Genomic DNA, 72,089 nt, shown 5'->3' with positions numbered 1-72,089 from the left:
AAAAAGTAAATAAATCAGTAGCAAGTAAAGAATTTCTGAGAAAGAAGAATATGTTAACATCGAATATAAATTTAAATGTTAGCAAACTTTCTCTGAAGGTATTTTCATTGAGATGTGGATGATAGGCAGTTCAGACGCGAAGTAGTACAGGCTCTTTTAATATGGTGCTGCGCAAGAATGCTAAGGATTAGATGGGGTCCGCAGCTCGTGGTCGTGCGGTAGCGTTCACGCTTCCCGCGCCCGGGTTCCCGGGTTCGATTCCCGGCGGGTTCAGGGATTTTCTGTGCCTCGTGATGACTGGGTGTTGTGTGATGTCCTTAGGTTAGTTAGGTTTAAGTAGTCCTAAGTTCTAGGGGACTGATGACCATAGATGTTAAGTCCCATAGCGCTCAGAGCCATTTGAACCATTTGATTGGATGGGGAGGTCGAGTAACTAATCGAATTGCGGAAAAAGTAAATGTATGGAACAACTTGAGTAAAAGATGGGATCGACTGCTAGGACACAGCCTGTAGAGGGAGACCAAGGCCTGAATACATTAAACAGATTCAAATTGATGTAGATTGCAGTAGTTATTCCGAGCTGAAGAGATTTGCACAGGGTAGATTAGGGGTAGACTAGCGTGTAGAGCTACATCAAGCCAGTCTTTGGACTGAAAAATACAATAACGTCACGGAAAACTAAATCTAGATGGCCGAACGGGGTGGCACATGTAGGATCTTCTGTAGTACGCCTCATCATACTGTTGCAGGCAGAGGGAGGGATATTAGTAGGTGAAAGTGCTGAAAGAGTGAGTGTGGGTTCTGTTTATGAGAAAAACTTTAAAACTAAGGGAGAAGACTAAAAGAACAACGAGCTTTCTGCAGTGCTTCGAGTATCATTCTTCTAATGTAAAGAATGCTTGAAATGAAACTTCCTGGCAGATTAAAACTGTGTGCCCGACCGAGACTCGAACTCGGGTCCTTTGCCCTTCGCGGGCAAGTGCTCTACCAACTGATCTACCGAAGCACGACTCACGGCCGGTACCCACAGCTTTACTTCTGCCAGTACCTCGTCTCCTACCTTCCAAACTTTACAGAATCTCTCCTGCGAACCATGCAGAACTAGCACTCCTGAAAGAAAGGATATTGCGGAGACATGGCTTAGCCACAGCCTGGGGGATGTTTCCAGAACGAGATTTTCACTCTGCAGCGGAGTGTGCGCAGATATGAAACTTCCTGGCAGGTTAAATCTGTGTGCCCGACCGAGACTCGAACTCCGCTGCAGAGTGAAAATCTCATTCTGGAAACATCCCCCAGGCTGTGGCTAAGCCATGTCTCCGCAATATCCTTTCTTTCAGGAGTGCTAGTTCTGCATGGTTCGCAGGAGAGCTTCTATAAAGTTTGGAAGGTAGGAGACGAGGTACTGGCAGAAGTAAAGCTGTGGGTACCGGACCTGAGTCGTGCTTCGGTAGATCAGTTGGTAGAGCACTTGCCCGCGAAAGGCAAAGGACCCGAGTTCGAGTCTCGGTCGGGCACACAGTTTTAATCTGCCAGGAAGTTTCATATCAGCGCACACTCCGCTGCAGAGTGAAAATCTCATTCTGGAATGCTTGAAATATTTATTAAGGAGTTTTTGCCATGTGAGATTTCGTGAATGTTGACTGAAAAAAAATAAAATACTAAATATGAAAAAAAGCTCGACAACTGCGTGGCCTAAGACTTTCTCAAGGCAGCTAACGTCTGACCAGTGCCAGTGCGTTATGTAAAGCGAAATTATGGAGGCTATAGAACATTCTGGCAACATGCCATTATAAGTGACTGGCGGTGGGTGACCTTTTAGACGGAAACCGTATTGCCAACCGCAGTAACGGCTACGCTGCCGACTCTAAACTGAACGTAAAACATAATAAACAAACACAGAAAAGAATTACCAAACGGCGGTGCTCTGTTTCGGTTTACAATCTAATGTTAGAAATGTAACGGAGCTTCTGAAGGACATCGACTTGGAAGATAAACACTTGGAGCTATTGTACACGTATTCATCTTATTGTGACTGTGAAATTCCAGTGGTTTAAGGTAAGGGGATACTTGCATAATAATGAGCCGAGTTGGGAAGAAAGAATTTAATTTGGTTGGAGTAAATTATGTTCAGTGGCTAGAATCTCACAACTCCGGTTTTCAAACCAACGTTCAGGTTAAGGGCGGCTTTACAGAAGATAGAACAAAATCATAAAATCTAACGAAACCCACGAGTTAGGAGAAATACGGGTAATTGACTCAACATAACTGCTTAAATAATAAACAAAAACTAAAAAACGGCTCGCTAAAATCTGTCATTATGCAAATAATGTTCAAGGAAGATAATAGAAAATACGCAGATAATTTTTTAAAATATCTGTTGTAACAGTCTCTGTGCGATAAATTGTAAATGACAAGGGGATCACACGGCAATCGGGTTTCTGTAATCTTTGATATTTATCATATGTTCAGCATCCAAATATTAACCTACCGAAACAAATCGATGTAGCTCTCAAAAATTCTCGAGAAAATCGAATTTGAAGTTCTGCGATCAACGTTAATTCACTACATGTATGACGATTTTTCTACGGGCCGAGTGGTCAGTCGTTAGCATTTACGACTGCTTCGAGTCTCGTTCCAGTAATAATATACATTTTTGGTTAATTTCGAATATCTACGTCACTTAAATGTAAAATTAAACTGATACATGTTAATTAACACACATCTAACTATCGTTCCTACGGAAATTGAATGTCTTTTCATTTCTCATAACATATCTCACTAACTGCGGTGCAACTCTTCAAAAAGTGAACAAGTAACAGCAACCGTGGAGGAGCGTGTGGTGCATTCCTTGGAATTCCCCCCCCCCCCCCCCCCCCTCCTCCTGGGACCAGTGTGAGACGATTAGCAGCTGCAGAAGGCGTGTCTCGCTCTTTTATCTGGGAGATACTACATGAAGAATTGCTGTACCCATATCATCTACAGCGCGTTCAGGCCGTAAGGCAACCGGATCATCATGGCAGACTGCTGTTGTCAGTGGCTGTTGCAGAAGTGTGCCGTAGATCCACTGTTCACATGCAAGATTTTATTTATTGATGAGGCACGGTCCACAAGAGATGGTGTTGTGAATTTCCATGACCAGCATCTGCGGGCGGATGTAAATACCCAGGCAATGCAGGAAAGTGGGCAACAACACCAATTCTCAATCAACGTATGGGCAGTCTTACTTATCGATAGACTGTTCAAATGTTCAATTGTGTGTGAAATCATATGGGACTTAACTGCTAAGGTCATCATTCCCTATATCGGTAGACTGATAGGGCCCTACGTGCTGCCACAAAGGTTAACTGGAGCGCATTATCTGGACATTTTCTTTAATGTATTGCCTACCTTGCTGACGGCTGTGTCATTGCAGCACCGAATATAAATGGGGTTCATGCATGATGGCGCACCACCACACTTTCGTCACAATGTGCGCGAACATCTCACACAGAAATTTCAGGACCGCTGGATTGGTCGGGGAGGAGGACACAACTTTGCCCGCTCGTTCCCCATACCTCAATCCCATAGACGTCTGGTTATGGGGACACTTGAAGGGATTGGTGTAAGCCGCGCCAGTCAAAGATATGCGGACGCTACAGGGTCGCGTCTTCAGTGCGTGCGACCAGGTACAACCATTGGGTGCATCATTCCTTACGCCGGAGGGGAGAGGTGTGCATTGTCGCGAAAGGATGCCACGTTGAACACCTCCTGTAGACACGTTTTTATTGCGGAAAGTATGCATTTCCAGACCTATGTTTATTGCACTTACTTTTCCTTGTTTCGATTAGTATTACCCCATATATATGAATATATTTATTTCATTGTTGGTTTGTCTGGCGAAAGTTTTCTTTCAGATGTCTCAACCTCATCTCGACTTCGTGGAGGCTTAAATATTAAAGATGTACAGCAACAATGCATGTCCATCTTTTAAAATGGGAATTTTTTTTAAAAAATGAGGAATAATGTGGGTACTTTAACAAACAGCATAGCTATTGTTTTAAACCCAAGAGCCTGGACAGTGCCGATCAGTGTAAGCAACACAAATAGAGACCTACACTATGTAAACAAATATTAAGTTGAGCGTACCTACATTCACGATGATCTCCAAACTTTTAACTGCAGTAAAACATACAGATTGCTAACCCAGAGGCAGACAAGTAACCGGATAAAGCTTAAATATCAAGACGCAATGAAAACAAGTGTGGGAAAATATTAATAACCACATCCTTAAATCCTGCATGTGTTCAACCTGGTGTCATGTGGTAAATGAAACAATTTCGACGGGGGAGAAATTACAATGAGAGGACAAAAGATATATAGATGGCTGTAGTATAGCGTACACAAGATATAAAATGGCAGTGCATTGATGGAGCTTTCATTTGCACGCAGGTGATTCATGTGAAACGGTTTCCGAAGTGATTATTGCCGCACGACGGGAATTAACAGACTCTGAACGCGAGTTGGTAGTTGGAACTAAACGCACGGGACATCCCATTCCGGCAACAGATAGGGAATAAACATAGTTTCAGGGGTGTGCCGAGAATACCAAATTTCGGACATTACTTCTCACCACCGACAACGCAGTGGGCGACGGCCTCCATTTAACGACCGTGAGCAGCGGTGTCTGCAGGGAGTTATCAGTGCTAACAAATAAACAACTCTGCGGAAATTATGGCAGAAATGAATGTCGAACGAATGACTAACGTATCCGTTAGGATAGTGGTGCGAAATATGGAATTAATCGGCCTGCGGTTCCAGGCACTACAGTCTGGAACCGAGCGACCGCTACGGTCGCAGGTTCGAATCCTGCCTCGGGCATGGATGTGTGTGATGCCTTAGGTTAGTTAGGTTTAATTAGTTCTAAGTTTTAGGCGACTGATGACCTCAGAAATTAAGTCGCATAGTGCTCAGAGCCATTTGAACCATTTGAGTTAATCGGCTACGGCTGCAGCCGACCGACGCGAGTGCCTTTGTGAACAGGATGACATCACCTGCAGCGCCTCTCCTGGGCTCGACACTATATCGTTTGGACCTTAGACTACCTGAAAACCGTGGCGTGGTCAGATGACTTCCGATTTCAGTCATATGAGCTAATGGTTGGGTTCGAGTGTGGCGCAGTCCCCACTAAACCATACAACCACGTTGTCAACAAGGCTCTGTGCAAGCTGGTGGTGACTCCATAATGGTGTGGGTTGTGTTCCCATGGAATGGACTGGGTCCTCTGGTCCAGCCGAACCGATCTTTAAGTTTAAATGGTTATGTTTGGCTACCTGGAGAACATTTTCAGGCCGGCCGGAGTGGCCGAGTGGTTCTAGGCGCTTCAGTCTGGAACCGCGCGGCCACTACGGTCGCAGGTTCGAATCCTGCCTCGGGCATTGATGTGTGTGATGTCTTTAGGTTAGTTGGGTTTAAGTAGTTCAAAGTTCTAGAAGACTGATGACCTCCGATGTTAAGTCCCATAGTGCTCAGAGCCATTTGAACCATTTTGAACATTTTCTGCCAATCATGGACTTCATATTCCTCTAGCGGCACTAGAGGAGAGTAGGGCAACGGAAGTTTGGCATGCAACTCAGATAGGGACATTGGAAGGTGAAGTCCTGCTCCGCGCATTAGCAGGGCGGGTAGTGAAAAACAGACTTATGCAAGGAGTAGCCGACAGTGTGTGGGATATGCAGGGAGTAATAACGAATCTCCAAGAAACGCTGCATCACCCATTGCAAGGCCAGATAATTACCGATTTGTTATCGCTGGACCAATATTTACGCGGGTTGCGTAAGGTGCAGAAGGAACTACCGTCAGGGTTATATTTAATAATAGAGCCCAACGAGCAAAATTGGCCTTTCTTCTATCAGGTTGCAACAGTAAGGGTAACAACCGAACGCGCAAGAGTGTATATTTTGGTCCAATTCCCGGTTATGGGGAATGGAAATGCCGTGTGGCTAGGGCCTCCCGTAGAGTAGGTTGGCTCTGAGCACTATGGGACTCAACATCTTAGGTCATAAGTCCCCTAGAACTTAGAACTACTTAAACCTAACTAACCTAAGGACATCACACACACCCATGCCCGAGGCAGGATTCGAACCTGCGACTGTAGCAGTCCCGCGGTTCCGGACTGCAGCGCCAGAACCGCTAGACCAACGCGGCCGGCCGTAGAGTAGGCCGTTCGCCTGGTGCAAGTCTTTCGAGTTGACGCCACTTCGGCGAATTAAGTGTCGATGGGGATGAAATGATGATGATAAGGACAACACAACACCTAGTCCCTGATCGGAGAAAATCTCCGACCCAGCCGGGAATCGAACCAGGGCCGTTAGGCACGACATTGCGTCGCGCTGACCACTGAGCTACCAGGGACGAACTGTTATGGGGAAGAACGCGAGGATTCAGTGTTAAAAGGTCCACCCACATCCAGTGAAGTGGGGAGAGTTGAGCAAGGTTGTGGAAGTGAAAACTAGAAAGGTATTGATGATCTCGGCAACTAGAAACCGGTACGCCGAAATGGCAAGGGAGGAACAACGAAGCTGCAGTAGAGGGAAGATAACGGTATGTCCAGGCAGGGTGGTAAGTACCAATCCGGACATATGTACGGTGCAGTTATTTTAAGCCTGGGGGAAAGGAATAGACTGTCCAAGGGACATCGTGGAGCCAAAATTGAGCTTGCAACGAGTCGTGATGCATTGGATCTTCTCCACCTACGAGAATTTGGTAGCAGTAGCAAGTTGTTTTGAGCGGGGAGTATTTGTAGAAGCGAAAACATATGTAAGGTGTTCTAAGGCCTTAAGGAAGGCAGGACAGTTTAAGCAGTTAAAGGAAGGGCTTTTACAAAGGTACAAAAACAGAATAGCGGACGTCGTCTAACTAGTATGAAGTTCGAGCCCACCGCCCACATTTCATTCACAAGATGTGGTGAGTTTGGACCAGTTTTCTTTAGAGTATTGGACGTTTTCTTTCCTTTTTGTGTTTTTGAGTATGGCTCATGGCAGGCCATTTTAGATGTTTTGCGTAGGCATATTTTTTTGTCAGAATAAGTGTTAGTGTATTTGGGGCTGTAAGATTTATTATTTTCTTTCGTGGCATTTAATTACTTATGTATTGGTTGGAGTATGATGTTACCGTGTATGATGATACTGAGCTGTAGAGAGGCGGATTATTCTTCTACTTAAATTTGTTTCGGGACTAACTGGGAACGAAAGCAACACAATGGCAGAGTCAGGGACGCAAGGTGTGTCGGAACCAGAAGCAGTACAGATTTTGTTGGAAAAAGTAACACAATTGCCAGTAGACAATACGCAGTTGAGAAATGAATTAATATCTAGAAGTGAGCTGGGAACTGCATCTGATCAGTCATTGTTACCTATGGGGCAGGCGATTGATCCAGCTGCCGCGAGTTTAATTATTCCGTTTTCTGGCAACGCATCTGAGGATGTGCGTTCGTTTGTGGCGGACTTGGAGACTTCAGCGGTGATGAATGGTTGGTCTGATGAGCAGTTGTTACATATAGCCAAGATTAGATTAATTGGTGCAGCACCTGGATGAGAGTGTGCTGTACTCAAGGCAGGAAGATGTGGTGGTGTCGAGTCACCAGTGGGCGTTAAAATTGGTATGGAACGTATGGGAAATGCAGAATGAAGTATGGAGGATTGAGTAAGTGTTCGAAAACCTTAGACAATGTGCAGAGGGCAAGGGAATGCTGAAGGAAGTTGCAGGGGAGTATATGAAATTGCATGGGGCTTATAAGACGCTACGGAAGCAGGTAGGACAGATGGTGGAAGCGGTGCCATGGTCAAGATGGAAACGAGGATGGCTGAACACAGGGGGAAAAATTTTAAAGACAGTTTTTGGAACCGCAGACGAAAGCGATATAAAAGAACTGATCAACACGGTGGAAGTGGTGAGGCAACTCGCAGAGGAGAGTAAGGCAACGGCAAATAATGATAATTTTGAACACCTCTGTGTCAAGTGTCATCGCAGCCTTAACTTTGTTATGTGTTGTTTTCTTTCTGATCAGGCGGACAGCTAATTCCATGAGGGAACCAAGGGTAGTCCAAGTCCCAGTGGATTGGATACCGAGGGCGTGAGACGAGTAGGTAAGGGGTTGATCGAGCAGTGGTAGTCCAGTAGGGAATTTTTACGTTTTGTTTCCTGTCATGGTTTTAAGGGGCACTAGACCACATTTAAGTTTTCTAATAGTAAGGAAATATGCCATAGCTGCAGACCCAAACAAGTTAAGAGCTAGTTAAGGGTCAAACTGGGGACCAGGTCTTTCCGAAGAGGGGAATAATGTAGCGGCACCGCCGTCAAATTGCTGAAAGAGTATCCATAGTGGTTTTGCATGTCGCAAATCACAGGCAGAAGGCGCCCACTGGCCAACCTAGCGTGTTATGTGTACGTGACGCAAAGCAGCGCATATGGCAAAACAGAGGCACACCACACAGCCACGTACAAATATGTGCGGATTTCTAACGAGATTTATTCAAGTGTGGCAGCTCTCCAGGATGGCGGGACATGTCACACCACCAGCTACACACAGCAGCAGATGGGGCGCCAGCGATCCAGTCCATGGTGGGTCGCTGGTTCGACCCTCTGACACCGACGCAGGAAACATAGCCAGCCAGCGGTGGGACACTCCACAACTCACTACCACAGGGAGTCAGGCAGTCGTCCTGGCTTCCAACACACGCCAGAGGCATTCTGAGGCGAGAGCCGCAGAGTCTGACTCCATGACTCCAGATCGCAGGCACTTGTTGTCGCCGCGATCTTAGCCACGCCGGCGAGAAGCATGCAGCTGGCCACCTGCAGCTCACACCGAGTGGCGCTCAGTAGGCAGGGACGCAGACTGCTAAGTCAACTGCCGGCATCCTGACGACGACTCAACTCCGCTGACGTACAAGGCCGACACACAGTGCGTGCACGGATCGCCGAGGCAGCCATTCCATGCCAAGCCGTTCCACAGACAGCGAAGTGCTGTCCTCAGCATTGCGGGACCTGGTGATGCAGACTGAGGGGAACACAGCATTGTAGTTGGGAACAATAAATCACTTGGAAAGCTGAGAAGAATCTTAATATGGTACCTTCTACTTCTTCCCGCTACATTTGGTCATCCTGATACATTTGGTGGCAGAAGTCGCCACTACATTCCCAAACAACGATGGAATTACTCAGCCACAATTGTTCGCAAATAGTTCGAAGAACATTCTAGGCAGATCTAGAGAATTATTTGGCCACCCAGATAGCCCAACATGAGACCCATCGAATATTTATTAAAATAATCGAGAAGTTAGTTCGTGCACAAAATTCGAACTGGCAACACTTTCGCAATTATGGACAGCTATAGAGGCAGCATAGCTCAATATTTCTGCAGGGGATATCCAATGACTTGTTGAGTCGAGTTGGTGCACTATGCTAGGAAAAAGAAGGTCCGACATGATACTAGGAGCTACCCAAAGATTTTTGTCACCTCCCTGTATATACACTGGTGGAAAAAATCCCAAAAGCAAGAAATAATTATTGTAGAATAATGAAATTTCGCGACTACATTTGTCTAGGTCTCAATATATATATTCTTTACTGTCGTTTGTTGTTATCAATATCAGCTTAGTCGCAAGAATTGGCAGCTTTCACTCAGTTAATGCTATGCAGAAATCCAATCTGCATTTGGATCGCACTTCCTTGACTCTTTTGCACAAAGGTGTGCAGTATACTGCCGCATCCATTAATAAGCTACCACATGATTTCAAAAATCTTAGCAGTAATTCACACGCTTTCAAATCTTAACTGAAGAGTTTCCTCATGGGGTCACTCCTTCTATTCTATCGAGGAGTTCCTTGAAAGTTAAGCTGATCCCTGTGTTATATTGTTGACTGCATTTACGTAAACTTATGGCTTATAGTTTTTGGGGTTCATAAAAATTTTATTTTATTTGTTATCAATTTTTTATTGTAATTTCATGTACTGACACGTTCCATGACCTTGGAAATTTGCTCCTCAATGTGGTCATACGGAACTAGACGTGTAAAATGAAATAAAATATTTATGTGATTAACTTCGCATGTTCACAGGTAAACATACGTGCGAGAAAAGCCATTGCAAATGTGAATGTTGGTACATTAATAACCGGTGTAACTGCCAGAATGTTGAACGCAGGCATGCAAATGTGCATACATTGTGTGGTACATGTGCCATACGTCAGTTTGTGGGATGGAGTTCCATGCCTGTTGAACTCGGTCGGTCAATACATGGAGGATTAATTCTGGTTGTTGATGATACTGGAGTTGTCGTCTGAAGATGTCCCGTACGTGCTCGATTGGAGACAGATTTGGTGATCGAGCAGGTCAACATGTCGACACTCTGCAGAGCATATTGGGTTAGAACAGGGGTATAAAGACGAGCGTTATCTTGTTGGTAAACACCCCCTGGTATGCTGTTCATGAATGGCTGCACTACAGGTCGAATCAGCAGACTGACATACAAATTTGCAGCCACGAGAGTGCTCCTTCAGTCTTACTAAATTGCATCCTTGCCATAGCTCCAGGTGTAGGTCACCTGTGCGTATGCCGCAGACGGGTTGGTTGCAGGCGCTCACCTGGAATCTTTATAACCAACACACGACCATGACTGGCAGCGAGGCAGAACCGGCTTTCATCAGAAAACACAACAGACCTCCACTGCGTCCTCTAACGAACTCTCGCTTGACGTCACTGAATTCGCAAACGGCGGTGGTTTGGGGTCAGTAGGATGCTACATGGCGTCTGGATCGGAGCTGTCCTTGAAGTAACCGATTTGTAGCAGTTCGTTGTGTCACTGTGATGGCAACTGCTGCTCCAGTTCCTGCTGGATGTACCACAGCCATACGCCGAACAAGATAGTACTCCTTCCCGGTAATTCCACATGACCATCCCAAGTCCGGTATTCTTGCGACCATATCTTCCCGTGAACATAGCTACCAACAGTCATGTACACTCCTGCTTAATCTCCTGCAGAATCACGGAAGGAACGACCAGCTTATCATGGTTCTATTTAACGACCTTGCTCATACTCAATGAGGTGTTGATAATGGCGTCTTCATCGTCTTAAAGGCATTCTGACTAACTTGAGCCAATCTCAAGGGTAACTAACGCTCACGATCATTACAGCGCGTATTTAAAGCAAACCTGATTTTCAACCTAATAGTGGCACGACTACCGCCACTCTTATACGAATGGCGCGAAATTTGAACAGACGTCATCTTTCAGATGTAGAAACACGCCTACCAACTTTCGTTTATCTCGTACAACTTCTTCTTGGTGCTGGAATTTTTTCCCTTTAGTGTAAGATTAAATGAAGTTACACAGAATGCTATGAATGTTGCCAGCTGGCACATAGCATAGCTCACAGACTAACATGTCGTGAGATAACATACATCTCTAAATGGACAACCAAAAGCTAGCCTTTAGCAACAGGGCCTGTGAGAACACAATACATTTTAAAGATTAAGCCCAGTCATTCTGGAATGCCTACCTGAAAGCAAAGAACAGCAGCAAAGTGCGGCTCATTGGACAATATTTAGCCTAGTCTTCGTCCCCACTTATAAGACAGCAGCAATACAAGAATTCCTACAGTATATCCCAGTAGAGCACTATGTCGTAAAGAAACGGCCGAGCTACAAGAAACACTTCCAAAAGTTTTTCCACGTGGCCTGTCCTAGCAGATGGGCATGAATGTGTATATACAAACGTGAACGTTAAAAAATGGTAGCGTTCGAAACTAGTAATAGTTGTAACACTGGCTCGAGTCTCGTTTCAGTAATTGTTTTTTCGTTTAATTCGACTATCTATTCTATTTAAATATAAAATTCATCAAATATATGATAATTAACGAATATATAATTATTATTTTTACTAAAAATGCACGTCTTCTCGTTTCTAGTTACTTATCGCGCAGCTATTCCCATCAGTCATCACACCATAACTCAGTTCTATGAATGCGTGATGTCTGTCTTTTCGGACATATCTAACGAAACAAAAGACACCATGCGGAATCCGCTGCTGTGATACATTATATTTAAGGTTTTGGTGGAGCAGGGAAGAAAGGAAAGGAAAGGGAAGGAACGAGTGATATCATCTGCATCAAGACTTAACGCGGAATCACCAGCAACGATTGAAAATGTGTGCTGGACCGGGATTCGAAGCTGCTTACAAGGCAGGTGCGTTAACCTACTGTGCGGACTATCTCGGCACGCCCATCGGCCGATCCACATTCATATCTAGCGCCACCTATCCGCAGTCCCTGTCCATTTTCTCCATGCTCGCTACTATGAGATTCCCGCTGGGGTCGGACATGTTTGTGGTTCTGGGCTGAAGAAGGCCGAAAGAACAGACAGCACGCATTCATATAATTGATTAGTCTAGATAGGCAACGAATCCACCTTCGTCAGTGCAGAGGCACAAATACGTCCGACCCCACGCGGGAATCTCAGAGTAACGGGCATGGAGGAAATGGACAGGGACTGCTGATAGGTGGCGCTAGATGTGAATTTGAATCGGTCGAGGGGCGTGTCGCGATAGTGCGTGCAGTTACGATGACCACTGTGTCCGATTGGCACCATAGGTGAACGCACTTGCCTAGTGCTGCGAACCCTGAACGAGACACACTTAGGGAAAAAGCACCACAGGCGCAAAAATGCGAGTTGGTGCCAGTGCTAGAGAGAGTCGCCATTTGCGGGACCGGACGCCAACGGACAGAAACATACTCGGAAGGAAGAAGAGCAGCTCTCGCCCACTTGGTTATAGATCATCGTCCAGGGCTGATTTAGACAGAGAACGTCGTTTAGTGAACTCTTAGAAATGAACAGACAGTTGTTGTAAATTGCATTTGCTATCTACTGGGAAGTTTACCTACGATTTTTTGCACTTAGTCATTGAGAGCCTTTTTGTGTTATATTACAAGCAGTGTTGAATACTTATTTATTTAGCTAGTCACAAAGATAAGGAAACCTTTTAAACTCCTTTGTGTGACGTTGTCACTAATTTGTTGGAGTGTTGTAGAACCTTCATTCTCCTATCCTTTTACCTGACCCTGCGGCGTAGCTGTGTAATAGTGGCAGGAAGAAATTGTCTTAGCGGTGTACTGCACCAGAAGCCGTTCCAAGACCTCACAAACTCGGCCACCTTACCGTAACAACAGTGGCAACTCGACCTTCACACCAGTAGCGACGAGGTCTCTACCAAACTGGCAATGAGGTTTTACAAAACTGGCGATGAGGGTTTACAAAACTAGCGACAGGGATGGGATAATCGCACCAATCTCTGCAAGTCCCTCCCCAACCCTCTATTCCACTCGCGGATCGCGGGAGGGAAAACTGTCTAACACCTCAGTACGAGCTCTAATTTCCCTTATCTTTGAATGGTGATCATTGCGCGATTTGAAAGTTGGTGGTAATAATACAGGGTGATTCAAAAAGAATACCACAACTTTAGGAAATTAAAACTCTGCAACGACAAAAGGCAGAGCTAAGCACTATCTGTCGGCGAATTAAGGGAGCTATAAAGTTTCATTTAGTTGTACATTTGTTCGCTTGAGGCGCTGTTGACTAGGCGTCAGCGTCAATTGATGCTAAGATGGCGACCGCTCAACAGAAAGCTTTTTGTGTTATTGAGTACGGCAGAAGTGAATCGACGACAGTTGTTCAGCGTGCATTTCGAACGAAGTATGGTGTTAAACCTCCTGATAGGTGCTGTATTAAACGTTGGTATAAACAGTTTACAGAGAATGGGTGTTTGTGCAAAGGGAAAAGTTCTGGACGGCCGAGAACGAGTGATGAAAATGTAGCACGCATCCAGCAAGCATTTGTTCGCAGCCCAGGAAAATCGACTCGCAGAGCTAGCAGAGAGCTGCAAATTCCACAATCAACTGTATGGAGAGTCCTACGAAAAAGGTTAGTTATGAAACCTGAACGTCAACTACCCGAGGCGATGGATCGGCCGCCAGGCAGCCCGTGACAGAGCACTTCATAACTGGCCTCCAAGAAGCCCTGATCTTACCCCCTGCGATTTTTTCTTATGGGGGTATGTTAAGGATATGGTGTTTCGGCCACCTCTCCCAGCCACCATTGATGATTTGAAACGAGAAATAAAAGCAGCTATCCAAACTGTTACGCCTGATATGCTACAGAGAGTGTGGAACGAGTTGGAGTATCGGGTTGATATTGCTCGTGTGTCTGGAGGGGGCCATATTGAACATCTCTGAACTTGTTTTTGAGTGAAAAAAAACCTTTTTAAATACTCTTTGTAATGATGTATAACAGAAGGTTATAATATGTTTCTTTCATTAAATACACATTTTTAAAGTTGTGGTATTCTTTTTGAATCACCCTGTATATGCTCTACATCCTCGGTGAAGATCGGATTTCAGAATTTAGTGAGCAGCCCCTTCTGTTTAGCGCGCCGTCTATCTGTAAGTGTGTCCCACTTCAAACTTTCTATGATATTTGTAACGGTCTCGCGATGGCTAAATGTGCCAGTCACGAATCTTGACGCTCTTTTTTGGACCTTCTCAATCTCTTGAATCAGTCCCAACTGGTAAGGGTCCCATACAGAAGAACAATACTCCAAGACTGGGCGAACTAACGTATTGTAAGCTATTTCCTTTGTTGAAGGACTGCGTCGCTTCAGGATTCAACCCATAAACCGCAATCTGGAGTTCGCCTTGCTCTTTACTTGTGTAATCTGATCATTCCATTTGAGATCATTTCGAATAGTCACACCTAGATACTTGACGGACGTTGCCGCTTCCAAAGACTTGGCATTTATTTTGTACTCGTATATTAATGGGGACTTTCGCCTTGTTATACGCAATAGGTTATACTTACTAATATTGAGAGACAACTGCCAGTCATTACATCATGCATTTATTTTCTGCAAATCCTCATTGATTTGTTCCCAACTTTCGTGTGATACTACTTTCCTGTAGATTACAGCGTCATCGGCAAACAGTCTAATGCCGCTGTCAATATCATCAACATACGTAAATCGTAAAAAGCAGCGGACCTATTACGCTTCCCTGTGGCACACCTGAAGTTACGCTTGTTTCTGTTGAATTCACCCCATTCAGGATGACATACTGCTCTGCCTGTTAGAAAACTTCCTACCTAACCGCATATGTCATCGTATAGACCATAAGCTCACATTTTTTAAAGCAAGCGACAGGGTGTAACTGAGTCGAACGACTTTCGAAAGTCGAGAAATATGGCATCCACCTTGGAGCCGGTATCTAGAGCCTGTTGTATATCATGCATAAAGAGGGCCAGCTGTGTCTCGCACGACCACTGTTTCCTAAAAGGTATCGTCCACTACGTGCTAGAGAAGTATGTGCCTAACAAAAATACAGGGGAGGGAAAGGATCGACCTTGGTACAACAAACTTATTAGGAAGTTGCTGAGAAAGCAGATGAGCTTCTCAGAGCCTAGAAAGGTCTGAACACAAAATATGATTCTACAACAAATCGATGTCAGTGAAATTGGCCGGTAATTCTTTGTATCCGATTTTGTACCCTTTTTATAGATTGCTGTGACTTGGGCCCTCTTTCAGTCCCGTGGAACTTCCCGCTGATAGATTATAGATAAGAATGGTGCTATATTTGTAGCATAGTGAACATATAATCGCACGGGGATACCGTCTGGTCCAGAAGCCTTCATGGCGTCGAAGGATCTTAACTGTTTTACAATTTCAGATACAATAAACACTATGTCAGCAATCCTTGCGTTTGTTCGATAATTGAAAGGGGGAATGGTGCTGCAGTCCTCTACCGTAAACGAGTTTTTGAAAGCTAGGTTTAGAATTTCGGCCTTCTGTTTATCATCATCCGTTACATTACCCGTACTGTCAGCAAGAGAAGGTACTGAATTATTTGTAGCGTTCATAGATTTTACGTACGACCAAAATTTTTTGGGGTTATTTTTAGAATCTGCAGATAAAATATTGCTTTCAAATTTGTTAAAAGAATCTCTCATTGACCTTTTGACAGCTGCTTTCATTTAGCATAATTTCTGTTTGTCAGCGGGGCAGTGACTACGTTTAAAATGACTGTGCAAAATTCTCTGCTTACTCAGCAACTTCCTAATATGTTTGTTGTACCAAGGTGGATCCTTTCCCTCCCCTATATTTTTGTTGGGCACATACTTCTCTAGCACGTGGTGGACGATACCTTTAAATTCCGACCAAAGATGCTCAATATCTTTGGGTCGCGCGGTGAATGCTTGGAGCTGACTATGAAGATATTCATTAATGACACTTTTATTTGCTTTTCCAAACAAGAAAACTCTACGCTGTTTCTTTGGTTTTTTTGCAACTTCCACTGACATAGAAGCCACAACGACATTATAATCGCTAATACTTTCTTCTAGATTAACTTCCTCAAAAAGACCAGATCTGTTTGTCACCAAGATATCTAATATGTTCCCATCTCGAGTTGGTTTTCTAACAAGTTGCTCAAGGTTGTATGTTGAGAGCGCTCCTAGAATAACTTCACAAGAGTCTTTGCCTCTGCCTCCTGTGATAAACGTGTGATTTTCCCAGTCAATGGATGACAGATTAAATTCTCCACCTATAACTAATGGATAATTTGGATATTTATTTCCTGTGTACTCAAGACATTCCCTGAAACGTTATGCGACTTTTGTTGCGGATGTTGGTGGTCTATAAAACATCCTAATAAATGGTCAATCCTTGTCTGATTGACAGCTTTATCCAGACTATTTCACAGTCCGAACCAGTATCGATCTCAACTGCGTTTGAGCAGCTTTTAACTGCAATGAATACACCACCTTCCATAGCATCAGTCCTATCCTTCCTAAACATTATCCAATCCGAGTTCAAAATTTCACTGCTATTTATGTCTGGTTTCAACCAGCTTTTGGTACCTAACACAATATTGGCATTGCTACTGTCTGTTTCGGAGAGTAACTCAGGGATCTTGCTAGACACTTCGACAATTTACTATCATGAGATTTGGCATATTTAAATCCTTTGGAATGACCTATTTAGGTGAACTAACAACTTTTACAGTTGGAACACCCACATCAGTGTCATGAACTGGTAATTTTTCAGGCCAACGGTTTGTTTCACGTGGAGAGGATCCAAACCTAAAAACCCCCATGTTCACGCCACAAGTACTGAGCTACCCATGCAGTTGCTTCCTGTGTGTAGTGCACCTCTGGTCTATCGAGGGGCGTCCTACAACCTTCCACACCATAGCGTAGGTCGAGGAATCTACAACCATTTTAGTCACAGAGTCGATGTAGCCTCTGGTTTAGATTCTCCACTCGACTCCAAATCAGAGGATCCCGGTCCACCCTTGGTACAATGCTGCAGATCGTCAGCTTGGTTTCCACTCCTCGAGAGATGGAGACCGCCTTCACCAATTTAGCCAGCCGTCGAAAGGACCCAAGGATTACCTCGGAACCCTGACGGCAGGCATCGTTGGTGCCGACATGTGTAACAATCTGCTGCTGGCTGCACCCCGCACGCTCGATAGCCGCTGGAAGAGTCTCTTCCACATCCCGGACAAGACCCCCCAGCAAGCACACCGAGTGAACGTTGGACTTCTTCCCCGCCCTAGCCACTACGTTCCTGAGGGGCTCCATGACCCGCCTAACATTGGAGCTCCCAATAACTAACAAACTCCTACCCCCACGTGCCTGTACGGACCTTGCTGAAGGAGCGGCTACTATCCTGGCAGAAGGTGCATTCTAATCCGGCTCAGCCCCCGCCCCCCTCATCATCAAATATCACACAGAATTTATTAACAAAGTTCATGGGATTTGGCAGAGCCTGTGTCCCCCATGCAGCCTTTGCCTTGAGGCTCGAGACCTCGACACAGTCCGCCACCCACGCTGAGGCGAGAGTGGGCCGGCCGGCTCAGTCACACCTGAGGTCAGTTCAGTGACAGAGAGCTATGACATCCCCCCCCCCCCCCCTCCCCGCACATCTAGTATAGCAGAGGCTACCGCAGGCACCCAATCCACACCGCACCTCAATAACTCCAGAACTTGTTGACTGTGGCCAATAAAGTTTCCAGCTGCGTTGGACTGTGGTCAACTCCTCCTGCATCCGCACACAACAGACACAGTCCCTGTCCATCTGGTTAATGACTGATTTACTATAAGAAACTTATGAAAACCCAGTGCCACACAAGGTTAACAGCTACAGTCTAGTTGGCAGAAAGGACACTCAAACAATTTAAATCAATAAAATTGTATGGTAGAAGCTAGATCTGGTGCTTATTTTCCTGCTAGGGGCCATCTAGTGAATACTAAAGAATAAGACAGTGACGTACAGTAAACTGCCAGGGGCTACCTAGTGAATATTATTATCGAATTAAACAGTAAGCTATGCAAGCTACACCTACTGAGTATCCTTCGTATTTAAAATGTAAACAAGCGTTTACCTACATGCGAAAATGACCTAATAGAACTATAAAAACTGCTACCTTAAATGTGCCGAGTCTAAATGACACCAATAAACGCAAATACTGAGTATTGTACACTGACAGATGTAGGTAAAAAACAAAACCTTTAGCTAACAATAACAGTTCAGAATGTAAAGCACAAATACGAAATCTACTTTATAGGAACCGATGGGCTTACAGTACACGATCTCTGAAGCCCACAACAAGCTAAGGAATTTAATCAGACGGCGAGGTGGGTTTTAGCTTTCTGCTAACTAAACTGCTTGTAAGAAGGGCTAAGAAGCTATATTGTAACACTGATTTGTTCAGATATTGTAGTGTAACACTAATTTACCACGTATTTTACGTTTGCTTAACTGTTAACGGTCGCAGGTTGCGCTAGTCAAAAGTATACAAGTGAGGCTACAATTCACTGTCAGTATCATTTTTCCTATTAAAACATATAAAAACTGCTACCCTCAATGTATCGAGTCTAAATGACACTAATAAACGTGAATACTAGGTATTGTACACTAACTTAAACCGATTAACCCTAGTATTTATAATGTAAACAATCGTTTACGTGCACGCGGATAATGACCTAATAAAACGTATAAAAATTGCTACCTTCAATGTATCGAGTCTAAATGACACTAATAAACGTTAATACTGAGTATTTTACACTGACTTAATTGATAATCCCGCATATTTAACGTCAGTTAAAAAAGTAAACAAACGTTTGCTTTCTCGCGAAACTGTTCTAAATAGAAACTACACTTATCTTATTCAGACGCAAATAAAAACTGAAATCTTCAATTTATCACGTCTGTCTGACACTAATGCACGTAAATACTATAGAAAATACAGCAAAAACGATTAATTACTAGCTAAATTACTTACCCTCGTAACCCAGCAAGCGAAAAGCGCTCGTAGCCTGCGTCAGGGCTGCCAGAACCAACAATGACTGGGCATATGGCACAGTCATCTATCTACATTCGCAATGGTACTCACAAAGTAGAGGAGGGGCGGTTTAGCGATGATACAGAAACTGGGAAGCATGCTGCCATGTCACTGGTCAGCATCGAAATTATAGTAAAATTGCCGAAATTGATCGCACTATCAATTCTGATGCTTGCTCCAGGCCATCGACATTGTCTTTTCCATCACATATGTCCACTTGTACGCTGTTAATTACCACATAATGATAGAATGACATCACTTGTTTGACATGGAGAAAGAGTCTTGGTGGAGGGCCAACACATTCCAGGGATGGCTAGCACCAAAACAGTGATCAGTCGAAACGGAACACTGAGCCATCTCCTACCTCGACATTGTGAGAGATGAGTTTAAATGTAGAGGTTATCAATCACCTTTGGACAGCTGTTTGGAAACAGTCCCCAATACCGCAAAACTCTTCCAATTTCCATCTGTTGTGACTGCCTTTTATTGCAATCATCCTGTGTGTGTGTTGTGGGAGCAGCAGCATAATGTACACCATGTGATGTCCAGCTTTCTGTGAGAGCCCATCGATTGACACGTGTTATTGTCAGTTTAGAACTTGACACAGACCTCAAAGTCGTGGTGAAGAAAAAATAGTATGGTGACGTATAAAGCTGCAGTCAAACACTGCTTGCATGTGTTACAGCAGAAAAAACGATGTATCAAACAACAACACCGCGACCCTTTCTTGTGACTGTCTATGTGACTTAGATCTCTGGTCAACTGCTCCACTGGATCTTTTTTTTTTTTTTTTTTTTTTGTCATCAGTCTACTGACTGGTTTGATGCGGCCCGCCACGAATTCCTTTCCTGTGCTAACCTCTTCATCTCAGAGTAGCACTTGCAACCTACGTCCTCAATTATTTGCTTGACGTATTCCAATCTCCGTCTTCCTCTACAGTTTTTGCCCTCTACAGCTCCCTCTAGTACCATGGAAGTCATTCCCTCATGTCTTAGCAGATGTCCTATCATCCTGTCCCTTCTCCTTATCAGTGTTTTCCACATATACCTTTCCTCTCCGCTTCCCACGCCCGGGTTCCCGGGTTCGATACCCGGCGGGGTCAGGGATTTTCTCTGCCTCGTGATGGCTGGGTGTTGTGTGATGTCCTTAGGTTAGTTAGGTTTAAGTAGTTCTAAGTTCAAGGGGACTGATGACCATAGATGTTAAGTCCCATAGTGCTCAGGGCCATTTTGAACCTTTCCTCTCCGATTCTGCGTAGAACCTCCTCATTCCTTACCTTATCAGTCCACCTAATTTTGAACATTCGTCTATAGCACCACATCTCAAATGCTTCGATTCTCTTCTGTTCCGGTTTTCCCACAGTCCATGTTTCACTACAATACAATGCTGTACTCCAGACGTACATCCTCAGAAATTTCTTCCTCAAATTAGTAGACTTCTCTTGGCCAGAAATGCCTTTTTTGCCATAGCGAGTCTGCTTTTGATGTCCTCCTTGCTCCGTCCGTCATTGGTTATTTTACTGCCTAGGTAGCAGAATTCCTTAACTTCTTTGACTTCGTGACCATCAATCCTGATGTTAAGTTTCTCGCTCTTCTCATTTCTACTACTTCTCATTACCTTCGTCTTTCTCCGATTTACTCTCATACCATACTGTGTACTCATTAGACTGTTCATTCCGTTCAGCAGATCATTTAATTCTTCTTCACTTTCACTCAGAATAGCAATGTCATCAGCGAATCGTATCATTGATATCCTTTCACCTTGTATTTTAATTCCACTCCTGAACCTCTCTTTTATTTCCATCATTGCTTCCTCGATGTACAGATTGAAGAGTAGGGGCGAAAGGCTACAGCCTTGTCTTACACCCTTCTTAATACGAGCACTTCGTTCTTGATTGTCCACTCTTATTATTCCCTCTTGGTTGTTGTACATATTGTATATGACCCGTCTCTCCCTATAGCTTACCCCTACTTTTTTCAGAATCTCGAACAGCTTGCATCATTTTATATTGTCGAACGCTTTTTCCAGGTCGACAAATCCTATGAAAGTGTCTTCATTTTTCTTTAGCCTTGCTTCCATTATTAGCCGTAACGTCAGAATTGCCTCTCTCGTCCCTTTACTTTTCCTAAAGCCAAACTGATCGTCACCTAGCGCATTCTCAATTTTCTTTTCCATTCTTCTGTATATTATTCTTGTAAGCAGCTTCGATGCATGAGCTGTTAAGCTGATTGTGCGATAATTCTCGCACTTGTCAGCTCTTGCCGTCTTCGGAATTGTGTGGATGATGCTTTTCCGAAAGTCAAATGGTATATCGCCAGACTCATATATTCTACACACCAATGTGAATAGTCGTTTTGTTGCCACTTCCCCCAATGCTTTTAGAAATACTGACGGAATGTTATCTACCCCTTCTGCCTTATTTGACCGTAAGTCCTCCAAAGCTCTTTTAAATTCCGATTCTAATACTGGATCCCCTATCTCTTCTAAATCGACTCCTGTTTCTTCTTTTATCACATCAGACAAATCTTCACCCACATAGAGGCTTTCAATGTATTCTTTCCACCTATCTGCTCTCTCCTCTGCATTTAACAGTGTAATTCCCGTTGCACTCTTAATGTTACCACCGTTGCTTTTAATGTCACCAAAGGTTGCTTTGACTTTCCTGTATGCTGAGTCTGTCCTTCCGACAATCATATCTTTTTCGATGTCTTCACATTTTTCCTGCAGCCATTTCGTCTTAGCTTCCCTGCACTTCCTATTTATTTCATTCCTCAGCGACTTGTATTTCTGTATTCCTGATTTTCCCGGAACATGTTTGTACTTCCTCCTTTCATCAATCAACTGAAGTATTTCTTCTGTTACCGATGGTTTCTTCGCAGCTACCTTCTGTGTACCTATGTTTTCCTTCCCAACTTCTGTGATGGCCCTTTTTAGAGATGTCCATTCCTCTTCAACTGTACTGCCTACTGCGCTATTCCTTATTGCTGTATCTATAGCGTTAGAGAACTTCAAACGTATCTCGTCATTCTTTAGTACTTCCGTATCCCACTTCTTTGCGTATTGATTCTTCCTGACTAATGTCTTGAACTTCAGCCTACTCTTCATCACTACTATATTGTGATCTGAGTCTATATCTGCTCCTGGGTACGCCTTATAATCCAGTATCTGATTTCGGAATCTCTGTCTGACCATGATGTAATCTAATTGAAATCTTCCCGTATCTCCCGGCCTTTTCCAAGTATACCTCCTCTTCTTGTGATTCTTGAACAGGGTATTCGCTATTACTAGCTGAAACTTGTTACAGAACTCAATTAGTCTTTCTCCTCTTTCATTCCTTGTCCCAAGCCCATATTCTCCTGTAACCTTTTCTTCTACTCCTTCCCCTACAACTGCATTCCAGTCGCCCATGATTATTAGATTTTCGTCCCCCTTTACATACTGCATTACCCTTTCAATATCCTCATACACTTTCTCTATCTGTTCATCTTCAGCTTGCGACGTCGGCATGTATACCTGAACTATCGTTGACGGTGTTGGTCTGCTGTCGATTCTGATTAGAACTACCCGGTCACTGAACTATTCACAGTAACACACCCTCTGCCCTACCTTCCTATTCATAACGAATCCTACACCTGTTATACCATTTTCTGCTGCTGTTGATATTACCCGATACTCATCTGACCAGAAATCCTTGTCTTCCTTCCACTTCACTTCACTGACCCTACTATATCTAGATTGAGCCTTTGCATTTCCCTTTTCAGATTTTCTAGTTTCCCTACCACGTTCAAGCTTCTGACATTCCACGCCCCGACTCGTAGAACGTTATCCTTTAGGCAGTGGCGGGGATCGAACCCGGGACCGAAGACGTTTTGATTATGAATCAAAGACGCTACCCCTAGACCACGGGTATCCCCCACTGGACCAATACCTGTTTAATTAATAGGATCGCAACATATGCTCGATACCAGCGCACATATGGTATATATCAGAAGACAGGGAAGTGGTAAAATCTTATTAAGTTCTCTGTGAGATGACGCTAGTAGAATTTTTATAGCTTGTAGCCTTTCTCTCTCTTGGCTGGTACAAAATAACGATGATAGAGAGAATGTCTGGGTGCCAGACGTGAATGCACCCTGAGGGATGCATATCTCCTTTGAACTGCAATACCTACATGTAGTTTGTAGATGCACTGAAATGCAGTAGCAAAATACTCGTCGTTCATCCAGTTTCAATAACTGTTCATACTGTCCTTTATATTACCTTGCGTTGCAGGAAAAAGCTTCATTTGGCTTTGGCCTTACACATTGTACACAGTTGGTGGAGCTACAGTATAACAACATGATTCCATTTCCTCCGAGTGGTCAAAAGCGATGGTCCTGTCACACTAACTCAACTGATCTCGTTTCTCCATGGGTTGCAGAAGGTGGTAGATAAAGCGCTCTCCGACTTCTGTTCAGTTCCAACTTAAATTAGAACAATCACATGGATGAAGCTGCAGGATGGTGGGGCAGAGACTGAGGAACAGTTACAAGATGCCAATGGACTGTCTGAAACCACACTGGAGTTTTGCTGTAGCAGATAGGTTCGAAAATGGTGACTCGTTTCGAGATATGATTAACCAGTGGCTGTAATCATTGAACGACATCTCCTTAGGATCCAATGCAGGTATGTGGTTGAATGGAGAGACTTGATTCCAAATCGGAGACAGCATTTCTAACAGAAAGTGTAGCGCTATAAATCTGAAATGAAATGCCAGTGTATTTTGTACATTTCTTACGACCTCAATCTAGAAGGTTGCAATTTTTTTGAAGAGTTTTGTCGCACAGCGCACCAACTACTGTATATGATCATTCTCACTCAACCATTGTCCTCCCTCGCCTTTAAGCCAGTGTATATATCACAGAACCTTTGACATGGCATTGAGATAGAATGTGTCACAAATACTGGAGAAATATGTAATGGAGGCATGAGGGAGTTGTAGATGCTGGGTTAATACCACCTTATTGAGACAAATCACTTTCTAAATTCGGAGATTTTATTCGGGGCTTACACCGCCGGCGACGTGCACCCGCACTTTCGGTCTGTTAATACACATCCCGCGATCACCACCTATATTCATTGTCGCGGTGTTTGTGTGGAAGACCAAAATGGTTCAAATGGCTCTGAGCACTATGGGACTTAACATCTGTGGTCATCAGTCCCCTAGAACTTAGAACTACTTAAACCTAACTAACCTAAGGACATCACACACATCCATGCCCGAGGCAGGATTCGAGCCTGCGACCGTAGCGGTCAGGCTGTTCCAGACTGAAGCGCCTAGAACCGCACGGTCACACGGGCCGGCGTGGAGAACCATTTCATTCGGAATCAATACCATACCTATATTTATAAAGCTTATATACTTTTTAATATGGATACTTGTGTGCGCCTTTGGAACCAAGACTGCTAGTGACAGTAATATAGCCATTGTGATCATGTATTTTAACAGCTATTCGCTTATACGACGATTACGTCTCTCTTCCTAATACACACAGGTACCACTCACAAAAAAAAAAGAGACATTTCCATCCATCGTGGATTTTTGCTCAGTATTGTTTGGTGTCACCAGCATACAGTTATTGGAGAAGTACAGTACTCAGTTCGGGATACGTGATAGATTCGCTGTGATCAGCAGGCTTATAAAGTATGTAGGTGTTCTGACGTGTGCAAAAGAAATAACTATGTCCTGTCATAAGGAAAGTATGGATTTGATGTGGAAAACTGCGACATCTGTAAGGACAATGAAAGATTTTTTTTACATCTGCATCTACATCTACGTGATTACTTTGCTATTCACAACAAAGTGCCTGGCAGATGGTTCAATGAACCGCCTTCAAGCTGTCTCTCTACCGTTCTACTCTCGAACGGCACGCGGAAAAAACGAGCACTTAAATTTGACTGTGCGAGCCTTGATTTCTCTTATTTTATCGTGATGATCATTTCTCCCTGTGTAGGTGGGTGGGTGTCAACATAATGTTTTCGCAATCGGGGGAGAAAACTGGTGATCGAAATTTCATGAGAAGATTCCGTCACAACGAAAAACGCCTTTGTTTTAATGATTGCCACTCCAATTCACGTATCACCTCTGCGACACCATATCCCTTATTTCGCGATAATACAAAACGAGCTGCCCTTCTTTGTACTTTTTCGATGTCATCCGTCAGTCGCACCTGATGCGGATCCCACACCGCACAGCAACACTCCAGAGTAGGGTGGTGTAAGCAGTCTCTTTAGTAGACCTGTTGCACCTTCTAAGTGTTCTGCCAATGAATGGCAGTCTTTGGCTTACTCTACCCACAATAATATCTATGTAATTGTTCCAATTTAGGTTATTTGTAATTATAATCCCTAAGTATTTAGTTGAATTTATAGCCTTCAGATTTGTGTGACTTACAGCGTAATCGAAGTTTAGCGGATTTCTTTTAGTACTCATGTGAATAACTTCACACTTTTCCTTATTCAGGCACAATTGCCACTTTTCGCACCATACAGATATCTTATCTAAATCATTTTGCAAGTCGTTTTGATCATCTGATGACTTTACAAGCTGGTAAATGACAACATCATCTGCAAACAATCTAAGACGGCTACTCAGATTGTCTCTATGTTGTTAATATAGATCAGGAACAATGGAGGGCCTATAACACTTCCTTGGGGAACGCCAGATATTACTTCTGTTTTACTCGATGACTTTCCGTCTATTACTACGGACTGTGACCTTTCTGACCGGAAATCACGAATCCAGTAGCACAAGTGAGGCGATATTTCTTGATTAGAAAACGCTTGTGAGGAACGGTGTCGAAGGCATTCTGGAAATCTAAAAATATGGAATCAATTTGACATCGTCTGTCGATAGCACTTATTACTTCATGAGTATAAAGAGCTAGTTGTGTTTCACAAGAACGATATTTTCTGAAACCTTGCTGACTATGTGTCAATAAATGGTTTTCTTCGAGGTACTTCATAATATTCGAATACAGTATATTTTCCAAAACCCTAGTGCAAATCGACGTTAGTGATATAGGCCTGTAATTCAGCGGATTACTCCTACTTCCTATTTTGGGTATTGGTGTGACTTGAGCAATTTTCCAGTTTTTAGTTATGGATCTTTCTGTGAGCGAGTGGTTGTATATAATTGCTAAATATGGAGCTATTTTATCAGCATACTCTGAGAGGAACCTGACTGGTATACTATCTGGACCGGAAACCTTGCCTTTAGTAAGTGATTTAAGCTGCTTCGTTGCTCCGAGGATATCTACTTATATGTTTCTCATCTTGGCAGTTGTTCTTGATTGGAATTCAGGAATATTTTCTTCGTCTTCTTTGGTGAAGGAGTTTCCGAAAACCGTGTTTAATAACTCTGCTTTAGTGGCACTGTCATCAGTGACTTCACCGATTTTACGTTGTTACGTGGAAAATTATACCCAGTCATAAGGCTGCTACACGATATTTCCAGAGCCACTGTTGTCGGGAGGATGTATTTTGGATATGTCGCTCACTGTTGAATGTGATCAGATTGAGGCTGCAATCGTAATATTTAATTGTAAATTTGGAAATTTATGGTAAGTTCTATGGAAACAAACTGCTAAGGTCATTGGTCCCTAGGCTTACACACTACTTAACCTAACTTATACTAACTTATGCTAAGGTGCTAAGGACAACACACACCCATGCCCAAGGGAGGACTTGAACCTTCGACGGGGGGATCCGCGCAAAACGTTGCAAGGCGGCCAAGACCTTACGGCTACCCCGTGTGGCCATTTAATTGTAAATACAGTGATAAAATATATGTGGTTGGTTTCCTAGGATGATTCTGCCTGGGGTGTGAGAGCGCACATTGCGGCAGTTGCCTGTGGCCGGAACGATTGATATTTCTGGCTTACTGCGTAGCCGTCCAGACTGGAGAGGGCGTCTGGGGTACAAGAATATAACTGACAACCATGTCGCCCTCTAGGTGGTTCAATAGCGAACTAATACTCAGTATATGTTGGGCAGCCTCGTGATCGCGTATGTTCTCCGTGAAAATTTGAGAACATTCAATACAGGCGCGTGTTTGCGCTGGACAGCTATTATGTCCTATGTAAATTGTTCGGTTGACTGCTTCTAAACATTTTCTGTCTTTATTTAGTTGACAGAACATCGATTGTTGTGTGTGATGTGTGCATCTAGATGGTGAAAAACAGATGGAAGAGACGTTTATTGGTTCTCTAGGCATGAAAGACACCTTAGTTGACTTTGTAAAGTAGAAAGATGGTGTGGAATCTGTTATATTATTGACATAGGTATTCCTTAAAAAAACTAAGAGTGGAACTATTCCTCTTTTTTTTTTCAAGTTCTTACGTAAAGATCTTCGCAGACGCGGTAAGTTCCTAGTTACTCAGTGTTTTGCAGCATGCCCTATCTCGCTGAAATTTCGGTTTTATAGCGAAATAATTTCCACTCTTTATCTTCGGAATTATATTATGCAAGCTGTGGTGTCACCGCCAGACTCCACACTTGCTAGGTGGTAGCCTTTAAATCGGCCGCGGTCCGTTAGTATACGTCGGACCCGCGTGTCGCCACTATCGGTGACTGCAGACCGAGCGTCACCACACGGCAGGTCTAGAGAGACTCCCTAGCAATCGTCCCAGTTGTACAGCCGACTTTGCTAGCGATGGTTCACTGCCTACATACGCTCTCATTTGCAGAGACGACAGTTTAGCATAGCCTTCAGCTACGTCATTTGCTATGACCTAGCAAGGCGCCATATTCAGTTACTATTCTCAACAGATAATATTGTGAATCATGTACCGTCAAGAGCGACGTTCATCATTAATGTATTTAAGTTAATTATGAAACTAATTATACCCGCTTTCTGAATTCTAATTCCTTATCATGTTCCAGAACTCATGTCAGTATAGTTCTTCCCTGTTCACGCCGGCCTGCGTGAGCTAAAACGCGTGCAATTCGGCCTCCATTCCTAACACGGTGTTGGCTCTTCTGCCAACACAACACAAGCGATCTGCTGTGTGCTTGATATGGAGAACTATCGCGTAAACCGGTACGATATTCTGGCAAACCATGTGAAAATACATCTGTTCTTGTAATCCCAGAGTCTGGAGACGGCTGTAGAAAGCATGGCAGCAAGCAAGCTGGTCAGAGCGGGAAGCAGTAATGCCTTTGTGCCAGGGGGAACCAGCCCAGCCTTTGCACATCAGTTCGGAGGGTGACCATGAGCCGATGATGGCCCTCTCCTCGCGTATCAGGCAAGTGAGTATGGGGGCAGTTGACCCGCGGCCGTTAATCGCGGTGGATGACCGACCGACATCGTGAGAAATATCTGCTACTTTGAGGACTACATATGGTGCATGTGCTTATATTTTTTTAGAATCTGTCTGTCTTTGTGGTATATGTACGAGTGTCTGGTGATTGATAGCTACATACAGGATGCAGAAGTGATGATTTTGTATGGTGCAGGATACGAATTTTGTGTTTACTACAGCTATATGGTGTGTGGTGATAAATCCTGGCTGGAGATCGGTTTCACACTGAAAAATTCAAGCTTTCCTCGACAGTAGCAGAGCAGTGTAACTAAGGAGTGTCTTTGGCGATAGTTTCTGTATTTCAAGGTCTGTAGAATACTTTTGCAGGGTTTATCTGTCAGTGCAATATGACTGTCTATGTTTGTTTTCGATGTGTACAAAATAATTTTGCCACTGAAAGTATCGTAATTAGTCTGTCTGCAGAAAATGGCAGACAGTGCTCCCATATCGGCAGCAGCAGCAGTTTGGCGGGTTTCACACGGAAAAATTTATGCTATGCTCACCGGTAGCAGAGCGTTGTAATTGAGGAAGTGTTCCTGATGATAGTTTTCGTATTTCTTGATCTGTAGACCAGTTTTGCAGGGTTTAACTCTCAGTACAATATGACTGCTGTACATTTTTATCGATCTGTAACACATAGTTTTGCTGTCGAAAGTCTCATAATTTGTCTTTCTGCAGAAAATGGCCGTCAGTGCTCTCACACCGTCAGCAGCAGCAGTTTGGCAGGTAAATTCAGTAATAATCAATCAGAATGCTCCATTCACAAGAAGATCCATGATGTCAGAGTGTCACAAGGATATCCTTTGTACGGGGCATAGTAGCCTCTACAGATTGGCTCGAAGAAGAGAGGAGCAAGGTATCTACGGAAAGTTCTGTGACGTCTGAGGTTCACGTTATGTCTCCTTCGTTCAAGTATTCAGAGACAAGTCCAAGCAGACCATCCTCTTCTGGTTTGGATAGGCAGGAAGCTGTCCCTCACCCACCACTGTGGCTTTAGAGCATCTCCAGACCTGCAACTGTAGGACATCGAAAATTCCAGCCATTTTTCTCGTCTTAAGGACAGTGCTTCGAATTTTTATGATTTTCCCATCTGTGCTTCGACACCTGTGTGCGCTTCAAGAACTGAGGAAAATAACGTCCCTGACTCCAGCAGCAACAAATATAAACTAAGGTCACTCCACATTTCAGAAAAGTGATGAACACCACAGCAGCTGTAGGACTCAGTAAATTTTCTCTCGCTGACAGTACCTTCAAACAAGCAGCTAAAACTCGAAAAGTGGTGAGCGTGCTGTTTAGAGTTACAGAGATACTTGTTTCGACTTCCAAATATCATCGTTTTGGTATTGTAGGGAAGCAGCCTACTCACGCATTATAAAATTCTCATCAGTCTTTCCATTGTGTGCCAGCCTAGTCCGCTGTAACAAGCTCTGACGTCATAAATGTTGCGCAATACTTTAAAAATCAAGTAAATAACCTGAAACGTTTCTAGCATGTCAGGAGTAATGCTAAATCAATATGTGTTGAATGTCAGTTCAATAACTTTAACCATTTTCGAAATTTGGACGTTTTTCAGTAAAAATCATTGGCGCAACAGAAAAGGGCTAGAGACTTAAAAATTTATATTTAGATTCCTTTTTCATAATAATTTAATAGAAACAGTACTTTGGATCTCACAAACTAAAATTATAGTGGAAATTCATGATTTTCTGGTTTTTGTCTTAAAAATTAAGGAAGCAAGATAGATTAAGTAGGCGAATAAATAAGGCTAGGATGTTTAAATTTAAGTAGAAGGGAGATCCGCTATAATCATAAAGATGTGAGAAGTTTCAATTGAATAACTATAAAACTATAGCGATAGCGTATCTCCAAAGGGCAAGTTCAGAGCTCGTCTACTGCGTGTAGTGTAATTAAATTAATTCTCTAGCCCAAAATAATTGACTTAGCCACGTCAGACTTTTATTATGATTACTTACCTGTGTGCTGATTGCACATTTAAATCGAGAGCTTCCTCGGCCATCAGCAAAGGAAGCGATGATTTATTCAATAACTTAAAGTGGTGCATTACTAGCCCAGCGGCTAGTCGGGAGAGCCGATTTGATCAGGCGTTCCCTTAGGCGTCCGCACCGCGGCTTTATATATAAGAACGCTGCGCGAGGAAGTAAGGCCCCAATTCTCTGCAGACGCTGAATAGCACACCATCTGTGTCGGGAGTCGAGTCGCGTCGCGTCGCGTCGGTATCATTGCTATAAACAGCCTCGGATGCCGTGTTAAGTTACTCGGGATACGCGTAACCATGAAATCATTTTCGAGTGAAGTGTTAATTCTGGGATGACTTTAATGATCTATCTTCAGTTTGCGTATGTCGTTTTTTCACGTGCCATCGCGGGACAAACATTCTACCGTTATTTAGCGTGGCGTTTGATGAACATTATCATCAAATTATGGCGAGCATTCATTTAAACATTTAATTTGAACAGTTACAGTTGCATCAGCGCATTAGACTGAACTGCTCTGTTAGTTAGATTGTGTGGATTCTTTTGTTTTGATCTGTGACTTTCAGAATAGAGCGAACGTTTTTACAGGATCGTTTTTGATTACGAATCCCAGACAATCTCCTAATTCCTCAGAGCTTTAAGCTGTAGCTATAAGTGTATTTCTCAGATGAAGTGGGCACTAGGAATTCTAATTACAGGCTTCACGTTTTGCTAATCACTTTCTGGTTGCCAATATTGTAGTTAGAGAACCAGTGTTGAGAACGGCAAAAGACAGCATAAATAATAGGAACATTTATATAACAATTAATTCCACCCGCCGCCCCACATATGGTTTATCGGCCGGTAAATGCATCTTTTCTTTACTACATTACAAACCAAACATTATATAACTACATTCATACCACCCGCAGCTCCACGGTGTGTAAAAACAGGTATTGCACGGTTTCGACATCTGTTTCCCACAAAACCGTGTGAAGTGTCTTACGGAGGTTTCATAAATGTACAGCGATCATTTTAGAGTCTGTATTCGAGTGTAGCAGTATATGTCGCCAAATTGAAGCAAAGTAATGCAGAGCGATCTGTTTTGAAAGTGTATTTAGAGACATATTCAGTTGTATTTAGTGACTCCTGAAGCAGCCTTTGCTCAAAGACAAGGGTATTTCCCACAAAAGCACATGTAGTGTCTCCAGGACGGTTTCATAAGTTTGCTGCGATCTTTTTTTTAGAGTCTGTGTTCAAGTGTGTGTATACACCACAAAATTGAGGCAAATTTCCGTACAGCGATCTTCTTGAAAGTGTGTTATAGACATATTCAGTTGGATTTAGTAACTCCTGAAGCAGTTCACTAAAGCGTGCGAAATGTCTCAGGGACGGTTTCACAAGTGTGCTACGACCTTTTTTTTTAGTGTCTGTGTTAAAGTGCCATGGTGGTATTCCTTGGAATAAAACGTGTAATTGTTTAAATATTGTTGCGTCTTCTGCAAAGCTCTCTTACTCTCTTCGTGCAGTGGTACATTTATTTCCTGTGACATCTTCGAGTTATGTATGTGACAATATTCAGTACACTGCTTAACCACCAGATGTAATAACTCCCAAAGCAGTTCGTGTTCAATGACAAACGATATCCATGCCCTGGGGATGGGAAGGAGGAAGGCTGCGGATATTTCCAATGCAACAGGAAGTATGCGATCGCTCCTGCAGCTACAACGTGGCAGTGTCCTGAGGTCAGCACATGGTCTCAGAGAGCAAACGCACTGGTGTGAACGTTTTGCCCCTTGTGCTTCGGAAGACTGACTAGACTTTTATCGAATGATGTACAGTTACAGCACATGCATTTATCAGCATGAGTTGTGAAGTGTAACTTAGCCCCATCCTCCTACATCTTCATTATTTGATGAAGCGTATTCGTCTTCACCAAATATCATTGGTATTGATGCATGGTTACAGCTAATATACCCATTAAACGCCTCTTTCTCGCCTTCTCGAGCACAGACACCTCATCCATTGAACACAGTAAACAGTTACATCCGTCCTCCCAGTCCATCATCTAGACATAGGCTGAGTCCTTTACCCAACATTGTTTCCCTACACCGCCATTTTGGATTACATCACAGAAGCGGAGAAGAGGAGGACCGACAGCTCCCCTGGTGGCGGCGTCGTGAACTAAATGAGTTGGACTCTGGACCTCATGGTGTACACACTGGATGGGGCTACTGTCTATGATAACTGAAATGTTTAAATAAGCAATGCATACAAAATAAAGACTTGCATCCACCTGAGTCCTTTTCTCACTAATTTCCAGACGGTAAGTGGAGGGCAGGGAGGGGGAGAGGGATGGCGGTTAAGTTAGTGGAGATAGCCCAATCGACCTATTTTGCTGCCCAAATTTGAACTCCCTTCAATGACATCACTGCAGTGTTCCCACATCTGTAGCCGCCATCTTGGATCCGCCATCTTGAATAAATTTGGAAACAATGCAGAGTAGGGCCATATGGACTTTGCCCTACTAGTTAAGTCATTCCAACTAGAGTTGCATGATCTGGACATTTACAGTGATGTATGTTCGGCTGTAACAGTCATTAAATGAACTGTTGTTCTGTTGGGTAGCCATGACTCAGTTTCTGTGAATCTATTTATGCTACGATTATATTTCTTGATGGTAACCATGAACTTTCAAAATGTTTAAAAGTATTCCACACATAGGACATAGTGAAGTGTTCGTGGTGTTATATTAGGTTAGAACTTGTTAAACCAAATCATAACTTTTGAAAATGGATTCATGGCTGAAATGGTACAATCATGATGAATAAATGGAGATTATATATTCGTCCAGTTGTTGAAGAACGTTGTCCTTCATAGCTTTCTCAAATCAATGAATCCTATAAAAATGGCTGTTCATACTCATTGCCGCCTTCTATAACTCGTGAACGATTCATTGTCCTGCATCCACGCCTAAAGCAAGCTTGTTTCTTTGCTTCATTATGATTAAAAGTTTTGTCTGGGTGATTGGTGATAATTTACATTACGTACATACTGTACAGGCTGTAGCTCTATGTATCTTTTTGCGTGCTCGCCTCCCATGCAAGCGTACCCGAGTTTGATTCCCAGCCGGGTTGGAGATTTTCTCCGCTCGGGGACTGGGTGATGTGTTGTCCTCATCATCATTTCATCCTCATCCCCGGCACGCAAGTCGACTGAAATAAGACTTGCACTTGGTGGCCAAATTTCTCCTCATGGGGCCTCCCGGCCAACGATGCCATCCGCTCATTTCATTTTACCTATCTTGTCAAAAAAAATGGCTCTGAGCGCTATGGGACTTAACATCTATGGTCATCAGTCCCCTAGAACTTAGAACTACTTAAACCTAACTAACCTAAGGACATCACGCAACACCCAGCCATCACGAGACAGAGAAAATCCCTGACCCCGCCGGGAATCGAACCCGGGAACCCGGGCGTGGGAAGCGAGAACGCTACCGCACAACCACGAGATGCGGGCACCTATCTTGTGAAATAGAACAGTGCTGGGGAGTAGTCATCCTTATACACATTCTGTAAGTAATTCTCCGTGTTCCTTTTGTCTTGGCACCGGTCGTTGTGGCCGAGCGGTTCTAGGCGCTTCAGTCTGGAACCGCGCTACCGCTACGGTCGCAGGTTCGAATCCTGCCTCGGGCATGGATGTGTGTGATGTCCTTAGGTTAGTTAGGTTTAAGTAGTTCTACGTTCTAGGGGACTGATGACCTCAGATGTTAAGTCCCATAGTGCTCAGAGCCATTTGAACCATTTTGTCTTGTATTCCCCCCATCTTCAGTCATTTCTATTGAAACACTATCTTATGGAGGCGTCATTTCTTTACCTGTACTTCGAATGGTTTTATACGCCTCAGCACTCTCCAGTCAACCTTTTCCTGTATGATGTTCATTTTCTAATGTAGTACCTTGTTTCTTAATACTTATACATCTAGTCTTGTGCTTACACTCGTCGAAATAGATAGTATTTGTGGCTGAAGTGGGATCAAGGTGGCTAATATTAACTCAGGCTGGTGGTAATAATGATATATTGGAAGTCCGCGATGTGTCATCTTATCTGGTTTGTTAAGAGTTATAACTTTTGGATTCTCTATAACTCAGAGCGTCATTTGCAGGTGCCTAAACTTGGAACCTTATGACTGAAAAATCAATCATAGTATAATATGCAGATCGGGATAAATTACATAGCTGAGAGGAAGGTACATTCGTCATAATAAATAAAGCTGTTGATGACAAACTAGTTTTTATTCTATCAGTTTTGAAATAGACAAAAATATGGTAGATGGTACAATAAAAAGTAAATTTTGCCCTATAGTTTAGGGATTCCCAGAGTCGCATGTAGGAGCAATTGTAATGTTGGAGATTTCTAGTCACCTCAGAGTTGACTATCGGCAATAGAAAACTGTATGAGTAAGGCTAAGACAGTACTTACGTTATTAGGTGATAGAAAACACGAGCTACGTACTGTAATCTAAAGGTAAATAGTGTTGCTCAGAGCCAGTTTGGGTAAGAGATTAAAAAATATCCAATCGTTGACAGAGCGGGGCGTTACCTAAGTTTTGTGCGTAATAGTAATTTCATAATCGAAGATTGTATGCTGCACTACTGCGAGCTTAGTAAAATATTTGAGGCCATTTCTGTGTGCATGCTATGAAAAACCTTCCAGCATGTCTCAATTTTAAAAATACTGTCGATTGCTATGGATTGTTGTATGTTTCTGGAAATACTAGGAATTATGCAATCGTTTACACAAAATAGGCGCCTAAGTGTAGCAGCAGCAGTAGCAGCGGGAACTTAGATAACAAGCTGCCTGATTACGTGGATGGAGAGCGTGTCTGAAGTGCGGCAAGCGTTTCCATGCCTGCAGACTCTAGACCGGTCCTAATTACGAGTGGGAATTTTCCCCGCTGTTTCGGGCCTCACGTAATTTCTGTGCCGAGCTGGCGTGCTTTGCAGACGATTTTATTTGCAAAAACTTCTTCACGTGGCAATATTTTCGTTGGAAACTTCTGGGCGCACTGATGTGTATTCAGAAATAAAAAGAGTACAGTAAATTTTAAGTTAGTCCACCGACAAAAAAAGGAAAAAAACTTAGATCGTGCAATTCTTTTATTCCTTTCCTAATCGTCTGCAGTTTAATTATGTACCTAAAAATATTGTTTGCAACAGTTGACAATGACTAGACTTCGAAATTTTGCCCTTCGATCTCTTTGTAAACTACTTTTCTATTTCTTTTCGTCCCTTCCTCAGTTTACCTCGCTATTACATGCTCCTCTTATTAGGAGAAATTGGTCGTCATGTATCTGGCAATGGTTTCCACAGCCGGATTCCTTTTCTGACTTCAGAAAGTCATATGTATTTCGATGCCATACTTATGGTGCTTATATACTCGAAATAACTCTTTGATACTGACTGATGTATCTCAATAAAGGTTAAAAATTCAGTAGTGAATTCAATTCTAGTCCGCCTCCCTTTTAGGTCTAGGTCTAGATCTACGTCTACGTCTGCATTTATACTCCACACGCCATCTAATAGAATGAGATGGAGTGTACTCTGTATGCCACTGTCACTTTCCTTTTTCCAGTTCCAGTTGTAGCCTCCTTCTTCTTAATCGGCCTACTGGATTGCGATATTACTGACCGTGATCGCTTACGCCTAATGAAATTTTACAGTGAGTAAAGCTATCGTTACCAAAAGAAAATGACATCGGTTAGTTGGAGGAAAGTGTACAACAGATCCGCTGAAGGAAGAACCCATTCTAAACTGAAGCTAAATACTGATGATAATTTTGAAATGGGTGGAATATAGTGCAATCGCTGACGAACTACTCATGGGAGAAGAGGATACCAAGAAATATTTTAAAAAAATTACTGATAATACAAAGAGAACACTGATTAGCTAAAATGGGAATAATTAAACGGTGTCAGTCCGCTGGGGCAATGCATCTCCAGAATCTTAAGAAAGGTAATGGCAAAGAAATTTAAGCAAATAATCACTGGCGTGGCAACAGAAGGTTATCACGATTTTCCACAACACAACAGTTCACGAGAAAATAAATGGATCAGGAAGCACTGAGTTTGCAATTACTTATTTTGAAATACTAAATTTCGAAAGTAAAGTTTAATTGAGTTACTGGTTAAATAGATGACTGGCTTAACTTAAACTTTGTTATGTAAAAACTGGCTTTCAGTAACCTCAGTATAACGTAAAGCAAAATTTAGAAAAAAGGCAAGCAATTTAGCAATTTGCTTTTGATTATTGAAAGATTGAAGTGAATTTAGTTTAAGCAAATGAGCAAATGATTTTACTTTTAAAATAAGAACAAGAAGATACATACCAAGCCAGCAGAAGCTACTCACTAAGCTAAATACAGAATAAACAAAATATGCGTTCTTAATCTGTGCTGTATCTTTAGTTATTAGTTTTTCAGTGAAATTTTTTGTTACTTTAAGTGAATGAAGTTACTATTCAAAATTGCAAACTATTTAAGCCTCTGTTATGCAATACAAGAATGAGCAGATGCTGAGGCAGGAAATTTAGACTGAAACTGGTCATGAGCAAACACACAAAACTGGCAATAAGTAGCTTATCACTTTTCTTACGACACTCGGTGATTGCATGGACAGGAAAAGGACCCTGCTTGGTAATAATGTCTGAGGGCATTGACAACACGGGTGCCCTACAAGTTTTTACTATTACAGGTTGTTATTGAAGTTAGTAATAATTTGTGAAAGAAATGTCGCTGGGTAATGTCCACTGAAGTCTACAATTTTTCACTTAACAGTCTTACGATGTTGTAGCTGTGCGGACGACGAAGAACGTAGCCGACGACAATGCTCAGCTGCCTCTGCTGCTGCTGCTGCTGCTGGATGAGAACTTCGAGTCGTCTCCAGAGCCACGGATAGTTATAGGACAGGCAACAGTTAGAATTGCAGCTTCCTCAGCCTTTCCATTCCTACCGTGCTCTCAATAATGGCGGTTTAACGAATTTGGCGCTCGTATACTGGCGCGATCATAGCTGCACCCCGCGTCCACGGGAGCGCCCAACAAACACTTCCGCACTCTTCTATGACCCAAGCTGCTCTCCGTCCTCTCTGCTCGCAACGCGACAGGGGGTCTCCATACGCAAAGATAAACAACGGCACAGCTACTGCCATTTCGTCGTTGCAATCGATACATTTAAATAAAGTTCCCTTGGCTATTACCCAGAAATTTACAATATTTTAATCATAATTATAATCAATTACATACAGTCAGAAATAAAGACACTATTACATCGATACGTATTAAATATAGTTTCTGTAATAAAGTTTACAGATTCAGCATCAGAAATACAGTACAAGTTATCAACGGAGATTAAATGGCAAAGTTTTTGGATGGTGCAGAAGGTATTTTATCTGCATTTTCGGTGTTACACAGTCATGAATGGTTCGAGGAGAGAACGATTTTTGGTAAGCCTCTGAGCGATCATGAATCTTTCCAATCGTATTTTCATGGTCTTGCACTCGATACACTTAGAAGAAAGCAACAGTTGGTCCTCTGAACTCTAGCAGTAAACGACACTACGATGCAGACCGCCTCTCTTGTAGCGTCTGCCACTGGATTTGCCTGAGCATCTTCATGACGCTTTCTCGCTTACTAAATAAATCATTAACGAATTGCGCTGCTCTTCTTTGGAGTTTCTCCATTCCCTCTTTCAATCCTATGTAATGGGGTCTCGGTATGGACACCATTAATATCCAGACGATCGCCTCAGGATGATGTATGCAGGACGATGGATTGCATGTTATCAACTCCTTGGAGGTCATGGACTCAGAAGAACTCTTTAAGAAATAAAACTCTTTCTCCAGTAATACTTTCCTGCAGAAATTGATGGTAGTGACTTGGTGGCTTGTGTAGACACCAGGCAGTAGCTTCTACCTCAGCAAATCACATGGTGGCGTACTTGGCTGTGGCAGTGCAAGGATACTAGACAGGAGTGCTGCCCCAGTGGGTTAGCTGTTGCGATGTTGCACAAATGAGACTCACGTCGGGCGTCTGATAGGGGCAGGCGCTTGCGCTGGACAACCAACTGATCCGGTGGTCAGTCAAATGTGTGTCGCGCTGGTGTGTAGGCACCGAACCTAGGACCTTTGTATATACCGAGTATCCGAATGAAATGATCCTGAAGGTGGTCATCTCTTGGTGACACGAGCACGATCCCTTCAGTAATCAGATCTAGCAGAGGCTCATAATCTATCCAGTTAGCAAATGATGTTACTAGATTTAGATAAAAGTGATTGGCCCACATGGGACCTGCAGCTAGCATGGAATATGTCACGTCATCAATAGTATTTGAAGACAAAGTACTGCCAGGATCTAAGCGATAAGAATTTATAGTGTCTCTACCCAGATTTTTGTGACAGAAAATAACTTTGTTCACGTAGGTCACATAGGTGAACAAGGCAGCTCTGCATTGGAGGAAATTCAGCATGCCACAGCATCGGACTGAGGTCTCTGGCACGATAACGCTGTTTCAGCAGTATTCCAGCCCCCACTGAAGGTATTCATAGGAAGCGTACTTGCCCACCTCGTCATGGGTTGTAAAGCCTGAATAGAGAGGTGTTGCCACAACACTCCTTTCTTCTCAGGAAGATTCAGTCCAAAATGACATGGTACTATTTACATTGGCTTACACCCTTAGTAATCCACACTGACTGTCTTCTTTGTTCATCCCGTAACATGGTTTGTGGAAGCTGGTACACTCACACCGCTCAAAAGTTAGATGTGACCCACTCATTTGGTGTGTAATGGATTGCAAGAGGGTGTGTGATTATCCGCTGTTGACAGACATTATGTAAACGAAGACCAGAAGCTTCGCCTGGAAGCCCTTACACGTCCTTCATACTGTCCCCATCTCTCCCCATCTGATTCCATATTTTAGCATTAGTGAAGGAAGACATCCACGGCCATCGATTTGCTTCAGATGAAGAGGTGCATGCCTAGGTACAATCTTGGTTCTGTATGCAGCTGCAAAAATTTTCCCATGATGGTATTAACCTTCTTGTCTCACAGTGGGATAAATGAACTAAAAGTTATGGCGATTAATTTGGAAATAATAAATAGTTTACGTGCTTTTCTGAATGTGTCTTGTTTTTATTTGACTCCCCCTTATACTAGCATGTGAAGGTATGTGTGTCACTGCTGGTCTCCACTGATAAGAGATGGTGGCAGAGCGACAAGAATTTATCATCAGGAGCTACAACAGATTCCAGCACAGCTGCCAGTTCATTTCCTACCTGGTGTAGACTGGTCGGAAATTGATTCACTGGTGGGAAGACAGGGACTAGCTTTTAATGCACCACATGGTGCATGACTTCCTGTGACTCATCTCTTCGTACATGAGCATCCCCCACACTATCACATGAGTGCATAAGAGCCTTGCCATGGTTAACCAGGTATCCAGTAGATCCAGCCAGACATGCAATTTGGTCAAATTTCGATTCAGTGAACTAGTTGTTGCTCTTACACAGCTAGTCAGCTCTGCTGTTAATCCCCACAACAGACTGGTATTGTTTAACATCCCTTGCTCCAGGTTTTTCAGCAGCGTAGTAGGTCATTCCAGTAGGACTTTGGTACCTTCTGTTTCCCTCTGCACCTGAAACGATGTGTACTTTACTTGCCTTATATTGTCGACATCAACTGTTCTGAACCCAGTTTAAACAACTTCTCTTCTGCATCTATCCGCCTATGTTACTGTCTTTTCAGAGTTTGTGGAACCAAATCTATAGCCTGTTGTAAGTGCTCTTGAAGATTATCCTAAGAAACTCGCAGCACTTGGTACTCTCATTGCACTTCACTTAGTAACCCCTTCTTTCCAGCTTCTTGGTGTAACCTAATGAAAGATTCATCGAGCTTCCACACTTCATTCCTTAACATCCATTTAGGGTGTGTCAATTTCAGCACCCATTGATGATCTGATTCGACCACATCTTCTTGACAGCTGAGAAGTATCCCACCTTCCAGAGGTCATATCTGCATCAAGCCTACCAATTTGCAGCTGTAGAAGTGCAACAGAGCCGATAATGTGACGCTATATGTAGCCATCTCTGTTGTTGGTGTTAGGTGCAGTAGGAAGACTCAATAACTCTCCCAACCTAGGTCTCAACACATAAGGCAAAGTAATCATCGGTCGTGCAGGTGAGGTTTTGTCTACCTGCTGTAATGCTTGCCCCTCTTTACAGCATCTGCACTTTTTGAGACTGATAGCTGTAATGGCCATGAAGTGTCTAGCGTCCCCTAAAAGGGATAGATATACCCAACCTAGACGATCACAGTAGAAGTAGGAAGTTCTAGCTTCATTTTTACCAGTGACGTCATCTCACTCACTTCATATGGATCTTGATAACGAGTAAAGAATTTCTTTGTCTCCCCCTTTGGTGTTTTAACATCACCCACTGTTTTATACGGTATTCAGGTAACTTCAAATTCGATTGTTCCATCCATTCCTGACATTTGAGCGCATTTGTATTGGCGTTTTGTACTTGTTGCTGTACCTCTGACAAAGTTCTTTTGAAAATCCTTCCCGACTCTCCATTCCTTTCTATGTCAGGTTGCACTGCCTAAAATGGTGATGGAATTTTCCAGGCATATACAACATTGTACAGTGATAAGCTCATGTTTTTGCAAACCTCAAAATTACATACAGCGACAATGTAGGGTAACAATGTGTCTGAAGCATTATTATAACTGTTTGCATAATGAACTAATGTTTTTCCTATTGTATGACGAACTTGTTCTGTTCTCCCATTTGCCTGCAGATATAACATACTAGCTCTTAAAAAATACACAAAGAATGTAAATCAATTTCCTTAACTCTGACATGAAATTGGTGCCCTGATCCTTAATTAACATCTCTGGCACATTGAACTTAACCAGCTGTTATTTACAATGACCTGAGACACTGTGCGAGCTTGCTGATTTGGAATAGTTACCATTCCCATGCGTCAGGAAAAATAATCTGTAACTGTCAGCATGTAGCGATTTACTGCCAGTGTTTGAAAAGGACCTAAGATGTCTAGATCAATAATTTCAATCGGCTTACTAGCCTCTGGTAGACACAGTGGAACACACTGATGGCTCAGTTCAGCCTGTTGTGCATATGGTACTCACTTCTTCACATATTGTTCCACATCCTGTTTCTGTGCTCAACACCAGAACTGTTTTATCGCAGGTTACTCCATGTTACTTCGATGCCCATGGCCCACAAACACATGATCATGTGCATGTCTCAGTAATGTCTCCTGAAGCATGACTGATTGATACTCTAGGCACAAGTTTTCTTTCCTTGCATATCACTCTGTTGTACACAATGAAGTCTGGCTGCATTTCAAGTAGCTTACAGTCGTTATCAGCAGCTTGCAGTTTTCCCCACTCAGCAGCAGAGCTCTTCTCTTTGCAACACACCAATCTTCTACTGATGCCATCTTCATTCCTGTGATTCTTGCTAGGTCATGCCTCATAGTCGAGCTCACTAAGGTTAAGTGCCCAATGTGTTAATCTGCTTGACGGATCTTGAAACCCAACTAGCCACTTTAATAGTGTGTGATTCATTATTATGATTTGAAATTTCCTACCATATAAATAACATTGGAAGTATGTTACATCATATAAGAAGCTCAGTGTTTCCTTCAAAGTACAGTAATAATTCCTTTCCACTTTATTTAACAGACATGAGGCATGCTCTGCTCTGTCTACTTCTTGACTCAGCACAAGCCAAGCACATGATTACTTGCATTGGATGACAGGATGAAATCTCTCTGATAATTTGGTAGAAACAACGCCAGACCATTTGTTAAAAATTCTTTTAATTAACTAAACGCATATCCACATATAGATATCCACTGGAACTTCACTTCTTTTACAGTCCGCCCCCAGTAGCTGAGTGGTAGCTGCCACGGTAGCTCAGCGTGTTCGGTCAGAGAGCCGGTTGGCCTCTGTAATACAAAACTGAGTGGATGGATCAACCACCGAACTTGAACAGGATGTCTTGCGACGTCCGCAAGGACCAAACACAACGATGTCAACGTGACAGTGTGTCAGTCCTAAGGGCCCAGGTTCGATTCCCGGCTGGGTTGGAGATTTTTTTCTGCTCAGGGACTGGGTGTTGTGTTGTCCTAATAATCATCATTTCATCCCCATCGACATGCAAGTCACCGAAGTGGCTTCAAGTCGAAAGACTGGCACCCAGCAAACGGTCTACCCGACAGGAGGCCCTAGTTACACGACATTTACTTATTTTACATTAAGCGAGTGAGAGGTCATGCTATTTTTCCAAATTTTGGGAAAAAGATTTCTATACTTATTTTGTAAACCCAAGGAAGACTGTAACTCCCTCTCAATACGAGGCTTTGGAAAATCCTGTATGGTCTTTACTAATCTAGGATTTGTTTCTCCTCCATCATGACCAACCACGTGGCCTATATATCATACTTCCTGTAGTGCAAAGTGACACTTCTCTGTACTGAGTGCTAGGCATGCTGTGTATTACCCTTTAAACAACTCCCTCAATTTTTCTATTCCTTCCAAGTGTTTTACTTTCACCCATACTGCAGTTAAATTGGAAGCTTACTTTTTTTAGGGTCTGAATTTATCCTATCCATATAATCCTCCTCCAAAATCTCCAAATTGGGGACCAACAACCGTTTAGACAAGTCCAAGCAATACCTGCTCACTGTCTGCCTCCTGTATGCATGCAACACATTTGTGTACTGTGCCTTATCCAACTCATTATTCTCTTTTAGCAGCTCAACTGCACATAATATGTTTCCTGGCAAATCAGTTCCTGTGCTCACTACATAGTAGTGTTTCTGTATCTTGTGGTATGCTATCACGTTAATTAATCTTCAGTAGCCTTGAACATAGTCTAATTGATTCACCTTGCGTGCAGGATGAACGATTTAACGAAGTGGCAGACTTGACAGTGAGAGCAGTTTCCCCCAGATGAAATGATTTGCTACAACATTCCACTGTCCGTTTGCCAACATTGATTTTTGAGTGCTGTTCATATAGGGAACCTAGCCCTCAGATTCTGCAGTAAGCATCACCTATACATTGGAAACCCTTTACCCCTACTTTGAAACCTACCATCCACTCACTATAGTTCATATTATGTGCACACCTATGTCCAATAAAAACTTATGTTTCCTTCCTGACCGACCACATCAGTAGCATTTGACAACGGGGTGGCAGTGGCGGGGTGGTGTGGGGTGGGGGTGGACGGGACATTTTACCACAGACTCAGGTCACCACATCCATGTCCTCCAATGCTGTTTGCATTCCTATGACTCCAGGTAAGTCTTTAGGGAAATCTCCCCGTATCTTCTCGACACAATGAGTGCAAAACATCGCAAAAATGTGTGTAAGGCTTTATGTTCTGCTTCTTGCAGATTAGTGTATCACTTTCCATCATCTCATATGTATTTACATGAAGCTTCCTTATCCTGCCCACAACACCTCGACGTTGCTACTTCTGTGATAGCCTTTTGGATACTTCCACTAATCTCTAATTCTAGTCTTCCTTATATATCTCTGTAATATTCCCTACCTGCACTGAGAACTTCAAAATCTGTGTTTTTCTTAGCTCCTGGTCAAACATCTCGTATGTTTTCGGTTCCACCGCCAACTGTAACTTGGTCATACGTAGCAATTGTTCCTCTGACCAATATCCCAGCTTTCCAGCTGAAAACAGATTGTTCGCTATCACTAACGTACCTTCTCCCGTTTTACCCACAAAACGAGAAAGTAGGAAAGCGGTACAGGCATCTAGGATGGATGCCAACGTACTGGATGAGGATCCATGCACTCTTAACGTATCTACCCGTTTTTTTCAGTCTGTGTCATCTGCCCACATTTGTTCCATCTGTTCTAGAAAAGCCTAAACAACCACTTTAGTGATAAACACCTTCCCCTGGTTTACACATTGTAAAGCCTGTATATACAACAATAGGAAAAATACCACAGGAAAGGACTTAATACTAATATCATCGTTACACTTTCTATTAGACATTCCTGGTGCCCACACCTGAGCACTAACCATACGCATTCTTTACATTTTATGGCTAGGTCTGCTACACTTTAAACAGATCACTGGCAAAGATTGAGCACTATGCCCCAGAAAACTGCACTGCTCGCACCTAACTAGGTGCAAACCAACCATCAGTTTTCCTTAAAGTCACTTAAATCACTACCTGAGGCTGTCTTCCCTAATCGGACTTTCCAACCAAATTTCCAATCGTTATGATCTGGCACTGACAACATAAATGCGTAGGAAGAAGTAAAAAAAAAAGTTCGTTTTCATTCACAACGCTGAGATTATGTGCTGGATGCTGTCCCAAGACGCTGCTCATTGTCACTGGCATTCTTCTGAAACCACGTGTGATAGGGTCTGGGGTGCAGACACAGTTAATGTCAGGATGATCGTCTCAGGATGGCGTGTACAGGGCGACGGGTTACATAATAACTACTGCCGGCAATCATGGAATCAGGAGAGCTCATTTAAGAATAAAAATCTCTATTCAGCAAAATGTTCATACAGAGCTTGATAGTGGCAACTCAGTGGCGTGCGTAGGCCCTCAGGCAGTGGCTGTTACCTCAGCGTAGAACATGGAGCCATGCCTGGCTACAGCAGCACAAGGATGCCTGCCTCAGCATGTTAGTTGTCGGCGTTGCAACCTTGCAGACGCAAGACTAAAGTCAGGCGTCCTGGAGGCTGCAGCGCATGTGCTGAATAGCTGGCTGTTCCGGCTGCTCAGGGACATGGCCCACTGCTGAGTTGGTACCGAATCCAGGAGCCTTTGGAGACACTGAGAGACTGGATTAATTCACCATGCTGGTGGTACTCTCTCAGTGGCATTGGATCGAGACCCAGAATCGCAAGGTCTATCTGTGGCTTATAATCCAACAGCTAGCTGATAATACCGCTAGAAATAGACGACGTTGAATAGCCCCGATGGGACCAATGGGTGGCGTGGTGTATGTCTTGACATCAGTACTATTAGAAGACCAGGTACTGCTGGGGTCTCAGTGGCGAGTATTTATGGAGGCGCTGTCCATCTTTGTTGCGAAAGTCCCTGCCTTGAGTCATGGGCTGAAATCCTGCACAGAGGGCTGTTGGTGTCACAGTCTGACGGCTGCCTTACCTGCGATTAGTTTCATGTGATCACTCCATTGTAAGTTGCTCCATACGAATACAGGATATTTTATGGATGTGACTTGTGGTGTCACCGCCAGACACCACACTTGCTAGGTGGTAGCTTAAATCGGCCGCGGTCCATTTAGTACATGTCGGACCCGCGTGTCGCCACTGTGTGATCGCAGACCGAGCGCCACCACAAGGCAGGTCTCGAGATACGGAATAGGACTCGCCCCAGTTGTACGACGACTTTGCTAGCGACTACACTGACGAAGCCTTTCTCTCATTTGCCGAGAGACAGTTAGAATAGCCTTCAGCTAAGTCCATGGCTACGACCTAGCAAGGCGTCATTAGCCTTACATAGTTTGATAGTTATCGTATGAAGTGTCTCATCAAGAACGTTGTAAACCAAATGACTATATAAAAGTTAAGTATTCCCAAAGCAACGTACTTTTCTTGCTATCATTCACTACTTATCCTGTTCCAGAATTCACGCCCGTCTGCGTTAGATAGCGTGCATTTCGGCCTCCTCTATCTACAAGGTGTTGGCACATTTGCCAACACATCATGACTGCTTACAGTAGCTGTTCTCCGGTCGTGTAATGATACGGTAATGGGTCTGTGTGCCAATCTATACACAATACGTTACATCTGTATACGTTGAGGATCAACTATTAATACCTGCACCAGACATGAATCCCCTGCAGGTCTTTCTGCATTTCGCCACAATTTTCAAGCAAGGATCGTACGAAGGCGTGCAGAAAAGTAATGCCTCCCAATTTTTTATGTGAAAACTCTAACAGATTTTTAAATAAAACAAACGTTATTAACATTTTACATCTTTGTTCTTTGTGTCTACATATTATTTCTCAACATAGTCACCTTGGCAGCAAACAAATTTCTCCCAACGACAGACCAGTTTGTTGATACCGTCACTGTAGAATGTTTGACTTTGTTGATGGAACCACAATCTCCCGTCCGCTTGCACCGCTTCAACACTGTCAAAGTGAAGTCCTCGAAGGTTAAAGTTTTGGAAACAGATGAAAATCGGGTGGAGTCAAGCCGAGACTGCATAAATCGCAGCACACGTGTGTCATGCTGAAGGAGAGGGAGTGGCATGTGGGGACAAATTCTTCGAATTCGAAATTTAATTACTGTGTCTCATGCACCGACATAGTTACGTTACACACGGTCATATTATACGCTACACTTCTGAGCCCTCTAGCGGCATAGCGCTGCGAATGTATTGACATGAAAAATCAAGATGTAGCTTGTTAATAATACTTTTCAGCCCGCCCTCGTATTTGCCGCTCTAAACGAACAAGTTGTTCATGTTGCCTTCAATTTTGCATAGGAACCATAGGAAGATAGAAATAACTCTAATAATAAATAGCTGTCTTTGGAATCTAATTTTCATCTGGCAACTCCCGTTTTCAAAATAAGCGTTGTGGGCAATGAATTATCCCCATGGCCAAAAGTGCTCATCAAAAATTATGCGTCAATATTAGAGAGTATCTTGTCTTAACGTTAAAAAAGTTCATGCATAAACGTATGTATCGAGCTATATACAGGCTGAAAACGTTCTTTTCAAATTTACACAGTGAGTGTGTTTTTTTAAGATGTTGGAAGGAAATACAAACAACAAGGAAACACACCAGTCTCACACATTAATGGAATAGCAACCATACTCAAGACCACAACAGCACAAAATTACTTTATGTTCAACAAAGACTTTTAGTTTCACGTGAAGGGCTGCCAATGGGATCACCAATTAGTGGCCTCCTAGCCAACACATTCATGAACAAACTAGAGAACAGGATCTTTACACACATAATAAGACCAAAAAAACACAACTCACATACAGATACTGTTACGTCAATGACATAATATGCCTGGTTGATGAACCATACACGCATATAGAACAGCTACACAAGGAAATAAACGAATTACACCCAAAAATTCATTACATGTTAGAAACAGAAACAGACAAGCTCAACGGATCAGGAATATGTGAACTCACATGCAACACTTGTCAACCAGTATACATAGAACATAAATCACACGATGTACATTAATATGTGTCTGCAGTGTTCTTGGAACCCAAAAGAAGAAGGATCAGTCACAACAAAACCTGAGTAGTAACAAATACATACGCAAAACATTTTGACACGCCAAAATCACGTGTTTTAAAAATAAGGGGATGTGTTAACTCATGGATGAAATTTATATTTATGTCGTTTGGTTTGCAGATGACAGGCTATCAATGCAGGACACCATTCAGTTGGCCCTGAAAAACCATATTATGTAAAATCATGGCAAGAAGCAAAACGAACAAAAACTTTCCTTACGCCTCACTTTGTTAAATCAGTTAGAACCTAAAATATTTTAAGTTTTTACAGTTTTTAATAAACAGAAAACCCACTGATGATGGCACAGAGGTGCTGAAAAATATTTGTGTGAAAATAAAAAAAAACAGTGTGTTTGCAGAAAGGAGGAACCAATATCCTATAATTGTTTACAAAGTTAAGATAGTTACGAGGTGCTGTCTTTATAGTTTTTCTTTGTTAGTGTTTAACGTTCCATGTATACCAAAGCCATAAAGGTCGGACGTTTTCTCAGCTGATCAAATGTTTAGAAACACTGACCTAGTAGATGGGGCCACTCCGATATAATCTACAGATGATTCAGGGAAACAGAGGAAATCCATCCCTGTACCGCTACACTGGGGTACGTTACATCCTGTCCACGTCGCTGTTATTAGAAACTGTTCATTAACTCAGTTTGGCAATGGCAGATGTGGATATCGCCTTTGGTCTTATTGAAGGTACCACTCAAATCTCCTCCGGAAGTGAATTTAGAAAATCATAAAGAAGTTAAATCAGAATGTCGTAACAGAGATTAGAACCCTGTTCTCTTGGAAGACGACTCCACTCTGCAAACCGGTTTGGAGATACGTTTGTTGACAAGAACTGGTGGTGCTATCATGGTTCCCATGCATGCTGATCGTTGCGTTAAATTAATTAAAAAACTGAATCTGGAATTAATCTTGTGACTGTCACATTAAAGATGAGAATTTATGAAGTTTGTATTTAAATTGAGCAAATAAAAGATCGGACACCGTGACTATATTTTTATCACGAACAGTTTTGGTTATTAAGCTATTCTCAATTCTTCAGGAACTGTTTAACACAACAGGTGCCTCGTTACGAATCCATCAATGTTAGGAGTATGTACTGACAGTGTTAGGAGTATTTACCGAGAACTGACAACTTCGAAGCACGACACCTGTAGTGTTAATAATACCTCAATACTTGAGAATGACCTAGAGGCCGAAAATGATGGTGATACAGTTGCTGAGACTCGGTGCCCAGTATGAGTAATATACTGGACAAAGCAATAACACTGTATTTGATATGGTGCCTGAATTTAGACGCAAAGGGAGTAAGTGAAAAATGAACTGTCTGTGAAAGATTGCGTTACATTATCGCAACGGAAAGAAGTTTTCTAACAAGCATGTAAAGCTGCCCGTCATTGGTGGTAACAAGGTTAGCGCGAAATTCACCTTCTAGTGTAACGTTACGCCTTGCTTGCCGTATGAAATTCTCTTTCCCTTCAAGAAGCAGTTTCACTGGAAAAGCAAAACTTCCGGGACATGACGGACTTTCGGAAATCTCGAGGAGAGAAGAAATGTTCTTCCTTTTAGACAGACCAAGTTCTCTTAATCAAATAACAAAAACTGAAATTCGTGAAGGGTAACACCAGTACGCGGCGCCACTTATTTATCGAGTGTAAGTTACATAACGTTCTCTGTCCAGTATGGCGTAGCTGCGAGGGGTGTGAGTGAGTTAAACCAATCTTTACAGACAAATGTTCACAAAAAAATTTTGAACCTTGCTTGTATATCATCAGTAGCTACTGCGTACAATACCCCTGACTCCGAGTTCATGGCTTAGTGGAGAGTGCTAATGCAGATTCTTTTTTATTTCACGTTAAGCTTGGAGTGTCATAAATTTTCTTCTTCCTTTTTGTGTACTCTTGTAGTCACGCTGTTTAATAGCGTCACCTCCAACACAATACCAAATATTTCGCTAGTCACGCACGGTAAGCTTCTTTAGCTCCTTCTTGCTACAGCGTCTGTGAAACTCAAATGAGAACTACAAAATTAAGACTACACAGATATTTCACGTTCCAAAGTTGTTCTCAGTCCTTAGAAACAATACCAGTAAATTCCAGCTGTCTGTATATCCATACATATTACAAAAATGTATATATTTACGTATAGGCCTGCATCTACGTCTACATCATACTCCGCAAGCGACCTAATGATGTGGGGCGGAAGGTACTTTCGGTACCACTATTTGATCTCTCCAACCCTGTTCCACTCGCAGCCGGCCACTGTGGCCGAGCGGTTCTAGGCGCTTCAGTCTGGAACCGCGAGACCGCTAGGGTCGCAGGTTCGAATCCTGCCTCGGAAATGGATTTGTGTGATGTCCTTAGGTTGGATAGGTTTCAGTAGTCCTAGGGGTACTGATGACCTCAGATGTTAAGTTCAAATGGCTCTGAACACTATGGGACTTAATATCTATGGTCATCAGTCCCCTAGAACTTATAACTACTTAAACCTAACTAACCTAAGGACATCACACAACACCCAGTCATCACGAGGCAGAGAAAATCCCTGACCCCGCCGGGAATCGAACCCGGGAACCCGGGCGTGGGAAGCGAGAACGCTACCGCACAACCACGAGCTGCGGACAGATGTTAAGTCCCATAGTGCTCAGAGCCATTTGTTCCAATCGCGAATACTGCGTGGGAAGAATGATTCTCGGTAAGCCTCTGTATAGGCACTGATTTCTCGAACTTTCTCCTCGTGGTCAATACGCGAGATGTATTTGGGGGGAAGTTATATGTTGTCTGACTCCTCCTGAAAAGTGCTGTCCCGAGTTTTCAATAGTAAATCTCTCCATGATGCACAACGCCTCTCTTGTAACATCTGCCAGTGGAGTTTGTTTAGTATGTCCTTAAAACTTTTTCGCCAGCTAAATGATCCCACGACCAAACGCGCCGCTCTTCGGTGGATCTTCTCTATCTCCTCTAACAGTCCTACCAGATAGGGATTCCAGATAGATGAACAATACTCAAGAATCGGGCGAACAAGCGCCTTATAAGCTACTTCTTTCGTGGATGAGTTACATTTCCTTAAAATTCTTCCGATGAATCTGAGTCTGATGTCTGCTTTTCCCGCTATCTGTTATATAGTGTCATTCCACTAAAAGTCGCCCTGTGTGTATGTATGTATGTTCCTCGTGAACCACTGTACCAATTTCAAGGAAACGTGGTACACCTGTCACTGTCAGGTAACACTGAGTGTCAGGGTAATGACCACCTACCTATCATAGTTGAGGAGATGACGCCATAAACAACTGGATGCGTGAAAAACTGCCGCCTCGTGCATGACGTTTAAAACTCACTAATTCCATTCGCAATAAATTTCAATTTAATACATTTCTTCCTTACTAATAGTACAATCCTACAGTGGAATCAGCTTAACGAAATCCCTGACATTTGCCAGCGTCTATGACAGCATTCGACCGCAAAGCGCGAACGGCTGTAGGCAAAAACAATAGCCGTATATAGAGATATGAAGAGTCGTATCGCAGAGAGATTTACAAAATCGCTTGTAGACACGTGAACGACTGTACTGATTCATTTGCACATGGTGCATATTTCTTTGTACGACTGTTTCATAATTTTAAATGTGTTATCGCTAATACATGAAAATGAAATTTTGTAGATATTACACTACAAATACAGTTTGTTTGTGCCAGTCGGAGTGGCCGAGCGGTTCTAGGCGCTACAGTCTTGAACCGCGTGATCGCTACGGTCGCAGGTTCGAATCCTGCCTCGGGCATGGATGTGTGTGATGTCCTTAGGTTAGTTAGGTTTAAGTAGTTCTAAGTTCTAGGGGACTGATGACCTCAGAATTTAAGTCCTATAGTGCTCAGAGCCATTTGAACCATTTTTGAACAGTTTGTTTGTTTCCGTATCTAATAGAAAACTAGTAAAATCAATTCCTGGGCAATGCCGGGTTTGTCAGCTAGTTTATACATATTGCACAAAACTGCAGCTCAGTACTCTCGAAGCTTAAAAACAAAAACAGTTCCATTGGGGTACCTCGAGTATACGAATTTAAAAACAAACCTTTGGGATAAATACTGTTAATCACTGAGCTCTCTGCACTTGCTTAAGAACCCTAGTTGCTGATACAGTCTGCTACTAAGCTCAGTGGACAAAGAGAACATTGTACGCTTGAAAGTACTGTAGATGTTGTAGAGCTTGTGTCTGGTGGTCACGTGGCTCTCCTTTGCTGGCTTGAGTCATGGCAGTTACGTGTCGGATACGTGTCTGCCGGTTGTATAGAGTGAGCGCTGTAGCTGGATCAATGTAGAGACGTGACAGAATGACAGAGAGGAGCTATTATGTTTCGAAGTGTCCATGACGTGGTCGTGAGAGAAGTTTCTCAATTTGTTGGTGTATAAATGTAGACTCTAGAGTTTCTACAAGAAATGCTGTACCACTCGCAACCACGTAACACGTCGTGAGAACAGTGGTTATCAAAAAATCGCAACCATCAGAGACCAGAGATGAGTGTCAAGGCTTGTGAACAACAATCGGTTGTGTATCCAACAAATATTGCTGCTGTTGGTGAATACAGGTTCATTTCAAGCAGTTTCCGAGCGAATATCCCGACTCTAACTGCTTTTAGTAGACGTATGGCGTCAGGTATCTTGCAAAACGCCGTTGATGACTTTGGCCGAAGCCAGCCATCTCTGGCGGGGAGCGAGTATCTCTTTCAGATAAGTTTAATAATTCTTGACTGCGTGTTTAAATGCATGGAAGCACAAGACAAAGTTAAGATCTTTAGTGGGTACCTTTTCAATTACATGTTGATTTCACGTGGGCCCTCCACGGAACCGAACGTTCGCGAAGTGCGGTAGACAAGCCGACTAGTGTGACGTCATAAGTTCGTTGCAGGGCCCGTATTTCTCGTGGGCCCCGCTTTGGCATATAAAGCTGACTCAAGTCGTGTATTAGGTTGCGCAGAGTTGTGATTTTACTTCTTTGGGTCAAATGGGTCACTTTATCCCGAGGTGTGTGGATGGTGTAATTCTGGCAGAGGTGGTTCTGTGATGTATTATGTTTTCTTTTTTCCACGACTTGGGCCCATTTTACCGTGACTATGAACAAGGATATTCATACCTACATTCTCGCTGACCACGTGTTGCCCTTTTATCTACACCTTCGTGCTGAATATGATGCGGACACGCCGTCTTCCAAAATGACAACAGACGTGTTCACAGAGCTGCACGTATACGTTCCTGGTTTGACAAAAATTCACTCTATCGCACCTCGACCTGTCCACTAAGTCACCCGATCTTAACCCCCAGAAAATGTCTGGAACTATTTAGAACAGCGGATGAACCGTACCAGTCAACATCATTGCAGACTGGTAGCCTTATGGATCTCATCGTCAATGAATGACTTGAGCTGGGCGTGGGATACCAGAAGAAACTTGTGGATGCTCCTCCTCGCCAACTTGTGGTCATTGACAAGGTTAGAGGCTGTGTTGCACGTAATGTCTCCCGGAAGTGACCATTTTTTGATATGGTGCGCTGCTACTCTTCCTTACTAAATAGACAATTGCACACCTTGCTCGACTACCATTTTCACGAGAGAGGATATAGTAGAACTATACAGGATCGTAACATTTTCAGTCTGCAGCGGACTTTAGCCCGTAGTGAAAATTGGCAATACATTAAAAGCGCATTAGAACCATTGCTGCTGCCACTAAGGGCTATCAGTGCAGTACCCACTCACATTAATGTGACTACTTGCCAAGAATCTGGATAACCACCTTCCGCAGTGCGGACAGCTGCGAGAATCAGTGATGCTCTGGAATGTACCGACAGGGATGTAGAGCGGTCGTTGCGGCGACACTGTTGTCAGGCCCTTGATTCATGTGGGCTGTCAGTTGCTTGGCTGTTGCACGTCTGTTCCCCCGTACACATCTCCGTAGTCCTCCCGGCCACCCCTACCATATATGGCATGCGGTGCACTACAGCTGCCTCGGCGCTGATTCTGGATTGCGCCATGTTGCCATGCACTGTAGACTTTAACCACAGCCACTCGAACAGTTTACAGACTTAGCTGTTTCGAAAATGCCTCCACCTTTTGTCCGAAAGCATACCATCAGGCCCTATTGGATGACAGATAAATCCACTTCCGCAATACGAGAACGACTGCGGTGTTTTCGGCGTTTCCCCGACACGATTTATATACGTTCCAGTGCTAGTGCTGCCATCTACTGCCTGTGAATGGTTATTGCACGTTGACGAACATAGGCGGTGAACACATTAATATGACTGGACTGCAGCTTATTGCTATCCAGTTTCCAGAGAGATATTATGAACATTACAATATAAATAATTAAATCAAGTCATTCTACTAACAAAATCCTTCGTGTTAGTCGTAACTGGGGAAGAAACAAGTAATTATCATATGTAATAAATCCCGCTCATGTGTGATTAGTCATTCGAATGAATTTTCAACAAAATTCCTACAGACTGTATCGAAATATCATCTAGAGGGTTGGATCCTCTCCTTCGAAGACGACAAATTGCAGAGCCTGGGCTACCCTCAGGGTGAAATCTCCGTTTTCGAAGCTGCTGTTGCTGTTGGTGTTGCTGTCCGTCCATCTGTCCGTCTGTCTATTTCTCTGCCTGCCGGCCATAGTCGTCCATCCGCCAGAGCCGCTGCCCGGCGCTCGCTGCTGCTGTAGCAGTCCGTCCGTCCGTCCGCCTGCCTGTTCGCCGCTACCGCCACCGCCCGAGGATTCTGGGCCGCCCACTTTTTGCCGTCGTCGTCCAGCTGCTGCCCGCAGGGATTCGCCAGATCGCTCTCATCGTCTGCAGGAGGGGCTGCCGTCCCCTCGTGCTGACGGCTCCTTCACCGTCGCCGCCGCCGTCCTTCGCCACTGCCGCCGTTTTCGTTTCCTGCCGCCGCTGCTGTCACCGTCACCACCGTCGCCGTCTTCACCCCCCCCCCCCTTGCACTCCGCCACCATTTCCCACCCCACCACCTCTATAATTACCTCTACAATTTTCACTTCCCCCTCAGCAGCTCCAACCACCATCACATGGAGCTCATCCTCCACCCACATCCCCATCCTTCCTTCCCTCTCTGTCCACCCCACTCCTGCGCCGTTTTCGGCTGTAACTACCCCCGACTCTCCCACTCTCCCTCACCTGTCGCTGTCGCTCCATCGCCATCTGCAGACTCCCCACCACTCCCTGCACCTCCTCCGACAGGCTCCAAGCCATCACGGATTTCTGCTCGCCGCTCCACGGTCTCTGTGACAGCCACTCCCCCACCCTCTGTGTCACCCGCCCCTCAGGGGGAACCTGCCCCCCGCCATCTCCCCCTGCAACCCAACCCATGCCCCCACTCCACCCTGTCCTGTCCACGAAACCTTCCAAACACCCTAATGTTGACCCCCTGCAATCTCCACAAAGAAATCCTCTGATCCCCGTGACCTCCCACCCCCATGGACGTGACCCCAACCCCTATCCCTCTCACACCTGCCACCCACACCTTTGTCATCTCCAATCCTGACCCTCAATTCCTCAATGGCCACATCCTCACCCTGGCCATCCTTAAATACTCCCCCATTGACCCCATCTCCCTTCTCATTCCTTGCAAGGACTCGGTCCTCATTCAATCCCCAATGCTTCCTTCCACACCGATGTCCTCTCCTGAATCCCACGTATCAAATTGGCCAACAAGCCACTCTCACCTCCTACTACACCCCGTCCTCTCCCCGACAGCCCCAACCACGCCTGACGTCTGCCGACCTTCATCGTTGTGATCACAAAGCTTAGCTCCATGGTTACAGAGGCCGAAGTATTGGTGGGACTCAATTCCCATCCCAACATCGAAATCCACTCAGCCCATCGCATCTTTAATGATGCCGGGCCAACAGACCTAATGTGGATATTGACCAAACCCCCTCCTTCTTTGACCGCCTCCTTACAGAGGGAGCCCTCATATACAGTCGCTGTCATGAAGTGGACCCCTCCCGTTCCCCAGTCCAATCCTACCACTGCCAATACTGCCTTAAGTACAGTGACCATGTTACTGCCGCCTATAAGATCCCCCCTACATGTCTCCACTGCAAAGTTCTTAAAGAACTGTCCCAACCTCACCTCTCCCCCCTCCTGCAACATTTGTAATGAACCCCATCTTACCTACTCCTCGAAGTGTAAAGAAAAACCTCCTCCTGTCGCCCCTGAGCTCACCTTTCCTGTCCGTCCCATCAGTGACCCCATCCACCCCAACAACTCGCTCCGCCCTCCCTCTACTGCAGAGGACATCATCCGTTTCATCACCATTGTGCTCCAAAACATCCACTCTTTCTGACACTTCCACACCCTCTCCCAAATCACCTTCGCTGCTCATTCCATCTTCCATCTTACCACCTATGCCACCTACTCCCACAACCAGTCCCACTGCCCCTTCACCCCCCTCACCATCCTCATCTAAATCTTCTGTCCTATGGCATGACAACATTACAGTATCCTGTACCATAATATCTGCTCCCTGCCCACATACAAACTCCTCTTCATACACACCCTCCATCAACAAGGATGCCTTCACCCTAAATGAAACCTTCCTTAAACCTTGTATCTCCATCTCCACAGCTCCTTGCACCCTTCACCACACCAATAACTCATACCTTCTGGCACATGGCGAGGTTGCTATCGGCCATGTCAAGCACCTCCCTGTTCGGCCCCAGCGTCCCCTCAACAATCCTGCCGAGCATCTCACCCTCAGCCTTTTCTTCCCCACCCTTACAGTGATATGTGCCACCATTTATGCCTGCCCTCATACCTCATCCCATACGATTTCCTGGCCCACATTGACTGCACCTTCTCCACCTACATGATTGCTGCTGACCTCAATATCCACAGCTGTGCTCCTGCCAAACTCCAGTGGTAGCATCGGTTTATCACCACCCTCCAGGGAGATCTGATTGCCCTCCCCCAGCACACCTGATCCGAATCCAACACCACCAATCCATGCCTCTCCCAACCTCATTGGGCACATCGCCATGGATGTCCTTGACCTCACTGACAGTGACCATGCTCCTGTCCTCCTCACTATATCTGATGGTCACAATCCCCGCTCTGACATCCCTCCTAAACTTATCAATTACTCCCGCACCAACTGGGATGCCTAATGGGCTTCATTCACACCCAGGTCGAACGCCACGACCTTACCCTCCAATCTCCTGATAACATCTACTGCACTGTTGCTTTCCTGCAGTAGACCTTGTCTGACGCCGTCACCACCCATTTCCCTATCAAAGCCACCCACCCTCACTGCCCAGCCTTGCCCCCACAGGCTGTCCTTCTCCTTCATGAATCCCACTGCCTCTACCGCACTTTTCTCCGCACTCATGACTGAGACATACTCACCTGCCACCAGCAATTCCAACGACACATCTACAGCATGCTTACAGCAAAGAAACGCCGTGCTTGGCGACCGACATATACACAACTCAAAGCCACACTCCCAATAAACTCTTCCAAGTACTGGTCTGCTTTCCACTGCCTTACTGGGAACCGCCCTACCACACAGTACCCTCTCTTCCTTGATGACCATCCCTTTCCTGACAACCTCAGTAAAGCCAACCACTTTGCCTCCCACCTATATGATTTTTTTCCATCCCAGATGATCCCCAATTTGATTATTCCCTCTTCTCTGACATCATCGACCTTACGAACAGCTCTGCTCCTCCTCTTGCTCCTAGCTTCCAGTATTCGGGCCACACACCACCATCTGACCTTAACACTCCTATCACTACCAAGGACATCAGCCTCACACTCCTCACTACTTGCAACACTGCTCCCAGACACGAATGCTTTACCTACCGGCACTTCAAACACTGCTCTCCCTCCTTCCTTGCAGTCCTTGCCACCCTCTACCATGTAATCATTGCCACCGGCTTCTACCCTGACCTGTGGATAACCTCCCATATCCTGATGTTCTCAAAACCCAATAAGCCTCCATCTGGTGCTTCTTCCTATCGCCCTATATGTCACACCTTGGTGTTCCGCAAGCTCTTGGAATCCATCCTTACCTGGCACATCCATCACCACCTCCACCTCCAATGTGGCTTTCGACCTTCCTTCTCTCCCAATGACCAACTCCTACGCCTCACTCATCTCCTCTCCATCCAGATTAACTCCCGTCGCTCCATCATTTTTGTCTCCCTCGACCTTGAAAAGGCCTACGACCATGTCTGGCATCTCGGTCTCCTGTTTAAACTCCAGACCTACGCCCTTCTTATCAACTATGTCTGTCTGATATCCTCCTTCCTCTCCTGACGCCCCTCCTATGTTACCATCCATAACGTTGATCCCTGCTCCTTCTAACCCTCTGCACGTGTGTCCCAAGGCTTTGTCCTCTCCTCTACCTCCTGTACACAGCAGATATGCTCCAAACCGTCCCCCCCCCCTCCAGTACATCTCCTGCTGTATGCCAATGACACCACCATCCTTGCCCTTGCTCCTACCCTTCAATGTTCCCAACGCCTTCTCCAGAATCACCTTGACCTTTCTGCCACATGGCGTAACCAGTGGCTCATGAAAATCAATACTTCCAAGATCCAGGCAATTATTGTAGTTTGTACCACTCGCTCCTTCTGGCTCCTTGATTTCTCCCTTACCATATGCGCCTGTCCTGTCTGCATCTCTCCCACCCCCACCTACCTTGGCCTCACCATTGACCGTCACCTCACCTGGATCCCTCATCTCTGCTCTATCCAATCCAAAGCCCACAACTGCCTCCGACTCCTCAAACTCCTCTCTGGCCGGACATGGGGGTTGAACCCCTTTACCATCCTCCACACCTACAAATCCTTAATCTGTCCCATCCTCTGTTATGCCAGTCCCGCCTGGAATCCACCTACCCTCCCAAATTCTATGAGTCCTTGCAGATCCTCGAGCGCCATGCACTCCACCTCGCCATCTGTATACGCCTCCTGTCCCCCATGCAGATCCTCTACTATGACTTGATTCCTTTCCCCCAACTGCTCCTTTTCCTCGAAAATATCCGCATCCTCTGAACTTCCCATCGCCTTGATCTCCCTCATCTCCTGGTTGCTCCTCTCCTCTCCAACCCCCACCCTCTGCCATGCCTTCACCATTGTGTCCCCTCTGCCCTCCACCTCTATGTCCTTCATCTCCTTTCCAAGGTGGCTTCCATCGACTCCCCCTCTCCTACTCTGCCCATTTCCTGGGCTCCCTCTAACCCCCCTTCAATCCTGTTTTTTTTTTCCCACCTCTCTTCTCTCCTCAGAGTCTTTTTTACATTCCCCTCCTCTGCCTTTGCCCACTCCCTCTCGCATAAGCCCTGCCCCCCTTATGAGTCCTCTCTCTCTGTCGGTCTCCCCCCCCCCATTTCGTCTTTCCTCTCCTCCCCCCTTTTTTCCCCCTCATCTGTCCAGGTCCCCCAAATCTGCCCTTGGCTGTGGTGTTTCATCTTCGTGCCGACTTTTTAGTGCAGTGTTTTAAGTGAGTGTTAAGTGTTGTGCGACTTTTCCGAAGTGTTGCGAACAGAACTCATACCGTCGCTATATATATATATCTTGCGAACAGAAACCTGACTGTCGCCGTGTTTTTTTTTTAATTGTCAATTGTTTGTCTACTATTTTACCTGTCTGCTTCCTGTGTATCTTATTAGCATCGCCAACCCTTTGTTTTATGTTTTTATGTTTTAACTTCCACCATTTTCCAATTTAAGTCACCGTTTTACCGCCTGCTTTTATTGTTTATGATCTTCTTCTTATGCTTTAAAAATTCTGTAGGCTGAATTGCGGCGTACTAAGCGGCGTACTAAGCTGCAGCCAGCCTGCCCCCTTCGGGGGGAATTGAAACTCAATAAAGGAAAAAAAGGTACCGAAATATTTAGTTGTGTGACCAAGACTGCCAAGTATAAATACTGAGGAATTCTCAACCCGAATATTGCAGACAACTATGTCTCATTCGTGCGTTGTAAATTTTAAAACACACATTTTCATTGAAGAATTTGATGACGATTCGCGGTGAGAGTAGGGACTGGAAAGAATTATAGTAAGCTCGCTATTCTCAAGAGATACATATTATAATCGATTTTAGAGTCATAAGGTTCCAGGTTTAGGCACCTGCCAATGACGCTCTGGGTTATAGAGAATACAAAAGTTATAGCTCTTAATAAACCAGCTAAGATGACGTTATCACGGAATTTGAATATATCGTTATTACCAGCAGCCTGCGCAAAAAGAGGCCACCTTGATCCCACTTCAACCACAAATACTGCCTATTTAGACGAGTGTAAGCGTAAGGTCAGATGAATAAGTATTAAGAAACAAGGTACTACCCTAGAAAATAAAGTTTATACAGAAAAGAGCAGAATGGACAGTGCTGAGGCGTATAAAGTCATTAGAACTACAGAAAAAGAAATGGCGCCTCGATAAAATAGGAACACGCAGAATTACTTACAGAATGTATATTGGGATGGCTATTCCCCTACATTGAAATACTGCTGTAATGTTCTACTTTACAAGATAGGTGACACACAATGAGCAAAAGGATACATAGACCTACAGGCTGCTCTCAACAATGTACACAGTGTAAACTTATCACCAGTCACACAGATAAAACTTTGAATCATAATGGAGCAAAGAAAGAAGCTGGCTTTAGACGTGGGTACAGCACAATGAATTGTTTACAAGTTATAGAAGGTAGCAATCAGTATGAACAACCAGTTTTCATAGGATTAATTGATTAGAGAAAGTTTTGAACGACAACGTTCTTCAGCAACTGGATGAATATGTAATGTCCATTTATTCATCATTATTAAACAGTTTCGTCCATGAATCCATTTTCAAAGTTTATGATTTGGTTCAACGAGTTCTAACATAATAGAACATCATGAAAAGTGCACTGTGTCCTATGTAAGAAATACTTCCAAACATTGTGAACATTCATGGTAATCGTCCAGAAATATAATCGTAGGATAAATAGACTCACAGCAATACAATCATGGGTACCTAGCATATCAGCTGTTCTTACGGCGACTATTACACCCTAACATACATCACAGCACAAGGTGGAGGCAACTTTAACTTACCAAGTATAGACTGGGATGTCTATGGAATCATTGCAGGTGACAAACAGTCATGCGAAATACTTTTGAACACGTTTTCTGGAAACAGTCTGGAGCAGCCCCCACGCAATGGAAATATCTTAGACCTTGTAGCTACAAATAGGTCGGACCTTATCGACAATGTCAGCATGGAAACGGGGATCAGCGGTCATGATGTCATTATAGCAGTTATGATTACGAAGGTTAATAAGTCAGTTAAGAAGGCTAGGAGAGTGTTTCTGCTAGAGAGAGCAGATAAGCAGTTGTTAGCATCTCACTTAGAAAGTGAATTGACATCACTTAGTTCCAGGAACATGGAAGGAGAGGAATTATGAACAAAATTTAAGGAGATTTTAGTTCGTGGTCTGGAGAGTTATGTGCCTAATAAGTGGATAAAGAATGGGAAAGACCCACCATAGATTAATAACGAAATTCGGAGGATGCTGAGGAAGCAGAGGCTGTTGCATTCTTGGTTCAAAGTGGAACGCACAAATGACAACAAACAAAGGTTAGTAGGGATTCGAGCGTCTGTGAAGATATTCATGCTCGAAGTATACAACAACTACCACCTTCTCACCTTAGCAAAAGATCTGGCAGAGAACTCGAGAAAATTCTGGTCCTATGTAAAAACTCTAAGCGGATCTTCCATTCAGTCTCCTGTTGACCAGTCTGGCGTGACAGCTGAAGATAGCAAAACGAAAGCCGAAGTATTAAATTACACATTCAACCAATCATTCTCGCAGGAGAATCGTACAAACATACCGTTAATTGACCTTAGGGCAGACTCCCATATGGATGGCATAGTAATAAGCATCCCTGACCTAGAGAAACAACTGGAAGATTTGAAAGCAAGTCCGGATGGAATCGAATTTGGTGTTACAAGGAGTACTCCACTGCACTAGCCCCTTGCCTAGCCTATATTTGTTGTGAATCTCTTGCCCAGCACGGAGTCCCAAACGAATGGAAAAAAAACATAGGTGACTCCAGTATAAAAGAAGGGTAAAAGAACGAACCCGCTAAATTACAGACCAATATCCCTAACTTCGGTTTACTGCAGAATCCTTGAATATGTTTTCAGTTCGAATATAATAAACTTTCTTGAGACTGAGAAGCTTATGTCCACTAATCAGCATGATTTTAGAAAGCATCGCTCGTGCGAAACTCAGCCAGCCCTTTTCTCACATGATACACTGCGAATAATGTATGAAGGGCAACAGTCAGATTCCATATTTCTATATTTCCGGAAAGCATTTGGCAGGGTATCCCATTACGGGCTCTTAACGAAGGTACGAGCATACGGAATAAGCTGACACATATGTGCGTGGCTCGAAGACTTCTTAAGTAATAGAAGCCAGTATGTTGTCCTCGACGGCGAATGTTCATCAGAGAAAAGGGTATCGTCTGGAGTACCTCATGAGAGTGTGATAGGATTGCTGTTGTTCTGTATATACGTAAATGATGTGCGGACAGGGTGGACAGCAATCTGTGGTTGTTTACTGATGATACTGTGGTGTACGGTGAGGTGTCGAAGTTGATTGGCAGTAGGATGTGAATGTAGACGCACATGCCTGACTAAATTTGTAACGAAGGAGAAAGATAAGTGTGGAATTTTTAAACTTAGATCATCGGTATTATGATGCAGTCTATGAAGACTTGATGGTGTACCGCCTGCTATGTATACCACAAACCAAACCAGATTTTGAAAATGAATTGGAAATAATTAATAGCTTACAGTAATGGTTATTGCCCTACACTAATTGACAAAGTACTCAGTAAAAAGAAGAGACAGAGGATAACTGCACAAATGTATCTACCTCAGACAGCACAAAACCACACTGATAACAAATGGGCCACCATACTATACGTGAGTTCTTGCCAGGAGACTAAAATCCAGGAAACATACTCCAGCTTTTTACACTAGGAATACTATTGCCCACCTTCTGTTCTACAGTAAAGATAAGATTCCAGCTTTAGACCAGAGTGGAATTCATAAAATTTCTTGCAGTCTGTGAGACAAATATTATATTGCTCAATCAGGTAGGGCTACAACTTCTAGACTGACTGAGCATGTACGGAGTCGGAGACTGAAAAATAAAGATTCCACCTTTGCTGAACATGCTCTGAATGAATGTCATTCGAATAATATAAATGTGACGTTCTCCATAAAGGAACTAAAGACAGAAAACTAACATTACTTCGAATTCTGGCCATTAATAAACACCAAACAAAAAACCTTGACCTGGTCCTTAATGACCAAATACAGTTCCATTACCCACCCTTATTAAGGCAGTAGCCAGGTACTATTTCTTTCGTCATTAGATAATTAGCTTGTGATAACTGTTCCACACCCACATTCCACAGACTTCTTTTTCGCCCTCCCTTTATTCGGTCTGTTCGTCTCATCCAGCAGTTTGTTCCTATGACACAGTACACTGTGCCATTACTCACTTGTAGAACATTTTTGGCTTACACATTTACATAGTTTCAGTATTTGAATACACAACAATATAATATTTATTTGTTCAGATCTCTTTAGGTCTGACGTTATGCTTGTGTTTTGCATCGATATAATCATAAAATATCACATATATTTGTACAGCAATCTTTGCACAGGTATGAATTCTCGCTTAAGTTGTGTGGACTATCTGTATACTATTAATTTATCTGACGATTGCCTAGGAAGTCTAAAACCAGTTTATAACGAACTGTTAAATAAATTTATTGTGGAACATGAATACGTCGTGCCGTCGTACATCGCGTTGGTGTGGAAATCAGCAGCACTTTATGCCACCCCGTAATGCCTTTCCGTATAGATTCTAAGCGGCGGTATGTCTTAAATGTTTTCCTCAGCCTACCATAAGAAAACAGCGTGATTTCAAAGCTAGGCGTCGTGGCTCCAACTTCCATCACTGAGTCCTCAAGGGAAGGTGAGATGTGGTTTGAGGGTTGTGGGCGGTGAGGGAGGGAGGTGGGGGAGGGGGAGGTTGTGACGACCTTCCCATCGTGTGACATGTCCACGGTGGCGTTGAGCAGAACTGTGGCGGAATTTGGTGCCAATGTAGCATCGTTAACCCATTTACACCTCCCATGAACTTTCTCGAGGATTACGCCAAAGGTCGTCACTCCTTCGCACGATTACAGAGGAAGGTTGTAGGCACATTTGAGCCGAATTTCACGCTTCTGCGTTGCAATGGAGGAAAATGACGGGGTTTCAAAAAAGGGACCCTTTCATTTTCTTGCGCAGTGTATTTAGAGTACAGCGTTTGTCGACCAAACAGAAAGATAAGACAATAATCTATAATAAAGCTCTCCGCTAAAAGAAAATGAAACATCGTATTGTAAAAAATTTAAATTTGGCGAATAGATCCACAAATTAGTTAATGTTTCACAAATTCTAGCAATATTCGATGATAAGATCGGCAACTCAGAACTGGTATCTATAGTGCTGATGTACAATAGAAACTTGACAAATTGTTGAATACCACAGACAATAAAACTACTGTAGACCTAGGTCAATTCCGTACGTTTTTGTTGCAGAGAATATGCCATCTGGCTGATTAGTTCACTTTTCAGGAGTCTGGGGAAAGTTACAATTTTCTACATATAAAGGCCTAAATGAGACTATGCTTGATGACGCAATTATTTTGCTGTTTTTAACATGAAATTAGAAAATTATTCAGCTTCCTGAGGCCGGCCGAGGTGGCCGAGTGGTTCTAGGCGCTATAGTCTGGAACCGCGCGACCACTACGGTCGCAGGTTCGAATCCTGCCTCGGACATGGGTGTGTGTGATGTCCTTAGGTTAGTTAGGTTTAAGTAGTTCTAAGTTCTAGGGGACTGATGACCTTAGAAATTAAGTCCCATAGTGCACAGAGACATTTGAACAATTTGAACTTCCTGAGGTTCCGAATATGATTCAGTATGTTAACCTCATTGTCAGCCTACTTGGTAATTTTTTGTGTTATACTTTCTCTAGAAGAACGTTAATTTGATGTACGTAACTGAAGAGATATACACTGATCAACCAGAAGAATATGACCACCTACCTAATAGTCGGCGTGTCCACCTCTGGCACAGATAACAGCGGTGACGCGTCGTGGCATGGAAGCAATGAGGCTTTGGTAGGTCGCTGGAGGAAGTTGGCACCAAATCTGCACACACAAGTCACCTAATTCCAGTAAATTCTGGGGTGCGGGGCTTTGAGCTCTGACACCACATTCAATCACACCCGAGATGTGTTCCATCGGGTTCATGCTCTGTCGAGTTGGGGGCTAGCACATCAGTTATAACTCTCCACTGTGTTCCTCGAAACCACTTCATCACACTTCTGGCCTTGTGACATGGCGCGTTATCTTGTTGAAAAATGTCACTGCGTCGGGAAACATGATCGTCATGAGGGGGTTAACGTGGTCTGAAACCAGTGTACAAAATTCCTTGGCCGTCATGGGGCCTTGCACGAGCTCTGCTGGACCCATGAATGCCCAAGTGAATGTTCTCCAGAGCATAATGAAGCCGCCGCCAGCTTGTCTCTGTCCCGCAGTACAGGTGTCAAGGAGCTGTTCTTCTGGAAGACGTCAGATTCGGGTCCTGTCATCGGCATGATGAAGAAGGTATCGGAATTCTTCATACCATCCAGTGCTGTGCTATTGCGCTCATTTCAGTTGGAATTGCCGATGATCGTGCTGTTAACGTTGTCACATGAATAGGTCGTTGGCTGCGGAGGCCCATCGTCACTAGTGTTTTGTTCACTGTATGTTCAGACACACGTGCATTCTGCCCAGCTTTAACGTGTGATATTAGTTCCGCCACAGTTCGCCGCCAGTCCCATTTTACCAGTTGGCCCAGCTTACGACGTCCGATATCTGTAATGAGTGGTGGGCGCCCAACCCAACGACGTCTGGAGGTGGAATCGTCTTGGTTTCGCCACACGTTGAAGACGCTCACCACAGCGCTCCTCGAACACCCGACAACTCATGCAATTTCCGAAATGCTCGTGCCAAGCCTCTGGGCCATCACAATCTTCCTCGGTCAATCTCAGATAGATCACGTCCCTTGCCCATTCTACACCCGTACAGCGCGCTCACTGATACTACATGCAGCTTGCGTATGTCTGATTAGCAGTCAATCCTCGCCAGGTGGTGCTGCTATCGCCTGGACTGGTTTATGTCGATAGCAGGTCGGTGGTTTTGATGTTCTGGCTGATCAGTGTAAAGCTATTTCACTACAGTAACCGATATTCTTACAGATCTACTTTTAAGAGAGAAACAATTCCCAACTTCGAACTTTATAAATGAAAGAGGAAAGCCTTAAGGTAAACGGATCCTGGCTTCCCGTACTGCAGCGAACGACCATCGCAGGTAGCAAGAGGAGAACCGCACCGGAAATGACCGCGGAGAAGCCCTCGGACGTTGGCGCGCCAGGTACATATAGTCTGCGGCCGCGAGCTCGGCTCCAGTTCACCACCGGCAATGGAGGGTGAAGCTTTGACAATGCCAGCCACTCGTGCTGGCAAAACGTCAGAAAAATCATTAGATGAACGTCGGCCGAAGAACCCGAGACAGAAGCCAATAGGCAGTTTGTTTATAAAAGAACATAAGCATTTTCTTAGCTTAACGAATACCGAGACAGCTTTGTGGTGTTTTGTGGCTGTGTTCACGAGCTCTGGATTAATGCGCTGTAAAATGATGCTATTCCATGGAAATCTAAATGCCAAACTTTAATTAATCATATAAAACAAACTTTAACTTCAAAACTAGTTTTAGTTTCTCGTAACATAACCAATCTTACTTTTTTTATACAATGGCAGAAGCTTTGTATCTGGATGTGTGGCAATTAGGCAGACACTAAACACAAAACTGAAAAGAGGATGCTCAGATTCTATCGTCCGTCAACATCTAGGACGTCAGATATAGACCACTACCTCCTTTGGACAAGAAAATGGGAAGGAAATAGACGTCAATAAATGGAGGAATGTTCGAATGTGTGTGAAATATTATGGGACTTAACTGCTAAGGTCATCAGTCCCTAAGTTTACACACTGCTTAACCTAAATTATCCTAAGGACAAACAAACACACCCATGCCCGAGGGAGGACTCGAACATGAGGACATCAAGTTTACTATGGAGATTGAGAAAAATGGGACTCTACCCTTTCTAGACGTGTCAGTACGCAGTAAGAATTATGGGTCTTTGGGACATTCGGTGTACAGAATATCCACACATACAGGTCTATATCTTCAGGCGTCCAGCTGTCATGACCCCACACAAACCGCCGGTGTTCTTAGTACTTTAATTCATCGGGTGCATGTAATATCGGATGCTGGTAGCCTTCATGAAGAATTAGTGCATCTGTAGAAGGTTTTAAAAGAGAATGGCTATATTCGCCTCAAATACGGAAGGCCATGCACAATTATAATAACAAAAAGCAACGCTCTGAGGAGACTGATGATGACTATAAATCAACTGCGTTCCTTCCATATTCCGGGAACGTGTCTTCTAAAATAGGCAGATTGCTTAGGAAGAACAATATTAATGCCATCTTCTGTTCACCAGCAAAGAGCAGGGCCATAGTCGGATCCGTTAAAGACGATTTACAATTGAGGAAGGCGGGTGTTTATAAAAGTGCCTGTGAGTGTGGCTTTGCATATATAGGTCAGACGACAGGAACGGTCCAAGAACGTTGTGTAGAACACGAAAGACACACCAATCTGCGACAACCTTTAAAATCAGCAGCTTCAGAACATTGCATTTCCATGGGACATTGAATGGAAAATAATAATACCAAAATTTCAGCATCGGTTTCCAGCTTCTGGGACTCTGTAATTAAAGAACCCGTGGAAATACGTCTTGCTGCTAATTTAATGAATCGTGATAACGGCTTTTAGCTGGATAAAAATTGGAAACCAATTATTTAAATTATGCGATCACAACGGAATCGACATGCCCAGTCGATACTCAGCGATTAGTTTGCTCTTACTTCACCACAGGGCAGCACACGCAACTTCACTGCCTCGCGCATGTCACCTCCTAACACATGCGCCGTAAACCGACAGTAAGATACGCATGCGCGGAATTCGCAATAAATACCAAGACTGCATCAGGTCTCTTCAGTACTTGGTCTACTCATCTGAGGATGGGCGGACGTCTCTGGGACGAAATGTCGTGGCAGTATGTTGATGGTATCCGGCTGCAAACCCGAAAATTACTGTATGAAGAAATACACCGAGAAAATTTCAGAAATTACAACGCCTATATAAGATAACAAGTGTCTGACGCAGTTGTTAGATCTGCTACTGCCGCTACAATGACAGGTTATCAAGATTTAAGTGAGTTTGATCGTGGTGTTATAATTGGAGCACGAGCGATGGGACACAGAATCTCCGAGATTGCGATTAGGTGGGGATTTTCCCGTAAGATCGTTTCAGGTGTGTACCGTGAATATCGGGAATTCGGTAAAACATCAAATCTCCGACATCGCTGCGGCCAGAAAAAGATCCTGCAAGGACGGGACCAACGACGACTGAAGACAATCGGTCAACGTGGCACAAGTGCAACCCTTTCGCAAATTGTTGCAGATTTCAATGCTGGGACATCAACAAGAGTCAGTGTGCGAACCATTCAACGAAACATCATCGATATGGGCTTTCGGAGCCGAGGGCCTACTCGTGTACCCTTGATGACTGCACGACACAAAGCTTTACACTTCGCTTGTGCCCGTCAACACCGACGTTTGATTGTTGAAGACTGGAAACATGTTGCCTGGTCGGACGAGTCTCGTTTCAAATTCTATCGAGCAGATGGACGTGTATGGCTATAGAGACAGCCTCATGAACCCATGGACCCTGCATGTCAGCAGGGGACGGTTCAAACTGGTGGAGGCTCTTTAGTGGTGTGGGGTGTGCAGTTGGAGTGATATGAGACCCCTGATACGTCTAGATATGACTCTGACAATTGACACGTACGTAAGCATCCTGTCTGATCACCTGCATCCATTCATGTCCATTGAACATTCTGACGGACTTGGAAAATTCCAGCAGGACAATGCAACATCAAACACGTCCAGAATTGCTACAGAGTGGCTCCAGGAACATTCTTCTGAGTTTAAACACTTCCGCTGGCCACCAGACTCCCCAGACATGTACATTAATGAGCATATCTGGGATGCCTTACAACGTGCTGGTCAGAAGAGATTTCCATGCCCCCGTACTCCTACCGATTTATGGACAGTTCTGCAAGATTCATGGTGTCAGTTCCCTCCAGCACTACTGCAGACATTAGTCGAGTGCATGCCACGTCGTGTTGCGACACTTCTGCGTGCTCGCTGGGGCCCTACTCATATTAGACAGGGGTACCACTTTCTTTGGCTCTTCAGTATATTTACTCTTATGCATGTCCCTGATAGTAACATCAAGGGATCCCCCTCTATACAACTCACAAATACGACATAGATATTTAAAAAAGCGCCATTCTCTACTGGTCCCTCATACACCACACACCTGCCCAATGTTTAATATTTTATACTCATGAATAAAAATAATGACAAAAAAATTGTTGTAAATACTTAATAAACAGTAAAGACGGCCCAATAGAAACGTCTGTTTGCTTTCTGTTAACGGTGGTTTTTGATTTGTGTGCATATTACCGTTTTCATGCGACGGCTGTCTTTATTATACACTGCATTAGCATTTGATTAGTCTATGTGGCTCCTTCTCAAACCTGAAGAGACACCTAATATCCAAATATTCAACAGCATCTTTGGAATAGTGTGGATCAGGGTGCTTATCAAGACTGCGATCAACCGGCGCTTGTTTTGCATATATTTGACAAACCGTTTCTGGTGAATCATCCTCACCAATGCCTACAAGCACCTCAGATGAAGTTCTCCTTCCAGGAAGTGAAAGTAAGTCTCAGTCAGTATATAGTGCGCCATTTTCATTTAGTTCCTGACCAGATACGGATTTATTTTCTTTTGTGTTGCCCTCACCTCCATCCGTTTATCGTTTGCAATAAACAATAAGTAAATCTGTTAATGTTACAAAGCTGCTCATATTAAATAAAATTATGTCATTATAATCACAACAGTTTAAAAAATCATAAGTACGCTTTGCCTTAGGTATAATTTATACATTTAGAAAATATTATCAGACTCTGCAATACCCAGTTACCAGATAAAATTAAAAAAGGTGTGATCGCTGCAAATGCAACAAGTGGACAAATATAAATTATATTACTTTCTATGGAATCACGCCACATTTCAAAGTCGTACCTTGCTGAGTGCTTCCAGTTTGAAGAAAGGCACACTGTAAAAAATATTTCAGAATTTGGTAAAGGCTCTTATCACAAAATATAATAATAGCTTAAAATCACTGCAAAATAAAGACAATGCTTCGAACATGAAATCAAAAGGCAAGCTCTTTAATCATCCACATGTCTCATGGTTTGCACATTCTTTGAACCTCGTTGTGAAACACGTAGTGCAAAAGTCAATAAAAACGTACTGGCGAGGTTGAAATGAATTTTTTTAAATTTTTTTAGCTTCAGTTTATCAAATATTTGACATGGTATATAGCTTACTTTGTAGATTAGCACACAATTAATCAGTGTTACTGTTATGTAACAGGACGTCCTATATTGAGGTTCAAGGACTTCTGTAAACGAGATATGGAGAGCTTTGGAATCGACACAAACAGATGGGAGGAACGGGCTAGAATGAGACCAGAGTGGCGTGATGATATATCATCTGGAATGTCTAAGCATGATGAAGGCTTGTTAGACAGATTAAGGCAGAAAAAGCTTCGCAATGCTACCACTGCAATCGATACATGTTACATAACATATATATATTGGCCACGACATCTTGGTAGATGATTGTTGCAGTGTCTGTGTGTTTATGGGTTGCATTTTTTCATACGACTTGTCAAGCCAATGGCAGCACGGCATCTCTTGCCGCAATTGTCACAAGTGTATCTGGCTGCTCAGGCAGGAGCAGTGGTAGCGTTGCGAAGCTTTTTCTGCCTGAATCTGTCTAACAAGCCTTCATCATGCTTAGACATTCCATATGATATATCATCACGCCACCCACAGTAACACTGATTAAATAACATAAATAATTTAAACACATGATACAGTACAGTAATCCATGAAATACAATACATTAAAATAATAGTACAACGTAATACACTCCTGGAAATTGAAATAAGAACACCGTGAATTCATTGTCCCAGGAAGGGGAAACTTTATTGACACATTCCTGGGGTCAGATACATCACATGATCACACTGACAGAACCACAGGCACATAGACACAGGCAACAGAGCATGCACAATGTCGGCACTAGTACAGTGTATATCCACCTTTCGCAGCAATGCAGGCTGCTATTCTTCCATGGAGACGATCGTAGAGATGCTGGATGTAGTCCTGTGGAACGGCTTGCCATGCCATTTCCACCTGGCGCCTCAGTTGGACCAGCGTTCGTGCTGGACGTGCAGACCGCGTGAGACGACGCTTCATCCAGTCCCAAACATGCTCAATGGGGGACAGATCCGGAGATCTTGCTGGCCAGGGTAGTTGACTTACACCTTCTAGAGCACGTTGGGTGGCACGGGATACATGCGGACGTGTATTGTCCTGTTGGAACAGCAAGTTCCCTTGCCGGTCTAGGAATGGTAGAACGATGGGTTCGATGACGGTTTGGATGTACCGTGCACTATTCAGTGTCCCCTCGACGATCACCAGTGGTGTACGGCCAGTGTAGGAGATCGCTCCCCACACCATGATGCCGGGTGTTGGCCCTGTGTGCCTTGGTCGTATGCAGTCCTGATTGTGGCGCTCACCTGCACGGCGCCAAACACGCATACGACCATCATTGGCACCAAGGCAGAAGCGACTCTCATTG

Source organism: Schistocerca serialis, chromosome 3 (genome assembly GCF_023864345.2).
Source record: "Schistocerca serialis cubense isolate TAMUIC-IGC-003099 chromosome 3, iqSchSeri2.2, whole genome shotgun sequence".
In the NCBI taxonomy this organism is placed as follows: Eukaryota; Metazoa; Arthropoda; class Insecta; order Orthoptera; family Acrididae; genus Schistocerca; species Schistocerca serialis.
This window is presented reverse-complemented; position numbering follows the sequence as displayed.